Genomic DNA, 60,948 nt, shown 5'->3' on the forward strand with positions numbered 1-60,948 from the left:
TGCTATTGATAAGTGAAGAACAGAGACACCTCTTAAAATTCCTTTCCTCTCTTCTCCTCCTGTGTTCCCTGAGGTTAGTTCAGAGCATCTCTTCCTCCAACTTGACATCTCTCACTCTCTATGCCTAATCCATCAGGCTTTCCTCATTTTTTTCCTTTCTCCTATCTTACATTTTTATTATATATATTTATTACATATAATATATATTATATATTGTATTATATAGCCTCTCTCCTGGTGGCTCTCAGTCTTCTGCCTCTTTCTTCTCTTTCTTCTCCACTTGGCCCATCGTTTAGATTCTCCCAGACCAAAACAGAACCTGAGAACTTACCAACACAAGAATTCATTCCTTTTACCAAGTCCTCTCTAGTTCGGTATCTCTCTATCGATTTTCCTAAAGCTGCTGTAGAAAAAGTCCAGGAACGGGGTCGATAAAGAAAAAGCTCTCCATATGATCAGAATCCTCTGTATGGTTAAAATGAAGCAGTGAAGACAAAAAGTTCCCTCTAGACCCAGCTTCTGTGGATCAAGACCCAATGGGAAATTGTATAAATAAAACTTTAATCACCCTTGGCAGGATTACCTTCCTCCTTCAAGGTCATCTGCCATAAACTCCTTCTTAGCTCTGTCTCTATCTCATAGAACAGAAAGCCAGGCTTTGAGAGTGCCAGCCCTGAAGCTGGAATCAATCTGGCTTTAATTCATTATTAACACACTATTAAAAAGCCCTTTTGAAGTCACAGACCAGCAGGAGCCAAGCACACGAGATCCCAAGAGCTTTCTAAGATCTTACAGCCTATGGGCGGGCAGAGAAGTAATTGCACTTTTGGTGTCCACCAACAGGCTTGCAGAAACATCAGGCCTGTACATTTTATTTTGTCATCACACGGACCCAAATATGAGTTAGTACACATCTCCAGGAGTACTCCCAGCATGGTATGTGGTTATCATACTTTGTGGACCTGTCTTACTGGCCACATCTTGTTCATCTTTTTTTTTTTTCTTTTCTTTTCTTTTTTTTAAGATTTTATTTATTTATTTGATAGACAGAAATTACAAGTAGTCAGAGAGGCAGGCAGGGAGATAGGAGGAAGCACGCTTCCCGCTGAGCAGAGAGCCTGATTTGGGGCTTGATCCCAGGTCCCTGAGACCATGACCTGAGCCGAAGGCAGAGGCTTAACCCACTGAGCCACCCAGGCGCCCCTTGTTCATCTTTTTATTCAGCATGCCGAGCACCTTGCCTGGCACCTGGTGGATGTTTGGTAATGTCTTTAGAATGAATGGAAACAGTGCAATAGTAAATATACCGAGTAGGGCTTCACAGTGCTTTTTCAAAAGAATCGTTACAGATACTCCAAACCTCATCTATCAGTCACAGAACTCATCTCTATCTCCAAAACCCACACATGCCCTGTGCAATTAGTCTTCCAGGTTCTCTCAAAAGTTTGGCAGCATCTTTAATCCCTGCAACCCCAGCTCAAGTCAGTGTAATTATCCACAAAGTCTATTTCAAATGTATAGTATAAACACATATGCATGCCCACATGGGCACACGCACCGACAAGCTACAAGTTTTCAAGTACAGAGAGCGCTGAGCTCACCCTACTTTTCGCACTAGGACAGAAAGTAGACCTTTGTTCTCAGAATTAGAAGAACAATGAGGAACAGAGGCATGTAGTTCTCCCAGACTGGATTCAACCTGCAAAGGCCCCTGGAACTCAGGGGGCAGGATGCCTGAGAAGTTTGCTCTCCATAATCTCCTCTGTGCCCTAGCCCTTCCCCATTCTGACAACTGGCACCCATCCTCATTGCCTTGGGGAAAAGGGGACACTGAAGAGTGCTGCTTACAAAGAAGTCAGATGCTCCGCTTTCCAGGTTCAATAGACTAAAAAGGAACCTCAAGCAAGCAACCGATCAATCAATCAACAAAGAACACCTGAAGACTGGTAACAGAGCCTCCCTGTTCTGTACAAGAGCCAAATGTCCCCTGAGCAGTCTGTTGAGAGTAGATTGTGGTGTTGACAGTAACTGATGTCACCCAGAAGGGGCTCATGAGGCTAGTCCGAAGGTGGTCGGGGAATCTCAGTCCCAGCCCCGGTCCCTCAGTGGTAGCTGAAAAGATGGAAGAACTAAGTGGAAACTCTCCTAGAGCATCCCACAGCATGAAGCTGACACGCACACTGCCTGAATTTGTATGGAGTTATTTTTCCAGTACATCTGTTGCTGGGAGCTGGCAGGAGCTGCAAGTCTTGTTTCTGGGCTCAGCAAGATGCTGATTTGGGTCAGGGCCATTGCCTGAGTCTAGGCCTCCCCAGGCAGCCAGAATCAGGAGAGCTGCCTCCCCACCACCCTATCTGGATGGATCCATGGGGAATAAGCTTAGTGTCCATGATCTTCCTCCCAATATGATCCTCACATGCTATTACTGAGCAACAGAGGTAATTTTCTGAGCACTTGTTTTTAGGAACAAAAACCATTTTTAGGTGAAAAGCTGTTGCCCTTAAAAAATACATAATCATGGGGCGCCTGGGTGGTTCAGTCAATTAAGCATCTGCTTTCAGCTCAGGTCATGATCTCAGGGTCCTGGGGTCCTGAGACAGAGCCCTGCCTCAGGCTCCCTGCTCCCTCTCCCTCTGGCCCTCTTCCCACTTGTGCTCTCTGTCTCTCTCAAATAAATAAATTAATTTAAAAAAATACATAACTGTGACTTAAAAACAAAATAACAGGATCTTTTAAAAAAATTTTTTTTAGTGGAATTGGGTGGTCAGAATGAATTCCAAAATATTGTTAGGATTGTTGGGATTAACTGTGTTTTTTTAAGACAGGCTCTCTTTACAATGTCGGGTATGGCCTTTACCCTGCAACATATTCTAGGCATCATACAGAATATGCTGAAGAATGTTTCACTCTTTTGAGGACTTTAGATCTAAAAGAGTACTGATCACATATTTTGCACAGAGCATAGATCAGCAAACATGTTACAGTCCCACTTATACAAAAAGAACAGAAATAACCTTGCAGAATACTAGAGGAAGGTACCTCTTTCAGTGATTACTGTCCTCCACAACCAAAAAAACAAAAGGATAGATCAAGTATTTATGCTGGTGGCATCCCTGTCTTACTTTGGATTCCCCTGACAGCAAACTCTGGGGTAAGAAGTTAGGTATCAGGAGTTTACTTGGGAAGAGAACCAAGAAGTACAAGCGAGGGGTGGTGAGAACGAGACGAAAAAGGGAGAATGTGGATAAAGGGTAGATTGATGAACGGACTGCCACTGTGGACAGCTGGGACCTCAGTACCGCTAGGAATTCTCTAATGAATTATGTAAGCCACATCTCAGAATAGTTGCACTGAGCTTATCCGGTATTTTTCACTGAGACATTTATCCACCAATCTCCTTTCCTTTATGACTAGAGTTGCTCCTGTAATTAAGTCCCTAGCACTCCTGCCTTGCTCTGCTCAAAAGGGGAGCAAGTTCCCCGGTGGCAGAGACACGGGCACCGTGGTGCCCTGTCTGTAGGCACAGCCAACGTCTGTCTGCAGCCGCAGATGAACTCAGAGCGAGGCTGAGGGACCTAGTACAGCGGCTGCTACAATCCCTTTGGAAATTATAAATATATATATTAAATGTACCTATTTTTAAACGCAGTAGTCCAGGAGAAGAAAAGTTGAAGGGAGAGCAAAGAGACCTTGGATCCCAGTGAATCCCTGGAAAGTTGCCCTATGTCCCTCCTCCAAGCCAATCCCCAAGGCAGAAAGCATATGTGGAGGTGAACGACCGAAGCCCCAGAGAGAGAGAGGACCAGTGTCCCCATGCTCAGGTACGGTCCGGGGCAGTGACAAGCCCCCAGAGTCCTCTACCAGCATGCTGTGCGAGCAGGAGAAAAGTCTTGCATGGGTTTAGGCTGATGAGTGTGACGTGGTCTCACAGAGCTCCCTGTGCCCCCCCCCAGAAGAGTGGCATGGCTGGGCCTCAAGGAGTGTGGCCCCAGGAACCCTTGCATTTGGGGGCCAGATGGGACCAGAGCCCTTTCAGGGGACCCTGGCATGGGTAAATGACAAGGAAGAGGACAGGTGAGGGCCTAAGACTAGCTTATGTGTGAACCCAGATGAGTGTTTTTATTTTGGGGGCAAATGAGCTCATAATCCCACACCAAGGAGAATGTGGCCTCACACATCTGGCGTTTATACACACAGAACTGAGCTCCCTTGCTGCCCTCTCATGCCCAGGAAGATGAGGTCCCGGCCTTGAGAGAAGGACAGAGAGAAGCAAATTGAGCTTGGATTTCTTCTTTGTCATGTTAGGGGAGAGGTATTCTTTATATATTTTTCAAATTTTTATTTGAATTGAAATAGGGCTGACATTAGATATTATATTAGTTTTAGGTGTACAGCATAGTGATTTGGCAATTTTCCTTACAAGGGAGCCCTCCTTCCCTGGCAGACATTAGAAGAATCTGGAGGGCTCGTTAAAACACAGATGCCTGAGCCCACCCTCCATCAACTCTAGCTCAGGAAGTCTGAGAAGGGCCTAAGAAGGGCCACTGTTCTTGGCCACTCTTACATCTGAAGATGACCCTAGAAGCATCATAGATGTTGCTCCTCCCTTAAGGCAGCCCTGTGTGAAAACTCTTCTCTGTCATTGCTTGTAGCTGTGGTATTTACACACACAGATACACTCCAATCAGTGATCATGTTCTTTCCCAGTAGGGTCCCCGCACAAGGAAAGCCGAGCCAAAGGGTTTCTGTCAGAGAAGCTGGAGTGAGGTTGTCCACCTCAGGCCTGGTCCTGTCAGGCGGTCTGAGGGAAGGGAGGAGGGGGCGCTGACATGGCCTCTCATTCCCTTCTCCCCTTTCTAAGGCCGAACATTGGTACCCATCCCAGGCTGTTACCTTACTGTCAATGATTCAGTCAGTGCACAATGTCTAGTGTACTAATCCCATCTCTGTGACACATGTTGCAAGGCCAGGCATCGTGCTATGTGTGGGAGAGACAAAGATGGAGCGACCATTAATAGGAGAGGCCAAAAAGTGAACAGTCATCACCATTTAACATAACAAAATCGCACAGACCACATGCCTGTGGTCAAGTACTTGGGGGGAACTGTTTTCTCTTCTCCTCTTGTTTCTGGCTCTTCTTTCCACCTCAAGTTCATAAGGGAACCGAATAGTGACCAGACATTCACCTGTTAATGATGTCATGAATGGCCTGGGCCAGGTGTCTTGTCGCGTGACTGGGAGTTTATTTACTAGTTGATGTCCACTGTTCCTTCAGTGAAGGCCTCGGTCTCTGGCTTGTTCAGGCACTTTGACCTGCTGCCACACTGCATTGAAGACTTAACTTTTTTTCTAGGCGAATAGCAGACTTTCTACACTAAAGGGGCTGTGGCCTTAGAACAGGCAGATAAAAGGCTAAAGGAAGTAAGATGCAGACATCCCAATGTCTAACCGGAGTGTCCATTGTCCCCACTCCCAGGATTACTCCTCTTTGTCTGCAGTTGTGTGACATAAAATATCCCTGTTCTATTGAGGTATAAGCTCAAATTTCAGGAAGGTTAGAAAAATCAACAAATCATCCTGAAAAAAATAAAAAAACAATTAACCCCCCCAACCGAACCCTAAGTTACAGCTTTCTTGGTAGATACACGTATCGTTACAAAACTATGAAAAAAAATTCATTTACAGAAACTCACTTAGAGCCTGTGATTCTCAACTGTAGCAGTGAAAATTCAGTGTAAGGATCAACAAAATTCAAATCATCCCCTAACACTTACCCAGCATTAGCAAGAACTGGTCGACCATAGTTTTAGAATATGGTTGGCATTTTCAACAATTCAGTGATCAGAAAAAATTCCAGTTGCACAAAGACAGAAGCTAAGAGCCAGGGTTGTAGACTGAGGAGGATTTGCTGACACCTGGGTGCTGAAGGGAGGCTCTAGCTGGGAGGTGTACAAGCAGCTCGCTCCCGTGAGCCAGGAGCTGGGATGGAGCAGAGGGCATGTGTAGATGGTCCCAGTGGCCTGGGGCCAGAAAGGCCTGCCACTCCCTCAGCTCAGAGTGATTCTGTCAATGGGGGAAGTATGTGGGAATTTTACTTCATTCTTAGCAGACTTCAAATATCATCAAGTATCATCCCATGATTATGGGCTGTGTGGGATTCTGTTAGGGCTGATCCAAATCCCGGAGTCTCAGAGGACATGCTGACCTCACTTGACTTGAATCAGAATAGCTATATTGTTGTCTCTACGTTCATTCGAGAAATATTTACTGAGTGCCCACTCAGACACACAGTTCTCCGGGGAAACATCAGTGAATGAATGGGTGGAACAGCTCTCCTTGTAGGGCTTACCTTTTATGAGGGTGGGATGGGGATTTAGACAACAAAGAACCGAGTTATCTTACTTATCAAGTGTTGTGCAAATCTACAGAGCCTCAGAGAAATCGAGGCAAGAGGACAGAACGCCATGCGTTAGATGGAGGGGCTTCTGGTGTGGAAAGGTGGGTCAGGGGACGCTTCACTTGAATAGGCAATATCGGAAGAAACATAAAAGCAAGTAAGTGAGCCTTCTGGGTGGCTTTCTGGGGAAGGAAATGTCAAGCAAATGGTCAGTCAGGTAAAGTCCCTGGGCAGGGGTGGGGGAGGGTTGGCTGATGAGTTTGAAACCAGTGTTTCTGGAGAGAGTCAGGGAGGGTGTTATGCCCTGAGGCTGGAGACCGAGCATTGCTTGTTCTCTGGAAGTCTCCTGGAATCATCCTGGTTAACCTCGAAATGTCCCAGAAATTCTAAATGACATCTCCCAGAGTGACTGCCTCTTGAACCTGAAAGTCATATAACTCCCACCCCACTCCACCCCAATGCGGGATTGGGAAGATATGGCCCAATCCAGCAATCCTAACTGCTGTCCATCGGGACACTACGTTGGGCTGTGAAGAACAGTCACGTATAACTATGTCGCCTCTGACTCTGAATGTCTTCAGGGAAAATGCTCACACACACACACACACACACACACACACACACACTGAGCTCAAGCTCTGGAAGAAGCAACTGAATCAAAAGGAAAAACTTTTTTTTCCACGAGATGTTTAAGTTCACATTCTAAGATCAAAATCAAAGTAGAAACAATGAGTAATTCATTTCAGGAATTCCCCAATGGCAGTCCCCCCACCCACCCCACACCCCACTCCTGGTTACCGGGCAGCCTAGCAGTTCTGCAGCGAGGAGAAGAAATGCACCTCGCTGTGATGGTTGGTCACCCTTAATTGGCTACGTCAGCCAGAAGCCCAGGAACTCTGAGCATGCTGGATTCCCTCCTCTCTCCCATCTACATCACCCCCTTGAATCTCATGGCTTCAGACACCGTCCCTGTGCAGCTTTACCATCAGCAGGCCAGACCTCTCCCCCGGCCCCCAGCTATTGAGAATCCCGCTGCCTACCCGTCACCTCCCCTTAACTACCTACACGACATCTCGAACTTCACATGGCCCAACCAGCCGCTGTCCTACATCTCCTTCTACCAACTCCTGCCCTTCCCCTTGTTGGGTAAGGGTAACTTTGTTCTTCCAACCACCAGACCCAAAACTTGCAATCACCCTGGACTCTTCTTTCTCTTTACACTGGATAGCATATGTCCAGAAGCTGACTTCTCCTCCCACCTCCGCTTTGGTCCATGCCTTCATTATTTCTCACTGCAACAGCACCTGAGTTGGTCTCCCTGCTCCTCCTTTCTGTTCCCCCAGTGTGATCCCGACACAGCAGCCAGAGTGATCTCATTCAAATCTAAGTCAGTTGTGTCTGTCCTCCACTCACAACACTCCAAGGGTTCCTATCTCACGCAGAGGAAAGAGGACAAGCCCAAATCCCTACAATACCCTCCGAGGCCCTCCATGACCCCCCCCTCACCTCTTAACCCCCTTACCATTCTCATCCTGTTTTCCACCACACTCTGCCCTCCTCACTCCATTCCTGCCACACAGGTTCTCTGCTGCTCCTGGAAAGGCTCAGCACATGTTCGCTGTGGGATCTTTGCCTTTGCTATCCCCTGACCCCGATGCTCGTCCCCACATTGCTGCCTGGCCTCCTCCTTCCGCGGAAGCGAACTCCTCTGTGAAATCTTCTCTCACCACTCAGTGTTTGTTGTCAACCCCCAGTGCATGCTCCCCAGCCCCTTGCCCTGTTTTATTTTTCTCCTGAGCCCTTACCAGCACCTGGCCCACTGCATTTTTCAATTAATTATCTGTCTGTCCCACTAGAATGTAAACTCCAGTCTGAAGGACAAATTTTGGTGTTTTATTACTGCTGCACTCCCAGTCCCAGAATAGTTTTGGCACATAGTAGGGGCTCATTAAAATCGGTTGGTTGAATGAAGGTTTTATAACTGAAGAACACACCACTCCTTCCCTGATTTCCCCCCTTAGTGACCATGTATAGGAGGCATTCGGATGCTCTTGTGGGCAGGAGGGGCTTAAGTGTAAGAGCATCTCCCCCCAGCTTCCCTCATTCTCAGAAGGATGAGGACAGCGGTCCTCAAGAAGGAGGGAGAGTCCAGCCTAACTTCCCAGATCACTTGTGGGAGGCTGAGGGTGCAAACAGACAGCTAGCTGTTTGCATCTATGCCCCAGGTTACAGCCTTCCTGAAATCAGGAGGGAACACTCTTGACTGCCCCTGTGGGTGGGGAAAGAAGTCTTCCTATCTGCGAGATTCAAATTGCAACTCCTGGGGCGTTCCTGTTTGGGTTTGGTCCTGGCGGTGACAGTGTTTACTTTGCCCCAGAGTTGTGTTCTGTGGGATTGTGCAAAGTCTGGGAACAGTGAGGGCATTAGGACCAGGAGCGAGGCGCACGCTTGGCTCCCGATGTGTCTGGCAGAGGGCTCTCAGCTGAGCTCGGAGCTATGTGTGAAAGGAAATCAGGCGCTGCCTGCGGCTTCACATCTGTTGATCTGACCTGACTTGAAGTGTCCAAAGGAGGACGACTGTCAACTCTGCTGGACTGAGGACCCACCAGCTCCCCTCAAGACATCGCATAGCAACCTGACCATTCATGCAAGCGCAGGGGGTAGGGGGGGGAGACGAAACACGTGAGACCAAACACCTGAGCAGAATGGAATAATTTTTTTCCCCCAAGGAGATAAAGAGGGTAAAAGGGGCAAAACGATTCCATTTGAAGACCCCGTGAATGGGCTTTCAGAAGGCAATTACAGAAATCCTCTCAGAAAGGACCCAGTGTGGGACCTGGGTCCCGTGGCTTCCTGATTGTGAGTACAAGTCAGTCCTGCACATGCTGTTGGCAAATGCCAGATGGAAAAAAAGGAGCAGGTTAAGTGACCAGCGAGAAACTTCCAGGTGGATCTAGGAAGCCAGGTTCTCCTGCAAGCCTGAAGGAACCTGGAGCTGGAGGAGGACGCGAACTTGAATATGACCTGTTGCACTTGGCAAGTTCCAGCAACATGCTCCTAAGGAAGCGATGCCGGCACGGACAGTGCAGACTGCCATTCCTGCTGCTCTTGCTGATGCTGGGGTGTGTGCTGCTGATGGTGGCCGTGCTGCTCCCTCCCTCACACGTCCCACACCCTGCGGTCACAGCCCAGGCCACCCAGCGCAGCCCAGATGCTGGGTATCGCCTGGACTTTGGGGAATCCCAGGAATGGGTGCTGGAGGCCGAGGATGAGGGCCAAGAGTACAGCCCCCTGGAGGGCCTGCCCCCCTTTATCTCTCTGCGGGAGGATCAGCTCCTGGTGGCCGTGGCCTCACCCAGGGCCAGAAGGAACAAGACCCAGAGCAGGAGAGGTGGCAGCTACCGGCTCATCAAACAGCCAAGCAGAAGGCAGGATGAAGAGGCTCCAGAGAGGGACTGGGCCGCGGAAGAGGAAGATGGGGCAGCATCTGAAGATGAGCTGACCCCACGCAGCCTGGGGGAGGCGTTCAGTGCCCGCATTCCCCTGCAGAGGGCGCTGCCTGAGGTACGGCATCCACTGTAAGTAAGGCCCTGGCTTTCCTTTCCCCCAGCTCCCGAGGCCTTATCTGCAGACTCAGAGATGCCAATGTTCTCCATTCTACCTCCACTGTCCTTAGGGCAGTAATTCCCAAGATGTGGTCCCTGGACTGGGTGGCAGAAGCATCACCTGGGGACTTGTTAGTAATGGGCGGTCTCAGACCACATCCCAGATGCAGGGAGTGAGAAACTCTGGGTAGGTCCGGTGATTTAACCAGCCCTCCAGGTGTGAAAAGGAAGAGCTCTTACTGCTCTTCCTCACTCCGGTGCTAGTCCTTCTGTCTCGGGATTATCAGGTCAAACAGCTTTATCCATTCAACACAGAGTGAGCGTGGGGCAGACGTTCTCCAGCCCACTTTCCACCTCTAACACTCTGCCTCCATGCATTTGGATATTATGGTTGTTGCTATTGTTTGCTTTCCTTTTGGGTCAAATTAACAATTGAAACTAACATTTCTGTGACTCCTGCCAGGTGCCTGATTTTAATCTAAGAGCTGTTCATATATTAGTCCTTACAACTCTGTCAGATGAGTGAGAGGATTACCTTCAGGCTGATTTTATAGGTATGAAAACAAGGCACAGAGAAGTCAAGTAACTTGCCCACAGTCACACAGCCAGCAGTTACCAAAGCAGAGACTGGAATCCAAGAAGCTCCAGTCTCCCTGGACTGCCACCTCATGACACCCTCCTTTGTTTACTAGACTCGGGACACAGTCCCAGTCCTCAGGGGCTAGATTGCTGTGCTGCGGCAGCCTAGCCTGGCAACCTAGCCTGGCCGCACCCTAGGAGGCAAGCTGGGAAGTGTTACAACATGCAGGCTGGACCCAGGGAGATGCTGAGCTTCCCTTGTGCATCCCCTGTCCTCCCCCACCATCACCATGGCAGGCTGCAGGAGAGGGCTCTGGTCCAGCAGCCAGGGCCAAGGTGGCTGGTTAGCTCTGGGAAGTTCCTTCCCTGAAGCCACTGCACTTCCTAGAGCCCAGCGAGTTTCCCACCAACCAAACACAAGTTCTGACCCTCCCTGGGTGAGCAGGTCTACGTAGAGCTGCAGTCAAGAGCGAGGCGATGTGCTCCTCTGAGCCCAGGGGTGGGCAGCGGCAGGGGGGTGGGGAGGTGGTGGCTTCCTGGCAGCCTGACTGGCCAGCATCACCCTCGGGGCATGCAAATACAGGTCCATGCGTGAGACAGTGGCTCCTTTGCACGTGTGCCTGCCTTACTCATCTTACCCATCCCAACCCTGCTGCTCCAGCTTCAGGTCTTCGCTTAAAAAGCTCTTTTCAGGAAACTTCCAGACCCAGCCAGGCCCACCCTGGTACGATTTTGTGCTCTCAGAAGTTTGAATTCATCACGCTCACCACAACCAAAACTAAGTGGTCCCTGACGTTTGCTCAATGCTCGGGTCCCTGCCTTGCAGACAGAAAGAAATGAGGGCCGAATGAATGAATATATAGTTTTCAAATTCTTTGCATACGTTTTTGCTTTGGCGTAGTGCAAGGAGTGTCTTCATCTTGCCAATAAGAAACATTGCCTTAAACAAGAAGGTCTCTGGCTACCCACAGGTGTGCGTGTGTGTGTGTGTGTGTGTGTGTGTGTGTGTGTGGACTTTATGGAAATGCGCTCTGCATACACATATCTGTGGGTGCCTTGTATATGTGTGTTTGTGCATGCGTGTGTTTTGTGTAGTAAGTACATTACATGTCTGTTGTGTTGGACATACATACATATCCTCCGTGTGTCGTGTTATGCTGTGCACAGGTATGAGTTGTGCAGTGTGGAGTCACACATGCAAGTATCCATGTTCTTATGTGTGTGCATGTTGATATATGAAGGGGCATATATGGTACATTTGTGATTGTGTGTGTTTTGCACATAGTGTGACATGCATTATGCAGGTATGTGTTGTGACTGGGGTTTTGTTTTGTGTGTGTGTTCGTAGCACACGCGTGAATAGACACTGTGTGGTGACTGCGTTACGTATGCAGATGTGCTTGTGTGGGTGTGCGGGTTGCATGTGTTGCACATGTGTCGTATCAACCTGTTCTCTGAGTTGTACATGTGTATGTGCGTTATGTACTAGTCATGTGGTGTGAAGTGCATGAGTATTGTGTGTGTGTGTGTGATGCAAGTCTGGGTGAATTTTGCAGAGTGTGTGTTGTGCACCTGTAGGTGGTGTGTATGTGGGTGTGGGGTATACATGTGTCTGTTATGAAGTACTGCTTATTTTGCAAGTTTGCAGGTACATGTGTGCATTGAATGTGTTGCATAAATGTAAGTGTGTCAGGCTAGTTGTACGTGTGTATGCAAGTGTGTTGCATGTGCTATGCTTGGGATGTGAAGAGCATGTGTATGTTCGCATGTGTGGTATGAGTGCGGGTACGGTTTGTGTCACGTGTGCAATGTTCACTGACGCGTGTGTGTGGGAGCCTCTTCAGTGGGCGCCTCTTCAAGCCAGCCTAACCCACTGGTCTCAGTTTGTCTGGGACTTTCCAGACTGGGAAACCCCGCAGTCAAAGGCAAACCCCCTCGCCAAGCTTGCCTTGGTTCTCCCAGGCCCGCCATCAGCTCCGTGTGGAGGTGTGTGGCGCCCTCTGCTGGCTCAGCTCCCCCATGCAGGCTGTGTGGCCGGGGCCTCGGGCCCCCAGCCTCTCTCTCCTCTCCCCTCTGCCCCTCAGGTGCTGCTGTCTCCCCCTCCTGCCCCTCTCAGGACCCACAAGGGATTCTCTGCAAAGTGAGGCAACCAGGGGGACGGGACCCTCCGCCTCTCCCACTACAAAACCAGGCCCAAATCCAGCTCATAAAAAACCAGCCGTGTATGAAGTTCCTACCCCGTGTGAGTCCTGCACTGCTTTTCCCACCAGGCCAAGGAGAACTCTGGAAATCCCGTGCCTCTACCTTTGGCTGTAGTGTACCAAGCACCACCCATCCCAGGGCTTCCTGCAAGCCTGTCCTGCTGGCCCCGATTCATGCACCAAAATCTCCAAACCAGTCCTGGCCTTTGTTCATTCCCCCCCAAAGCCACAGGCTTTATCTGAGGACCTCTAGGGTCACTGCTGAAGGTCATGTTGAAAAGCAGCATGCAAGGAAGTCAATAATAACAAAAGACTGAAACAGGGGGGAAAAATGGTATAAAAGGTCAAAAGGCAGTCTCTGGAAAGAAAGGCCAAATTACAGAGAATATTTATCTGAGCACTTCCTATGTGCTGGGGATGCTGCTAAGTGGTTTTCATTCATTTAATCTTCATAAAGAACCTAAGCTAGATACTTTATCATTTCCACTTCACAGAAATGAAAACTGAGGCACAGAAAATGAAGGGACTGAGGCCAGGTTATCGGACCAGGTGTGTCTGGCACCAAAGCCATGTTCTTAACCACCACATCGTACCCTCTGGGCAAGTCACTTGGGCTGGAAGCATTTCAAGTTTCCCCACGTAAATGAGAGAACTCACATGGGTCCGCAGGGTGATAGGGAGGACGGTGTCTGTCACAGCGTCATTGGTGGCACTGAGGAGCGGGAAGCCACCTGAGCACGTGATCAGAGGGCGCTGGGGGAGCTGGGTGCCTCCCAGAGGCACTCCGGGGGAGACAGAAGGCACAGACTCGGTGCACAATACTGATGGGGGGAGCGCTTCACGCATCACGGGGAACGAAGCAAATGAGACGCAGAAAAGAGGTCCGTAGCATGACATCACTGGGGGAAGGTGAGCTCTGGGCACACTGACCATTGCGTTCTTTATACAGGGACTGGCCGTGCTCTGGGGAGGGCAGGGGCTTGGGGGCGGTGGAGGGAGTAGAAGTGAATGAATGCATGGATGAAGTGAAGAGGCCCAGACGGAAGACCAGGGCAGACTCAGTTCTTCAAAGCTGCTATCAAAGAGGGGGTCGGGGAGGAAGAGGCCTTGCCCATTCAGTCTGTGTGGCAGGACAGCTTTCAAGGCTCCGCCAGGCCCAGCTCTCCTTTGATCATCCTGGCATCCGGCGTAGGGCAACCGATGGCCAGGATCAAAGAGGCTCCCGACTGAGAAAGTGCTCTGGGATCTCCTGGTCCAGGCAGTGGCCTCAAAGCTGAGTGCACTTGGGATCACCTAGAGGTCTTGCTGAAATGCAGATTCCTGGCCTCCCCTCCTGCGGCGCCCGACTCAGTAGGTCAAGGGTGGGGCCCAAGTATTTGGTTTCTACACATTTCCTGCATGATGCTCAAGCTGCTGATCTGCGGACACTCTATACCCAACAGGTTAGACGGAGCCGCGCTTCTCAAACATTAAAGTGTATGTAACCTCGCCCCCCAGGCCTCTGGTTAAAATGCACAGTCTAGTGTAGTAGGCCAGGGGTTCGGCCCCAGATGTGACACTTCCATCAGGCTCCTAGCTGGGACTGGGGCTGCTGGTCCACAGACCACGTGTTTGAGCAGCCATGGGCTGTTGGGTCATGAAAGTATGTACTTGTTGGATTCCCCATATGGCTTGTTAAAAATGCAGATTTTCAGACCCCTTTGCTGGAGACTCTCCACAGTTCTGAGTTAGAGTGCAGTGATCTGAATTTTTAAAAGCTGATGTTCATTCAGGGAACCGCTGATTTGGACAGTGAATGGAGAGGGAGTAGAGTTCTGGAAGCTTCCATGGAGGAGGTGGTACTGGGATTGGAAAATAGAAAGGAGAGGCAGAGAACACAGTCCCTTTCATGACCCAGAGTTCTGTACTTAAATATAAACATCAGCTCAGCCCTACTTTGCTGTGCGCTAACTACTTGCATCAATTTGGAACTTGCATTCCTATTTTGGCCCATGTCTCCCTGGTTTTTAACCCCACAACAGTGACTAACACATATGCCCAAAGAACAGCAGACCTGAGGCTGAATTCCGGCACCAGCTCTTCCTGTGGGACCCGTGTGGTCACTCAACTTCTCCCTGCACAGTTTCCTCTAAAATGTAGCTAAAATAACACTGTCCTGTGGGCTGTGGGTTAAATGAGATAAAATGTGTGTTGATTCCCCCCCTCGGTATTCAAGTCCAAACAAAAGGTGTCCTCACCATATTTTTTTTTAAAGATTTTATTTATTTATTTGACAGAGAGAGAGACAGCGAGAGAGGGAACACAAGCAGGGGGAGTGGGAGAGGGAGAAGCGGGCTCCCCACTCAACAGGGATCCTGATACAGGGCTCAATCCCAGGATCCTGAGATAACGACCTGAGGCAAAGGCAGACGCCCAACGACTGAGCCACCCAGGCGCCCTCTTTATCCTATTGTTGAGTGTAGGGCCTGGGAATGAATTGAGAGATGGAGAAGACTAAGAGCAGGCAGCTGTGGACAGCATGTCACTGTCCTATCTCTGATCCAAGAGTTATTTTCTACCCCATGGGCTACTAAATCATCACCGACTTGGTGGCATAGTGGAATTACCTGGTAAGTGTTAAAAATTATTCATACTGGGTCCTGCTCTCAGGGATTCTGACTTAGTTGGTCTGGAGAGAGGCCTGGCCCTCCCCAGGTGACTCTGATGCACAACCAGGGCCAAGAACCAGGGCTGCAAGGCCCCAGGTCCACAGCCAGTCGGGAGACCCTCGCAGGGGTATCCTGTCCTTTTTTCCTTCCCTCCGGCCCAGAGGCAGCTTTGGCAGCAGCTTTGTTGTCAAGGAGAGGGTGGTGTTGCAGTCCACCTTCCTGTCAACCGTTCCCGGAAGGCAGGGAGAGTTACCCCAGGATGTTGGCTCTGACACCTGGATGGCCAAAGAGAGAGAAGACAGTTGGCAGGCATCAGTAAGTCTGAGTGAGTGGGGTGGGTGGGCACGACCCCAGGGTGGGGGCTGCAAGGCGAAAGCAGAAGGAGCAGGCTGGGGCAGTCACCTTGGGCTGGAGCTCAGCTTACCCGCCCTCCCAACCTGGAAGGGAGGGAAGACAACCCAGTGTGGACAGTAGGAGTGCTGGTTCTGGGCCCTGGCCAGTGGAGTCCCGAGGGCATACACATGTACCAAGCTTTCTGTCCTCAAGCCCAGGGCAGTCACAGCTGGGAGTGGTGCCTCCATGCCCTGCCCCTCAACTTCCATTCTGGATATGTCACCCTTTAGTGGGCTTATGCTATAGATGCTATAGATGGGCTATAGTGGGCTCAGAAGATAACTTTCTGAGATCAAATGTGTTCACGGGAGTCCATGCAGCAAAGTCTAGCTTTGTGCTTCGGGTTAGGCTGGGGGATTAGATCAGAGGTGGTTAACTCCTCTCTTATCTTTTTAATTCTTAGGAAAACTGCTATTTCCCCTGCAAGTGTGGTCCTCAGGCCTGCAGCATTGAAAATGCAGAATTTCAGGCCCCACTCCTACCAGATGAAAATCTCTATTGTTAACGAGATCCCTAGCGGATTGATATTCATGTCAGAGTTTCAGAAACTCTGATGAGGCCAGTGGTTCACAGCCTTGCCTGCGCATTAGAATCAACTGGAGAGTTTCACAGCTCATCGAGCCCAGGCCCCACCCCAGACCAGCCAGTGAAATACAGCTTGCTGGGACTCTCCTAACTGATGCTAGTGTGCAGCTGCCCTTTGGGGTGCGCAGGAGCAGAGACCCTGGTGTTGCTGCTGGTGGTGGGCTCACAGCTGTCTGCACAGGGCCTGAGGAGCTGGGACTGCCCAGGGAGGAGGGCCGGGTGTGCAGGAGGAGGACAGGCAAGAAGCTCACAAGCCAGAGGCCCTCTGGGGCTGGGCCTTCCTGATGTCCTCCAGCAGCTGGTGTCCCCAGAGTGAGCTGGTTGTCTTCCTGGCTACTTGCCTTCTAATGTCTCACCACTAACAACCACTGTCCTGTGCTCAGGCTCCGGTCCAGAGGCCAGCAGCATCAGCACCACCTGAAGGGCAGCCTTGGGGATCCAAATCTGCGTTTAGGGATGGAGATGGGGACAGGGAAGGGGACGACAGGGGGCGTTGACATCTGAGAGGCCCTGAGCAACCTCTCGGCTTCTGCTGCCTGTCTTTGGCTTACTGCCTGTTCTATGACCTGCTACCAACTGCTGACCCTCTTTGTATGTCTGAATATCAAACTCCTTGAGATAGAGGGGCTGGAAAGTTCCCTTGGCAATGACTTGGGGAAGGCTATGCCTATTAGGGGAACAATTGCCCCAGGATGCCTTATGGGCCCTGGTCAGTGTCAGTGCCCATCTTTAGTCCAGGTCCGGGGAGCAGAATCAGAGTAGAGTCAAGGAGGCCTGGAGCCCCTCAGGAGGAGGCTGTGAGGCTTCTGCGGGCCGCATGAAGAGAAGGGGACTATGTGCTTCTTGTGTGACTTCTCTCCAACTCTGGGGAATGATGGGTAGGCAGCCTCAGGCTCAGCTCTAGGCTCCAGCCTGTCCCATCCACCTCTCTCATTTGTAGGAAATCATCCATCCTTCAAAGGATCACTCCCAGGCTGTGTCCCAGCCCTTCTGTCTCCAGGCCTGGCCTGGAAATTGTTATTCCCAAGATAAACCCCACCAATTACAGACAAAACGGACTGAGCACTGGGATTTTCGCAGAACGGGGGACACTGACTCAGTGGCCTTACCCGCCTGTTTCTATAGATCACCAGTCTACATACTCCTTGCAAGCAAGAGCAGTGCCCACACCTTCATTTACTGAACAAATATTTATTCAGCGACTATGAAAGGTGAGAAGGTGAGCAAGAGCCAGCCCTAAACCCAAGGGGCTTGGGGAGCCCTGAGGGGTGCAGATAAGGCCCCAGATTGTTGCATCGGTGGGCTCCAGGCGGCGACACAGAAACTCATCTGAGTGGGGGACCTCCGCCGATTTGGTGGAAGCTGGAGGTCAGTAACCCCCAAACAGAAAACCCAGTAGAATCCTTTCTACGCTGGCCAGGCACAGAAAGGGTGGGGGTGGTGTTGGTGGCCTAGCCAGGCCATCTGGCGCAAAGCTATGACTCATCCTTCTCAGAATCATCGTCCAAATGCATTTTCTGAGTTCACAGGGGATCCTGGAGCTGCACGCGGCGAGGGCGTGCATCTGCGTGTAAACACAGACCTTGGGCTCCTCTGATCTCGGAGCGTGAAGATATGAAGCTAACATTTATTTAGCAACCCTCTTGGGTCTGGAGGAGTCCTCTGATCCCGGCCGCACCCTTGGGCTATAGGAACGCTTCAGCCTCCCTCTGTTGGCTAATTAGAGGATGTAAATGGAGCCAGGAGTCAAAGCCAAGTTGATTTGATTCCGAAGCCCTTGGTCTTTCCTTCCCCACTGCTGCCTCTAGGAAAGATGGGCAAACGAGGGCAGGGTGAGCTTGTGGAAGTGTACTCACTGAGAGGGCGAAATATCCACCAGCTCTGTGGTTGAAGGACAAGGAAAGTAACTGCACTAGGAAAGAAGGAGAACAAGCATTTCTTCAGGGATCCTCTTCACAGCCACCTGTCCCATTTGGGGACCACTTTGCAATGCTCAAAACCAGTTTCTAGGCACCACCTCACCGATACCCCCATCCGGCGAAGCCATGGAAGGGGTAGAGCAGGAAGAACGTGCACCCCCATTTGACAGAAAGAATCAGAAACATGCAGAGGGGGAGTGACTTGCCTGGGGCCCTTTTGCTTACTTGTTTGCTTACCTACCTACTTTATTCCCTCAGACAATTTAAAAATACATCATAAAATAGAAAATTGCTATTAATATAATGTTAATCAAAATAAGGGGAAATCAATTTGGAATACCTCCCCTTCAGCTCTTCGTATGCCCAAGCTCTTTTTCACCCGCAGGCCTTAGCAGAGGCTGTGACATCTGCCAGGAACCCTGTTCCCTACCCAAACCCCTTCCTTAAATGGTATCCTGCCCACCCTTCTGGTCCTGGCTTCCATGCCACTGCCCAGCTTGCTGGCTCCCTGAGGGTCTCCTTGGAGCACTTGGTGTGGCTGTTAAGTAATTATTTGGTTATCGGCTTCACAGGATATAAACTCCATGACCTCAGAGACTGTCTTAGTTTGGGTTTCTCCAAAGCAGAGCCTGAGACAAGGATTTATTTTGTGCTCAATGCCAGGGAGCCCTGGTAAGGAATTAGGAATGTGGAGCAGAAAATAGACCGATGAAAGGTGTGTTCTCAAGTGTGTGCCTCAGTGGGCAACTAGGGCTCAGCCTGCTGGGGAATTTGGGATGGGCTGTGGAACAGTCTATCCATGCTTGACCTCCTTAGGGTCAGGGTACTAATACGTCAGCTCCTTTTAGTCACAGGCTGAGTGCGGCTCCCAGGGGAGAGCAGCTCTTCAGATCAGCATGGGGAGAGCATCTCTAGCAGGCAGAGAAAGCCCTGAGGCAGTTAGAAGGCATGGTGTGGTGTACTTTAAGGATACAGCCGAAGGGGCTAGGGGTGGGGCGCCACAGATTCTGCTTTAAGGATCTTATCTGTTTAATTCATCTTTCAGTCCTCACAGACTTCAGGGTGTCAGGAAATATCTGTTAAATGACTGGATGGAAAGAGTGAATGTCAGGATCAAAGAGAAAATTAGGACGAAGGTAGGCAATCCATAGACCCCCCTCAATGACTAAATATCCTGGTTCCTTACTCTGAGCTTCCTGGTGGCCAGACTGAAAAAGGAAACACCATAGATATCGTGATCCTTATTGCTCATGAGGAGACAACTTCCGAAAGGAATTCAGGCAGCCCTTCACACTATCCTGTAGAGTGGTTGTTTAGAGATCGTTATATTTTACAAAGATAAGCATAAATACAATACACATGTAAAGTACATTTTTTCAAAGATAGCTATAAAAGGGCCGCTGTCTGTGGAATGCCTATAATTACTCTTCCATTCTCACAAAAGGCTCAGAGGTAAATATTATTCAGTCTTCAGATGAGAAAACTAAGGCTTGTAAATGTTGAGTATATTACCCAAAGGGTTAGGAAACAGGGTAAAGATTGAAATCTAAATTTGATTCTGAAGTCTAAGCTCTTTAACCTTTTAAGGACACACATGCATGAATGCTAGCACATACAAGTGCATTGCGTGCGCGCACGCGCGTGCGTGCGCGCATACACACACACACACACACACACACACACACTTGTGCTTTTTCGGTGCTCGAATTCTATGGACTCGGGGTGAGAAAAGACCTGTCCTTTTAGAAGGCATGACTGTGTTCTGCCCTCAGGTGACAGAGTTCAGTCCTTATAAAACTGTAGCCACGAGAATACCATATGCAGGCCTCCCTGTCCCCATGCATCTCTCCTGAGTTGGAAAACAGCCAGCCCCCGAGCCACTGCCCTAGTAATGTTTTTGGTTTCATTTGTACCCATTGAATTTACTGAGGCATGATTTATTCTCACAGCCACTGGAGGCCCCAATCCTAGACACTTGGATTTTCCTACTCTCTCAACCTCAAAGGAATTAGGACACGACGGAAATTTTGAACCTGTTTGTGAGCAGGTCTAGAGCAATCCTAAGTGAAGAGTGGAAATTCTCGAAGTCAGGTGAGGTGGGGAAGCAAAGCGCCACCAGGGCTTGAGGAGAAAGGAGGGTGAGAGCGGAGAAGGGCACCAGGGGTGGAATCCCTCTGCAGAGCCTCAGAGCCCTGGGGCCTCTGTTATCCCCCCCCCAAACCTTACTGGGCAGGTTGGGGTTCCACTTTGGACATGTTATGTGAGCAGCCCTGAAAGCAGCCTGGAAAAGTGCACATAAAATTCATGATTTCATTCGTCTTAGGGATTCTTCTAAGGACAGTCACCCATTTAGGGACTTCTTCTGAAGTCTGCAGGAGTTTCTCTTAAAAACTAGTGTGAGATGTGAAAACTGGCAAAGTTCGAATAAAGCCTGTACTTGAGCTGTTAGTACTTGAACTGAGTTAGAGTCCCGATTCTGCTCGTGGGGGGTGGTTATGCAATCTATCGTCCCTGGGCAAAGCTGCCTGAAGATAACACAGGAACTCTCTAGACTATTTTTGCAACTTCTTGCAAGTCTTAAACTGTTTCAAAATAAAAGTTCTAAATTGTAAAAAAAAAAAAAAAAAAGTCCTAGAAAGAGCGTCATTTTCCCTAAAGATTCTAGGATATAGCTTCTCTGATGGTGACAGTTCTCATGCAGAACAAACCTCCCATTTTCCTTTGGCTACTGGGAAGCTCAAACTTAAAATTCATCCTGGAAACTCCAAGGCCCTTATGGCCTATATGTTTATGTTCTTTCTCTAGATGTTGAATTTCTGTTCTTTCTTTTTCAAGATTTATTTATTCATTTGAGGGAGAGAGAGGGCACTGGCATGGGGAGGGGCAGCGAGAGAGGGAGAGAATCTCAAGCAGACTCGTTGAACTCAGAGCCACACGCAGGGCTCGAGCTCACCACCCTGAGATCATGACCTGAGCCAAAATCAAGAATTGGCTGCTCAATTGACTGAGCCACCCAGGCATCCCTTGACTTTCTATTCTTACTTATATTACCATCCTCCTGACTTTTCATCCTTACTTTTTTTTTTTAATTTTATTTATTTGACACAGAGAGATAGTGAGAGAGAGAGCAAAAGCAAGGGAAACGGTAGGCAGGCAGGCAGAAGGAGAGGAAGGCCCCCTGCTGAGCAAGGAGCCCCATGTGGGGCTCAATCCCAGACCTTGGGATCATGACCTGAGCCGAAAGCAGAGGCTTAACTAACTGAGCCACTCGGGTGCCCCCATCCTTACTTTTATATTACCATTATTTTATCGTGTAGAGTCCTTGGGAATGACTTCAAATCCTTTATGGAAAGAAATAGTGCATTATAGTGCATTAATATATTAACTGATAAAATAATTGACAGTTGGTTTGTGAGATGTTCGTATGTTGTTTTTTGTTTTGTTTTTAGTTTTTTTTAAATCTAGGATTTCTGTTTTACTGTTACCTTAAAGCACTTACTTTGTATTACCCCTCCACCCCCTGATGTAGGATTTTTACGTGGAGTCACACAGGTTTCCTGCATATTGAGAGGCTCAGCCTTGGTTAGGAGTGCCTTTCCCTCCGGCTGGGCCAGCCTTAGTCCGGTGGTCTGTCGGCAGACAGTTCTACCATCACAATTGCCTTTAGGTATTGGAGTTTGAGGTCCTTGAGCCAACCCCTCCTCAAATGCAAATCAGGAGGGACATTCAGAAGCTACCTAGAAGAAAAAGTGCCTTTTGTGAACAATTGTGAGCCACACACTGCTCCCAGCATCCTGTTGTTATTTTAAGTCCTTCCACTGTGGTCTCACTCAGAACTCTCCCCAGATTCAATGCAAATACAGAGTTTCTTACTCATCTGCAAAGGAAAGAGGGAACTGGGCAGGATCCTCGCAAAGGTGGTACCTCCCACTCCTACATCTCCAGCAGCAAACCCCCAGAGGGTAAATAGCCCAGGAGCTCAAAGCTCTGCTACTTACCAGTACTGGGAGTTTTGATAAGTCTTGACCACTTTCTAACCCTCAGTTTCCTTATCCACAAAATGGGGGTAAGATCCCAAACCAAAGACTTATTGCAGAGTAAACAAGCAGTAATATGTTTGAGGACCTAGCACAGTATCTGGCGTATCGTTGGCACTCACAAAGGTTCCCTTCTTCAAGAACACTAATAATGCTTAACATTTATGATGTGCCAGGTGCTGTGCTAGATTATACAGATACAAAAATAAAGAAAACTGTGTTTCTGCCCTTAAACGAAGGACAAGGCGTGCTCACAGGACACTCACTATGTACCTCATCCTCTTTAGGCTCTATGAGGTTGGTGATGTCATTCATTCCCATTTTATAGGTTAGAACAGTTGTTTGCAGGGAAGAGTGCCAGTACCTCTCAACTGCTATGAGAGAGGCGATGCTCTTGGGATTTGAGGATTGGGAGAGAGCAGACAGCGTTACTGTGAGGACATGTTGGGTTCGCTTTCCATGGAAATTTCAAGCAAATCCAGAGAGCTCGTTGGGGGCAGGGGAGCTATCTGATTAAAGCAGCCCCAGCCAGGGCCAAGGGAGTGTGTTAGAGGAGGTTCAGTGCTCCTTTTGGTCTTCTCTTCCTATGGCTCCCTGCTCCTCTTCTCTGCAGGTGTCTGCAGCAGCACCACGGAGACAGCCTGCCCACCGCCAGCGTCATCCTCTGTTTCCACGACGAGGCCTGGTCCACCCTCCTGAGGACCGTGCAGAGCATCCTTGACACGGTGCCCAGGGCCTTTCTGAAGGAGATCATCTTGGTGGACGACCTCAGTCAGCAAGGTGGCTATGGGCTCCTCCTGGCTCCTCGGTGGGCTGAGACCTTGGGAGGGGCGGGAGGGAGTTCCACGCAAAGATTAGGGTTTAGAGCCTGTAGAGTCAAGGTTCCCAGAAGCATATCTCCAGGTGATGATCAGGTGCAGGTAACTCATTAGTGAAAAGCCCCAGGGGCACCCAGTAAGGCAGTTTCGGGGAGAAGACAGAGAAGACAAAGCAGCCAATCAAGACAAGGAGGTTCTGGTGAGGATCTCAGGAGGGGCACTCCAGCCTGATTCCAGTGGGGTCCCTCCCAGTCCCAGCATCCCCACAGTCCAATATGCTTCTTCCCCAGACACTCAGGAATCACAGCCGGGTGGCCATTCCTAAGGTCTCACTGCCTCCTAGACACTGGGTGAAGCACTTGACATGTATGAGTCCCCAAATCATTCTCATTTAGCCCAATCTATTCATTTTCCAGCCGAGGAAACTGAGGCCTAGAGAAGAGAATTGACCAGGACTGAGTCATGCCAAAGGCAGCGAGTCAGGCCCAGAGCCCAGACTTACAGAATCTGCTCAAATGTTTCCACTGATGGGAAACTCACTCCTAGGGACCAGTCCATTGAATGGCTGAGTCACTCAGAGAAGATGGAGCCAGAAGAAGGTTCTAGGTCAGTGCTTCTCAAGCTTGAATGTACATCAGAATCGCCTGGCAGGCTTGTTAAAACACTGATTGCTAGGATCTCCCCAGAGTTTCTGGATCTGGCACTGGACGCGCCAATTTGCATTTCTTTTTCTTTTTTAAGATATTATTTATTTGACAGAGAGGGAGAGATCATAAGTAGTCAGAGAGGCAGGCAGAGAGAGAGGAGGAAGCAGACTCCCTGCCGAGCAGAGAGCCCGATTCCAGAACCCTGAGATCATGACCTGAGCCTAAGGCAGAGGCTTAACCCACTGAGCCACCCAGGTGTCCCTGAATTTGCATTTCTAACAAGGTCTCAGGTGACATGCATGATGCTGGTCCGTGGATGACACTTTGAGAACCACTGCTCTTCTCAGGCTTTGTTTCTGGCTCAACCAAATGGACTGTGGAGGTCCTTCCTGGCTCTGTGGGGGAGAACAGACTGCTCCCAGGGAAAATGGACACTTGCTGAGGTCCAAAAAACACCTTTCTGAGGGGAATGACAGAAGACAAGCTTGAGTAGCCACAGGCCTCTGTTAGGTCTTCTGTAGGTCCTCATGTGGGGAATTTGCCCAGCTCAGTCATGGCAGTGAATTGGACGAGCCAGAGGCCCTGGAAGTGCGTGAGGTTACTGGGGTACATTTGGCTGCATATTAGGCAGGATCACTGAGCAGTTCCTGGGCTGGGCTCAGCTGGCTGGTGGAAGTACCCACAGTGTCTGAACTCTTGGCTGTGCCAGAGTCCTCCCAAGAGCACATCTGTGCTTCCTCCCCCATCAGCTGATGAACTGTGTTATGTCAGTGTCCTTTGGTAGCCTTCCCTTCTCCTTGTGTGTGTAGAAGCAGAGGAGCTGTGCCCTAGGGCACTCGGGTCCTCCGATGTCCTTGGCATCTTCTTCTTATTTTATTTTTTATTTTATTATTTTATTTTATTTTTTATTTTTATTATTTTATTTTAATTTAATTATTTTAAATCATCTCAACTTTTTTTTTTTAATTATTTATTTATTTATTTATTTGAGCAAAACAAACAATGAAAACAAGAGCAGGTCGGAGGGGTAGAGGGAGAGGAAGAAGCAGACTCCCTACTGAACAGGGATCCTGAAACGGGGCTCAACCCCAGGACCCTGAGATCATGACCCAAGCAGAGGTTTAACTTATTGAGCCACCCAGGCACCCCGCCCTCTGCATCTTTTTTTTTTTATTTTATTTTTTATAAACATATATTTTTATCCCCAGGGGTACAGGTCTGTGAATCGCCAGGTTTACACACTTCACAGCACTCACCATAGCACATACCCTCCCCAATGTCCATAACCCCACCCCCCTTTCACAACCCCCCTCCCCCCATCAACCCTCAGTTTGTTTTGTGAGATTAAGAGTCACTTATGGTTTGTCTTCCTCCCAATCCCATCTTGTTTCATTTACTCTTCTCCTACCCTCTTAACCCCCCATGTTGCATCTCCTCTCCCTCATACAGGGAGATCATATGATAGTTGTCTTTCTCCGATTGACTTATTTCGCTAAGCATGATACCCTCTAGTTCCACCCATGTCGTCGCAAATGGCAAGATTTTATTTCTTTTGATGGCTGCATAGTATTCCATTGTGTATATATACCACATCTTCTTTATCCATTCGTCTGTTGATGGACATCTAGGTTCTTTCCATAGTTTGGCTATTGAAGACATTGCTGCTATAAACATTCGGGTGCACGTGCCCTTCGGATAACTACGTTTGTATCTTTAGGGTAAATACCCAGTAGTGCAATTGCTGGGTCATGGGGTAGTTCTATTTTCAACACTTTGAGGAATCTCCATGCTGTTTTCCAGAGTGGTTGCACCAGCTTGCATTCCCACCAACAGTGTAGGAGGGTTCCCCTTTCTCCGCATCCTCGCCAGCATCTGTCATTTCCTGACTTGTTAATTTTAGCCATTCTGACTGGTGTGAGGTGATATCTCATTGTGGTTTTGATTTGTATTTCCCTGATGCCGAGTGATATGGAGCACTTTTTCATGTGTCTGTTGGCCATCTGGATGTCTTCTTTGCAGAAATGTCGGTTCATGTCTTCTGCCCATTTCTTGATTGGATTCTTTGTTCTTTGGGTGTTGAGTTTGCTAAATTCTTTATAGGTTTAGGACACTAGCCCTTTATCTGATATGTCATTTGCAAATATCTTCTCCCATTCTGTCAGTTGTCTTTTGGTTTTGTTCACTGTTTCCTTTGCTGTGCAAAAGCTTTTGATCTTGATAAAATCCCAATAGTTCATTTTTGCCCTTGCTTCCCTTGCCTTTGGCGATGTTCCTAGGAAGATGTTGCTGCAGCTGAGATCGAAGAGGTTGCTGCCTGTGTTCTCCTCAAGGATTTTGATGGATTCCTTTCTCACATTGAGGTCCTTCATCCATTTGAGTCTATTTTCGTGTGTGGTGTAAGGAAATGATCCAATTTCATTTTTCTGCATGTGGCTGTCCAGTTTTCCCAACACCATTTATTGAAGAGGGTGTCTTTTTTCCATTGGACATTCTTTCCTGCTTTGTCGAAGATTAGTTGACCATAGAATTGAGGGTCTATTTCTGGGCTCTCTATTCTGTTCCATTGATCTGTGTGTCTGTTTTTGTGCCAGTACCATGCTGTCTTGATGATGACAGCTTTGTAATAGAGCTTGAAGTCCAGAATTGTGATGCCACCAACTTTGGCTTTCTTTTTCAATATTCCTTTGGCTATTCGAGGTCTTTTCTGGTTCCATATAAATTTTAGGATTATTTGTTCCATTTCTTTGAAAAAAATGGATGGTACTTTGATAGGAATCGCATTAAATGTGTAGATTGCTTTAGGTAGCATAGACATTTTCACAATATTTATTCTTCCAATCCAGGAGCATGGAACATTTTTCCATTTCTTTGTGTCTTCCTCAATTTCTTTCATGAGTACTTTATAGTTTTCTGTGTATAGATTCTTAGCCTCTTTGGTTAGGTTTATTCCTAGGTATCTTATAGTTTTGGGTGCAATTGTAAATGGGATTGACTCCTTAATTTCTCTTTCTTCTGTCCTGTTGTTGGTGTAGAGAAATGTAACTGATTTCTGTGCATTGATTTTATATCCTGACACTTTACTGAATTCCTGTACAAGTTCTAGCAGTTTTAGAGTGGAGTCTTTTGGGTTTTCCACATATAGTATCATATCTTCTGCGAAGAGTGATAGTTTGACTTCTTCTTTGCCAATTTGGATACCTTTAATTTCCTTTTGTTGTCTGATTGCTGAGGCTAAGACTTCTAGTACTATGTTGAATAGTAGTGGTGATAACGGACATCCCTGCCGTGTTCCTGACCTTAGCGGAAAAGCTTTCAGTTTTTCTCCATTGAGAATGATATTTGCGGTGGGTTTTTCATAGATGGCTTTGATAATATTGAGGTATGTGCCCTCTATCCCTACACTTTGAAGAGATTTGATCAGGAAGGGATGCTGTACTTTGTCAAATGCTTTTTCAGCATCTATGGAGAGGATCATATGGTTCTTGTTCTTTCTTTTATTAATGTGTTGTATCACATTGATTGATTTGCGGATGTTGAACCAACCTTGCAGCCCTGGAATAAATCCCACTTGGTCGTGGTGAATAATCCTGTTAATGTACTGTTGAATCCTATTGGTTAGTATTTTGGTGAGAATTTTTGCATCTGTGTTCATCAAGGATATTGGTCTGTAGTTCTCTTTTTTGATGGGATCCTTGTCTGGTTTTGGGATCAAGGTGATGCTGGCCTCATAAAATGAGTTTGGAAGTTTTCCTTCCATTTCTATTTTTTGGAACAGTTTCAGGAGAATAGGAATTCGTTCTTCCGCCCTCTGCATCTTCTTCCTTCCAGTTAGCCCTACTTGGGAGTGTGGCTTTTGTTCTCATAATCCATTGAGGTTGCTCTACCTCTGGATATCACATCACATTCCAAGCAGGAAAGGAAGAAATGCAGATAGACAGAGGTCAGCCAAGTTTGTCCTTTAGAAAAAAATCGGTAAAACAATAGTTTTTCCAGAATCTTCTCACCTAGTGTATTTCCACCAGAGTTAGATTATAAGGTTATTAGCAACAGCAAGAGAGTCTTGGTAGGTTAGTGCTTTTAGCTGCTCTGAAGAAAATCAAGTTTCTGCTAGTACGGTAGAAGGGGAGAATGAATGTTGGACAAGACAACTAGCAGCTCTCAGTACTGTGGGGTCACCGAGGGGCTGGCTCTCATACAGTCAAGTTCAGAAATTTGAATAGCTTTGCTAACAGAGCTCCTTCTCTAGGGAATGGACTTGGGACTAACAAGCTTACCAGAAAAATAATTATAAAGTAATAAATTGGCATAATATTTTGCCACCAAGAAATCCAACAGCCATTGACTGGGAATCCTTATGTCTAGTGCTCAGGACAGTTTCCTTTATAGAAAAGTCTCCCTGAGGAGCTAGCTGCATGCTACTCAGAAGACAGCTCTCCAGGGAGTCTGGTGGGGTCTTCAGGTAAGGCTGCCTGAGCTTTCCCCAGCTCCCTGGAGACACAGCTACAAAAGTAGCAAGTCTATGTGCATTCCCATCAACACTGCCTCTGGGCTGGAAAACCAGGGAAACTCTTGTTCTTTGGCACAGTTCTGTTCAACACACATATACTGAATGCCTACCATGGGCCAGCCCTGTGCTAGGGATCAGAGCCCTGGAAATGCAGAAGGTATAATCCTTGCCCTTGAGATCTTAGTTCAGTGGACTAGGGGTCCCCATTTCCAAGACTTCATGGACTTCTCCATGAATGCGTTATTTCTATTGTCTCCACTGGCTTGTTCATCTTGATGTATGCATGTTTGTGGGTGCATACACACAGCTTTTCTTATCTTAAACACAAAACCTAATAAGTCTCTCTCTTCCTTTATCTCCTCTAGAATCATGGTTCCTAAAAGAACGTCAGACTCTTGGTCTCGATTTCTCATGTCCCACTTTCTCTTCAACCCACTGCATTGTCCATCCACCCCTACCACTACAATGAAGCCACTTTGGCCAGCACCCCGATGATCTACTGATAGCCATATTTAATGGGCCTCTGTCTTTGACCTTCTTGACCACTGTCTTAGGTCAGATTTCTTAGAAGTGGAGTCTGAGATGGGATTCATGGGTTTGTGAATTTTAGGGGATGTACTCTCAGGGGAAGCCTGTAGGAGGGTAGGGGAAGTAGGCAACGCAGAGGAAGGAGCTGAACTAATATGAGGTTTCAGATGAAGTCCAGCCATAGCCTGATCCCGTGGAGAGCTCTGCAGTGCCGACTGCATCCCAGAGTCTGTCTTGCCTCAAGGCAAGAGAGTGGGCTTTGGTAGCCCTGTGCTGGTTGGTCATTGACCCTTGGCACCTGGGACCAGGGGCGGCATTCTGCAGGACTCACTGGCACTCGCTGGTGATGCAGTTTGATACCCAAAGGCGTGTCTCCAGAGAAGGGTGCAGACTAGTTAGCAGCAGACCTATAGCTGCTGACTATGTGCAAACCAAACCAAACCTAAAAAGGGACCCCAGGCCATCTGAGTCAGGCACCAACAGTATCTGTGTAACCTCCCTGTTGCATGCATTTAGAGAAGGTTAGCCATTTCTCCCCTCTCCTGGTTTTATGACACCGTCTCTCCTGGCTTTTACTGGAGAGAGTACTGATCCACCGCAAACTAATGAAGCAACTTATATCTTAGCAACAACCACAGTGTCATGTATCTGAGTCTTGAGACCCTGGTGCTCACCACGGCTCTCGAGAGAGAGAGACTGACTGACAATGATCCTAGGGACAGTCATCATGATCTCATTGGCTGCGGCATCTGTGACCCCACTGACCACAACTCTGTTGATTCCAGGACAACTCAAGTCTTCTCTCAGCGAGTATGTGGCCAGGCTGGAGGGGGTGAAGTTGCTCAGAAGCAACAGGAGGCTGGGGGCCATTGGGGCCCGGATGCTGGGGGCCACCAGGGCTACTGGGGATGTGCTGGTCTTCATGGATTCCCACTGTGAGTGCCACCCGGGCTGGCTGGAGCCCCTCCTCAGCAGAATAGCTGGTGACAGGTAACTTTGTCCCTGGGTTCTGGGGGGCGGAGTTGGGGCTGGGAGAAAGAGTCTACAGTCTCCACCACTCACAGAACATCTAGCCACCATTGAACAAGTCCCCAAGGCTCCCCCGTGCCAGAGCAACATGTTTTTTGTCTTTTTCAGATGTTTGAGTTAAAGCCTTTTTGAAAGCATAGGAGGTACATTGGAAGGGAAGTTAGAGGTCCTCTAGCCCATCTGTCTTGTTTTCTAAAGACCAAAACAGGGGCCTGGAGAAACAGCTTCTCTTAAGTGGCAAACACTCCTGGATAGGGTAATGACTTACCATGGTGAACACTCCCTTCATTGAAAAGTGAGGAATTTTAATCAGGATTACTAGATAAACTGGGAAAAATCTTTCTATTTTGCTCATAGGTACTTATTCCTAAACCGAACGTGTTAGACCCTGTGATTGCTAAACTTCCATCAAGAACCAGCATTGGTTTTCGGGATGAGCGGTCTCCAAGGTTCTAACCAAGGCCTCAGGAATGTGAAGTCATTACACACCCCTTAGCCCCACATTTAAAAATTTTTCTTTGACCATTTCTCTATTCTTCCCCCATCATGCTGTCATTCACTACCCACTTCCCTGTTCTCCTCATACAGTTCCTAAATATGTCCTGTCAACAATGTTCCTCAATCTGAATATCTCAGTAAGGAAAGCAAAACCTGGTGGCTAGCCCACCTTGGGCTCGCCCACCCAGGCATACCCCTGGGGGTTTGTGGAGGCCTATCACACAGTAGGAGCTCAACAAACAATTGTTTCTGATGATGGCCAGCCAAATAGGGCTGATGCCAGAACCAAGCCTTATGACTTCTATTCTTGCACTCCTCCCCATGGTGAAGGTTCGCTCTCTCCTTTGAAGTTGGGGTTGACAACATCTGAGAAAAGCCCTTTCTGGATGAAGAAGTAGAGGAATTAGCATATTTCCCTCAATGAGGGAGGTTTCAAGCAATATGATGTCAATTGCTAATAGTCCAACAATTCCTTTTTAATAAAGAACAATCAGAGTTTAAGTGAAATCAGGAAGGATTAGTTTTGACCAGTACTGTGATACAGATTATCACCCACTCCTGTCTCTTATTATCTCAGAAGAAAAGGAGATGTGTATAAATCCAGCACCAGGATGAGGACAAGCAAACACACAAACCCAACAAACGCTGACATCTTGGATTCTGCCCTCACGGTCACAATGACCGTGTATCATTGCCGTGGGAACTAAAGTTGGTCCAGCCTATTCCCCATCTAATTCTCATCCCATGTCACTGAAAGATGGCTTTCAGAGGGACCTGTAAGCTCATCTAGACCTATCTCACGATTTCACTGCTGAAAAGAACTGAGTTCCAGGGAGGGCAAAGGAGACCCCTCAGGGTCACACAGTCACTCAACAGCTAGGCTGTTGTCTATGCTTTTTTTATACAGACATTTAGGAATCCAAGACTTAATATATAGCCTTATGTATGTATAACCCGAATAGACCTTTTCATACAATTCTTTACTGACCTCCCCATGAGATGCCTGAGGCAGGTACTTCTGTTTCTGTTTCACAGAGAGGGATAGTGGGGTTTCACGGGGTGAAGTGATATGCGAGGGCATGCGAAGACTTTGCCACTGTGTCAGGTGTTCTAACTCTGAGTCTATTGCTCTTTTTGTTGTCTGAGTTATTTTAAGAATTGGAGAAGTTGATCAGGGAGTGACATTTACTCATTCCTTCCCTCCACCCTCGTTGTGAGACATGTGTTAAAACATTGATTAGAACGAGCCCCTCACGTCTGCTTCTCACATTGGTGCCATTTTCACAGATCTGGAGATTTCTCACTCTAGGCTGAGAGAGGAAGACTTGGCAATCCCTCAGTGTCCTCAGCTATAAATAAAATGGGGCTCCCTGAGAAACCTTCCACAGTTAAGAGGTGGGTCCATGAAGTTTTCATTTCCTGGGCTCTTTCCTTCCCCTCTTTATCCAACTTCTCCCCTCCCCCTCTCCTTCCCTCTTATTCTCTTTCCCTCTCCCCCTGCCTCTCCGCCCCCCAACACACATGCACGCACACATGGCCTGTGGTCTTAGACCCCATTTTGGCTTGGCTTCCTTTTCACATCCCCTCTCTTCTATAGTTTAACCATCTTTTTGTCATCCCAAACCTCTTTCACAACTTCCTGTGTACCCTGTTTTCTTTGGGCCCTAGTGTTCGGCTTGCAGGCCTTCATAGGTGAGGGTCTGAAAGAAAAGCTAGCTCTCATGGGTTCTCATCTCTCTCTACATCCAGTGAAGCTCTGAAATCCATGGCCTGGGAGAGTGGCCCTTTCAAGGTCTTCTTTGCTCCTAGAGCAGTTTTGTTCAAGTGTTTCCTCTGCCTTCCCATGGTAGCTCACCTCATGGGGAGCAAAGTTGTAGAAGCCATTGGGCCCACTTATAACAGCTGCTGCTCTTGAAGAGAGGAAAGGGGCCCCAACTGGCTCTGAAGCTCGTGGCAAGAAACATTCTGTCCCCAGGTGAGGACCCATTGTGCAGAAGGCAAGAAATGGTCTTTAAGACTTTTCATTTAAAAGGTAAAGTGAGATGATGAGTAACAGTGTAATAAGCCATAAATCAGCTATTTCAAAGAGTCATAACTTCCTCAGCATCCTGACCAGAGGGTTCAAGTCCTGGTTCCTAGTTCTGGTTCCCTACCCCTGCCCACATAACAGGTCTATAGAAAGCCATATGGCAACTTTGTGTGAACTGGTAAGAGGATTCCCTTCCTCATTACCCTTTACTCTCATTTCTCAGAACATGTGTCATAATACATTCATTTTTTTTAGAACAAGTTACTTTAATGATAACTGCCAGAAATTTTAGAATTAAGTATGCAAATTACAGTGTCTATGATATTTGAAGCATTCTCTAAGTTTGGGCAGTGCACAACCCACATAACTGTACATAGCAGCAGACAGAGTTGCTCAAAGAGCATTTTTTAGAGCAGTGTTGGAGGTGCTGATTGGTAGTTGGTTTCCGGGTAAAGTAACAAAGATGAAGATCAGGGGTAGCTGTTATTCTAGCTGCCAGCTGTCAACTGCCTTCTGCTAACTGTCAGCTCTAATAGCCAAGCCATGGAGTGAGAGTCATGGTGCTAGAAAAATGAAGGTTTCCAGTGGGAAAGGGGCAGTCCTTTGTGAAGTGCTGAAAGACAATACCCCCTGAGGGGTGATACCGGCTCCACAGGTTGTCCAAGCTGTTTTCCCCTTGAATTTGATCTGGTCCTGTATCTTAGAGACATCTAGTTCATGAGGTCACATAGTGTTCAGCTAAGGCTGAGGTTGCTCAATGGGGAGAAGCAAGGTAGGACAGGGAACAAACCACCTCCCATCACCCTGCCCTGCAAGGGGTTAAATGATAGAAAGCAGTGTGAGGAATCCCATGTGAATGTGTGTGGGGGGGTGGTGAGGAGCAACAGGGGGACCAAGCTACCTCCAGCCCACAAAGGGAGCAGCCTTCTTTTGGTCTCCTGCCCCAGGGAAACTCTCCAGCCCTCATCCTACCACACACCCTTCAACATGACAGAGTCCTGAAATGGCTGACTCTTGAGTCTTGGGGGCACGCTTGAGAAGCAAGAGCTCTGGGATTAGAACATTCAGAGACTTTTGCATCTCGATATAAGATACTTTCTGCAACACCAAGAATTTGTGTGAACTTCCAAAACGACTTTAGATATCACAGAGCAGGAGGAACAGGGAGCTGCAGGAGTAACAAAGAGGGATGAGGTAAGCTAGGGCCGATGAGTAGCCTAGGTCCGGTTGGTAAGGTTGAAGCCACAGTTACCTTTTGAACACTTGGCCAGTAGCTTATTAGCTGAGCTCACGTTCTGCAGTCAGCCAGTCTTTGCAGACAGCTCTACGACCCCTGTTTGTCTTTGGAAACCAGCTGCCTGACTCCCTGGAGCTTAGAAAAGCTTAAGAGAGAATCAACCTTGTACTTGCCTGAGAGTTAAAACTCAATTTGCAAGACAGAATGAAGGTGTAAGCAGACACTTCTAGCTCCTTCCAAGTCAAACAGGGCAGCCTTGCTATTTTGCTTTAAATGTATTCCAAGAACACCAGACACATCTGTAGGTATGGAACCTGAAACTAAATATAAGACTGTTTGGGTTTTTTAAATCATGATTTTTGAGTCACGAGACTGTAGTTACTCCTTAATTCAACAGTGGGTAAGCAGCTGCTATCCTCTTTGTCTCTATCCAAAAGGCACTCAGAGTGTCTCCTGACTCTTCACTTAGGTGTCTCATTAAAACAGAAGGAAAGGGAGATCTCAGACAGAAAAAGATAACATTGGATATTTCGGGGGATACGGTTATCAACCATGATCTTTGCATAGGACTCTGAGCTTCCAGCAAAACAGAGCAAATAGAGAAACCTAGCAGTATTCTAGAGTTCCCATTTTCTGGTCAAAACTAATGCATAGCTTTGTCAGGAAGGACACAGCTCAAAGATCTAAGACCAGCTAGTTGTATGGATGCTTGGATACAATGTCCTTTCCTATCCCACTGTGATTACTAAGATGGCACGAATTTGATGGGATTCTTCAGGATTCAGCCACATGGCTTCCCTGGCTCTTGACTCTGAAATTCCACAAAATGCTTTGCCAGTAGCCAAATCCATCCCATCTGCTCAGTTCACTCCCCAGTAAGTGGGGACTTGGGAGGGGGGCTGGGTGTCCTCCTTTTTCCTTTGATCTTGCTTCTCAGTTTTCTCAGATCAATTCAGGATGCCAGAAGTAGAGGGGACCCAGATGGATTAAGTTTCCTTTACCTTCCAGAGGGAAGAGTGTGAAAAGGGCAGGAAAATCATATTGGGATCTTTGTTCTAAATATAAACCCCATGACTCTTCTGTCAATGTCAGCCACTTAAGGACAGATAATTGAGGCCTAGGACCAGCCTGGCCCTCTCCATGTAGCCTGGGCTACTCCGGCCTGGCCATCTGTGAGATGGAAGAAATAGAGATGGAAATCGATAGAGGTATAAACAGTGTGGTGGGCATCTCTCTGCCAGGAATCTCTCTTCTCTTTGAATGAGAACTTCCAGCACCCCCTGAGTTCAGGCCTGATCCACTTTATGGCATAGATTTTAACTTATTTTATTTTAGAGAGAGAGAGAGAGAGAGTGAGAGCGAGCAGGGGGGAAGCGGAGGGGCACAGGGAAAAGGAGAGAAAGAGAATTTTAAGCAGGCTCCTGGGTCAGCGCAGAGCCCAATGCAGGGCTTGATCTCACGACCAACCCTGAGATCATGACCCGAGCCAAAATCAAGAGTTGGAGGCTTAACTGATGGAGCCACTCGGGCACAGCATGGCATAGATTTTAGAAGTAAGAGTCATGAGAGGCCAGAAAAAAATGTGACTGAGATATTGGCTAGGAGGAGATCAGCTCCTGGTACGCCTAAGTCATGACCTGTTCGGTTAAAATGTGAGGTTTCTGACCTGTATCATTTCCCCCCATCACCCTTTCTGAAGTCATACCCCAGGCCGTGCAAGCAAAGCAAAACAAACAACAACAGCACAAAGGGGGTAAAATCTAGTCACCAACAGCATCAGTAAGTGGGTAAGCAGGCAAGCCTCAGCTTGGGACTGCGCTTGGCCTGTAGACGCCGCGTGCTCATACAGGTGCCTTTACACCAGGGACGCTGCTGGAGCTTGGTGGTCCTCATTCCTCACACCCATCAAGTTGTCTGATACAGGGAGGAACAAGAATTTGACCCTAGAGCAAGGGACCTGTGAACCTTCTGAAATTGTGCATCATATTTTGGATACGTGCATGTGATTATTTTTCTGAAGAGGAGTCCATAGTTTTCCCCTGATTCTCAAAGGGATCAAAGGCCCCCAAAGAAGTCAAGAGCCATAGTCTCAGAACGTTACAGCTGAGAAAGGCGGCTATGGGAAGTGGTTCAAATTCCCATTCTATGACTGAAGACACTGAGGCCCAGACACATGCTGCAGAGCTGAGCCTAGAATCCCACTCTCTTGTCCTTTGCTGCTGTCAACAGAGGTTTTTCAAAAAAGAAAGAGGCAGGCATGCTCTTTACTTAAATGGTTCCCTGATTCCTTATGGAAAAACATACTTTCTAGAACAGTGCCGTTTAATGGAAATATGACAAGCCATGTACATAATTTAAATGTTTCTAATAGTCATATTACCAAACAAAAAGAAACAGATGCAATTAATGTTAGTAATATATTTTAGTAAGCCCACTATATCCAAAATGCTATCATTTCAACATGTAATCGATGTCAAAATTACTGAGATTTCTACATCTTTTTTTCATACTAAGTCTTCTAAATCCAGCGTGTGTTTTGTACTTACACCACATCTCAATTCAGACAGGCCATATTTTAGGTGCCCGCCAGCCCCATGGGGCTCCTGGCTGCCATGTTACGCAGTGTGGGTGTAGATTACACGTCTATCCCCCAGCAAGTGAACGGTTTGTATCCCTTATTTGATTCCACGATTCCTTCCAGGAGCCGAGTGGTGTCTCCTGTCATAGATGTAATTGACTGGAAGACTTTCCAGTATTACCCCTCCAAGGACCTGCAGCGTGGGGTGTTGGACTGGAAGCTGGATTTCCACTGGGAGCCTCTGCCAGAGCGAGACAGGAAGGCTCTCCAGTCCCCCATCAGCCCCATCAGGTGAGGCTCTTCACATAGCCTGTTTCTCCTTCGCTTCCTCAGGAAGGACTCGGCAGCCAAACTGCTTGGGATCAAATCCTGGCCCTGCAAGCTTCCCAGCAAGTTACTCAATCTGTGCCTCAGTTTCCTCATCAGTGAATTAGGGATAACACGGTTGTTGTGAAGATTGAAAGAGTCACTATGCGAAAAGCACGGAGAGAGTACTGGGCACTCAACCCTTGGTGTTATTATTAGTATATTCTTATGGGAATGGGGTCCAGCTTAAGCTCTTTCAGGTGCTTTCTTCAGTGGATGTCTCCATTTGCGGCAGTGAGAGAACCCGAGTTGGAATCTTGACTTAACTCTTCCTCCCCAGGTAACACTGGATTTCCCTAACCTCAGGTGCTTTCTTGCTAAGAAATAAGGATTCAATCAGGTGAATGCTAAGACACCCTAACTCTCAAAATACATCAAATTTTATGGGTTGTTTGCTTTGGTGTTGGGGCATGTTTGGGTTTTGGACAAGTATTCTATTTAAGAAGATGTTATAGATATCTTCTTTTGCATAACAAACCACCCAAACTTAGTGCTATAGAACAACAGTTTTATTAAGCTCACAGATTCTGGGGGTCAGGAATTATGAAAGAGAGCACTAAGGTTGGTGGTCTCTGTTGCATGGTATCCAAGATGGCAGGAAATGGCTCAAGATGGCAGTGGGGGTGGGACGCCAATGATACTGGCCATCAGCTGGGACCCCCACGGGAACTTACCCAATCCCTCCAGCAAGCCACTGCACCTGGGGCTTGCTGGATGATAACACTGGGTTCTGAGACAAAGTATTCCAAGATGGCCAAGTGAAACAAGCTGTATCCCCTGCTCCCTTTAAAAAAACAATTTGTTGAGGTGAATTTCACATGCCACAAATGAGCCATTTAAATACAAACAATCCTGCAGCAAGTAGCCCAAGTTGTGAACCACCACCTCAATCTTGTGCTGAAAACATTTCCATCACTGTAAAGTAGATTCCCATACCTATTAAGTGGTTTTCTCCACCCCCTCCTCCCCCCAGTGCCTGGCAACCACTGTCTGTCTCTATGTATAGATCTATTCTGGATATGGCATGTAAATGGAATCATATGATGTGTGACCTTTCCTGTCTTCTTTCACTCAGTATAATGTTTTAGAGGATGTATCCCCTTCTCTCACCAAGCCTCAGAAGTCACCCAGGGTCACTTCCAGAAAAATTACAGGCCCACCTAGGTTCAAGGGAAGGAGACATAGACCCTACCCCTCATGTCAATGTCACATTCTAAGAAGAACCCGTGGGACAAGGAATCCTGTGGTGTTCATCTCGGGCAGTTGACCTCCATTAGCCATGGTCCATCTCCATCATACACGGCCCAACACCCACCAGTTATCCAGCTGGCTTCTGAAGGCCTAGTACAGGGACACAGAATGAAGGCGCTAGGCACAAATAGGCCTTACCAAGGGTCTGCCCAAGGGAGTATGACTCTAACAGAAGTTTGATAAGCCACAAGCTTAGAAGTGCAAAAAAAAAAAAAAATGGTCTTTATTTTCTAATAACTGGACTTAGGTCATGTCTATCTTAACCCCCCTTGCACCTAACAGCAGAAAACTTCCATGCAAGTTAGTCAAATTCCATGACAGCTTAGTGACCTCATATTCAAATCTATCATCTAAGCTTGTCCCCTCTCCCTGTCTCCCTGAAGTTGATTTTGAGCTCCAGACTTCTGCGGGGGGTACAGCATTGGTGTGGGGAGGGAGTGTCCCACCTTGGGCTCAAGCTATCCAGCATCAGTGTTCACCACGATGCACTTTCACTGGTCATGGCCTCTGGCCAGAGGTTGGCACACCCAGCCCCCAGCGGCCGGCACCCTCCTCTCAGTATCTGCCCAAGTCCCACCTTGGGATGTGGGAAGAAATATCCTGTTTCTCTTTGTGCAGGCCTGATGCTACCTGTCTTAGCGTATATTATGCGAACCAAGACCTTCTTCCCAAAGGTCTCTCTAGAGGCACTCAAGCCAGAGGTAAGGGGAGCCTTGGGTACAGCCCCATGGCCCTCCCTTTAGGAGGTATAAAGGGCCCAGGCAACCGTAGCTCCCTTCTCATAAAATGCTGGGATTTTTGATGTGGTTGCTTGGCTCTGGTCTTGCAGTTAAAAGCATCGAGGTCTATCTGAGCCTGTAGCCCACTCTCTTGGCCCCTAGAGCTCCTGCAGGATAAGCCTTCCTGATATGCTCGGGGTTCTGAACTGCCGTCTGTTCCATTTTCTCTCTGCCCAGGAGCCCCGTGGTGCCCAGCGGGGTTGTGGCCATCGACAGACGTTACTTCCAAAACACTGGAGCGTATGACCCTCTCATGTCTCTGCAGGGTGGAGAAAACCTCGAGCTGTCTCTCAAGGTATGTCCTGGACCAAGGGAGGAGCTAGGGGCTTCTGTTGAGTAGTGGGTAAGGCCCCAGCTTGGGGGCAGCCATTAGAAATGCTCCTGGTCAGGTCAAAGGCTGCAGGCAAAGTGTAAAATCATGAAATGGGGTATGTCAAATCTCCCCTCCCCATCTGTCTCATGCCCTACCTAGACTGTGCCCCCAGCTTCCCTCATGAAGCCAGCTAGGAAACCTGCCTGTAGGAAAGGGCACGGTATCAGCCAAGAATACTGTCACGCAGGGATTCCCGTACATTCTCTTTGCACGGCCCCGTCATTATTCGCAGCACCCACAGGCCCAAACCAATGCCAGAAAGTTCCATGCCCTAAGTACAGTGGTCCCTTATCTGTGGTTTCATTTGCCCGTGGTCAGCCATGATCAGAAGCAGACGATCGTCCTTCTGAGGTATCGTCAGGTTGGTGGTAGCCGAACGCCAGGTCACAGTGTCTGCCACATTTCTCTCATTCCATCTCATCACAGGGACATTTTATCATTTTGCAGCATCACAAGAAGGGCGGGTACCCTATAAGAAGATATTTTGAAAGGGGCACCTGAGTGGCTCAGTTGGTTGAGCATCTGCCTTCGACTCAGGTCATGATCTCAGGGTCCTGGGATGGAGTCGCGCATCAGGCTCCCTGCTCAGAGGAGAGCCTGCATCTCCTTCTCCTGCTGCCCCTGCTTCTGCTCGTGCTTTCTCTAATCTCTCTCTCTCTTCTTCACTCTCTGTCAAATAAATAAATAAAATCTTTAAAAAAAAAAAGAGGAAGATATTTTGAGAGAAAGACACCACATTCATGTAACTTTTATTATAGTATATCATTATATTGTTCTATTTTATTATTAGTTGTTAATCTCCTTCTGTGCCTAATTTATAAATGAAGCTTTATCACAGGTATGTATGTATGTATGTCTAAGAAAAGACATAGTATACAGAGAATCCAGAACTATCGGTGATTTCAGGCATCTACAACGGGTCTTGAACATATCTCCCATGGATAAGAGGGAACTACTGTAGCTCCAAAAAATAAGTATTTGTCTTAAAAATTCAGCACCCATTGGGAACCACACAGCTCCTTGAACCTCGGAATCAGATCAGACCCGACCACCCTCATTTCCCTCTCCATGTCAATTTTAACATGATACTGGCTTTTTAATCACAGCAACCACTGAAAGCCCAACCTAGTAGAGATGTTTATTATACAAAGTGCAGCCATCTAATGTTGAAACCATGAATTACCTCAAGCTTGTCATTTGCAGAACATCCGACAGATGTCACTACATTTCTCTCAAACATTTAAAATACCCCTTTGAGGCCCTTTGAGGTTGCTGGGGCACCCTTGGGGTACCTTGGCATATAGTTTGGGAACCCCATCTTTGGTGTGTTCCAGTTCATATGCTGCCTATGCTAGGAACGTTTTCGTTTTTCCTCTTTATCCCTAAGGATGACATGAAAGCCTTCCTGTCAAATGAATTACAGGCCTGTGGGAATAGGCAGGAAGGTTAGTGGAGAATAGTGAGAAGGTTTTCTTGAAAAAGGGTAGACTATGTTTAAGGAAAGCTTGCTTTGATCTCCACATAAATGGCTCTGGTGCCTTTGCAACAGAGGACATCACAAGCTTTGAGAAATTCTCTGATCACTAGGGACCCCTTATTCCCTGAGGAAGCAGCTTTGGGGAACAGAGATACTAAGCCACATGTCTAGCAGCTCTAAATGTGTGGGTGTGCTTCAGGGGAAGGACATGTTCAGGTTGCTGTGTGGATGTGGCCCCCTTACTCCACTGGCTCTGTCCCAGGACAGCTGGACCCGTTCTTCCCACCTTGTCTCTCCCCAGCCCAGAACTCCCAGACCCAGAAACTCTGTGGCACCCCGAGGACTAGAATTCTCTTTCCTGTTTCGCACTCCTGATTTCTTGTGCATTTTGCCAGCCCCTGGATCCTTCACTTCCCGTGAACTTGGAATAGTGTTCAGATGTTTATTTTTCTCCTTTTCTGGCAGGTCTGGCTCTGTGGTGGCTCCGTTGAAATCCTCCCCTGCTCTCGGGTGGGACACATCTACCGGAATCGGGAAACCCACTCCCCCGTTGATCAGGAGGCCACTCTGCGGAACAAGGTTCGCATTGCTGAGACTTGGCTGGGCTCTTTCAAAGAGACCTTCTACAGGCAGAGCCCAGAGGCCTTCTCCTTGAGCAAGGTAAGGAGAGATCCTGGCAGGGGCTTCTGGACCTCTAGCCTGGAGGGGAAAATAAAAGCTTTTGGCTTGTGCTTCCCTTAAGTTGCCCCTCTTAAGGGGCTCTTCTACCAGGCAGGGCTGCCCATCTCTCCCAAGCATCTCTTCCAGGAATCAGAGCCTCCCAGCTGGTCTTGGCCTGGAGCCCACCAGGAGAGATGTCGGTGGAATGACATCTATGGGAAGTGGCATAGGACACTGAGAACAGAGGACAGATTGGGCAGGAAAGAAGCAGTAACAGGTCTCAGAGGGCCCTTTCATCCTGGGCAAAGTGCTCAAGGCTATGAAATTATCCAACACAAGAAACAAATAAAGTATAAAAATAAACAGAAAAGATCTAAAACAAATCACAGAAAAATTAAAATTTAAACATTTAATTAAATGTCCGTAAGCAGTGCTTTTTCAGCTGCCATTCAGCTCAATTCTTGTGGGCTGACACATACACACTATTCAACATGAGATGCGCGTTCCCACTGATGTTTGCTATGCTGGGAGTAGGGGCTCCAAAGGTAAGATTTGGACCCACAAATGTCTTGGACCCATAAAGGTCTTGGGACAATTCCCACAAGCCCCTTGCCAGCCTACACTGTTGGGTGTTCTCTATTCTCTGAGCCACAGATCTCCCCATCTGTTCATCTGATGACTTTGACAAGGACAATGGCGCCTCCTACTGGTAAATGAGAAGACCTTTTTTGTTCAACCCTGTTGAGCATTTCTATTAATTGCTGTTTTGGAAATGTCCTGTTGCTGACGTCAGTGTCGAGATATTAAGAATATCACTGCCTTCCTGAAGGCAGAGGCATTTACTTTAAATTTAAATAATTAAAAATTAATTTCGCTTTACAGTTTCTATCCTTCCTTCCCCTCTCCCACTCCACCTGCAAAACCCTCACGTGGATTTTGAGATGCAGAAATTCTGGGCACCCAAAAGATAAGGCCAGGGTTTCACTGTTGGAAGAGTTAATATTGTCTTGTTTTTTCTTCTCAGGCAAGGTTGTACAGAAGGACAAGTTCATTGTCAACATGCCTCCTCCTTGGAGGTCAGACAAGGACAGGGTAGATTTGCCAGTTTGTTTCATTACCAGGAAAGGTGAAGGGGATGGGATGTGCGTGAAGGAATGTTCCTGCTCTGGGAGCAAAGTCCAGCCCTAAGGCATGGCTGGCGGGGTCTTAAGCAAACACTCAGAATGCCAAGAAATGATAAAAAAAACTTATACTGATTTCCTAGAGGAAAGAGTAATAGATCTCTTTGTTTAATGGTAGGTACAAATGCTGAATGAGCAAGACATTCCTGCCTCAGAGAAGTTGTTCTCAGACTTTCTGTGGCTGAAACTCACCGGGAGAGATGATTAAAATGCAGATTCCCTACCTACTGAATCATAATGTTGGGCGTAGGGCCAAGGAATCTGCATTTTTAACAATCTCCTTGGGCATTTCTGAGCTGGGTGCTTGGGATCGCAATTTAAGGAGAATACCGAGAGCATTTCAGCATGGAGGATTCAGGCCCTACTCCTTCCAACGTTTCCATCTGAGGAGTAAAGAAGGAGGAAGCCGAATCAAACCAAACTCACTTCATACAGTCCGTTAGCCCAGTGTCTAGTTGGCAGCCTAGAGGCCATCAAGCTGGAACTCTGAAATGGACTTCTTATTCCAGGCCTCTCTCCTTTCTTCTCCTCACCCCAGGAAATATTCTATCTCTCTCTATCTCTCTCTCTCTTATTAAGTAGGCTCCAGGCCCTGTATGGAGCCCGAAGTGGGGCTTGAACTCGTGACCCTGAGATTAAGACCCGAGCAGAGATCAAGAGTTGGATGCTTAACCAACTGAGCCACCCGGGTGCCCCCCCTTTTGTTTTTGTTTTTGATCTTTCTAACCACTCCTTAGCACCCCTGTCTTCCCTAAACCAGGACTTAGTACCAAATGTATGGGCAGGTTTTCTCAGATCTTATCAATATAGCCAAATAGGTAAATTTATACTAAAGTGTTAAGGACTTACCTGATAACCATCCCAGGACAACTGTATTATAAAGGAAAATCTCAAGGAAAGCGGATAGCATCACCCAAAGGAATGATTCATTAATGGAAGAGATTGGGCACTTAGAGGGGAAGAAAAGTAAACTTGCCTTGTCTCTACCTCACCCCACAATTTCCCAGCTTATTTCATCTGAGTGGCCTTTGGGCCATTTCCTGCCTCCATAAGGCTCATTCTAGTGCTGCACCACACCAGCAAAGCCCCACCATTTTGCCAGCTTCCACAGAAAAGTCCTTAGAGCTCTGGCATAATGGTCTCTGTTGACCGAAAATGTGAGGGATTATGGGGAGGGTGTGACCTCACACCCACATTGCTGGTTCCACAACTCTCTTTAGGGAGCATCGATCCTATTCTGTCCCTTTTAAACCTCTTCTTCCAATACATGAGCTTCCCCCTTGTCTGCAGCCCTGGGGATCCATGGCCTTGGTCCCCTCTCTCTGTCCCACCTCCTCAGTCACCTCTGTCCTTCCCCCATGCATGAATGGTGGCGAACAGCCGGCTTCTTCCCCGTCTCACTGCCTGTGTCTTTCTCAGACCGAGAAGCCAGACTGCACAGAACGCCTGCAGCTGCAAAGGAGGCTGGGCTGTCGGATGTTCCACTGGTTTCTGGCCAACATCTACCCTGAGATGTACCCATCGGAGTGCAGGCCCAGGTTCTCTGGAAAGGCAAGGCATGACCTGGGGAAGATGAACAGGAAGGAGAGGGGGTGGGCAGCCTCCTAAGACAGAAACTGAACCCTGGCCACACAGTCCCAAAGTCCATGGGGCCCCCGAGGCTTTCGTGCCTGCCCCGAGAGAGGCGACTGGTTGCCATGAAACCTGTCTCAGGGTCCTTCTTCGTGACAGGTGTGGCCTGCCTCCTGTCCCTTGGGATTAGAAGCTTCAGCTTGACGTTGCTCATTTTGGGTCTGAACCTGACCCCATGAGCTACACTGGGGAGAGAGAGGAGAGGAATGGCGCCTGACAGAGGGTGTCTTTACAGTGGATGTTGGGGTTCACTTCTGTATGGGTGTCCACTTTCAGCTCCACAACACTGGACTTGGCTTCTGTGTAGATTGCCAGGCGGAAGGGGACATCCTGGGCTGTGCCATGAGGCTAGCTCCTTGCAGTGACAGCCGGCAGCAGCAGGTGGGTAATCAGAATTCTCAGGATCACAGCAAGGGATGACCTGAGAATGGTCTTCCTGGGATGCTCCTCGCTTCCCTTTGGGGCACCTCCTTTCAGTGGTCCCATGTCCCCCGCTCCTCTGACTTGTCTGACTCTGCCCACCCTGCCCCCAGGCACAAGCACAAACACGGGCCATCATCAGAGAAGACACGTATCTGGGCTTGAGGGAAATGGAGACTATCTGGCTGATGTTTTTATTGAGCAGATGAGGAAACTGAGGCTCAGAGAGTGACCAGCCTGGGGGTTACAAGCTCAGATATGCCCAGGGTCAGGCAGGGAAAGGGGGTGAGCACAGTGAGCTGGGTGGAGGCTGCTGGTCCTGAGGAGCTCATGCCCATTTGAAAGCACGTGATACCTGTCCCCCAGACTCAACGGATGTCTTCTCTTCAATATGAAAGTGGGCTCAACATATGAGATCACATCCTTTTTTTTTTTTAAGATTTATTTATTTATTTATTTATTTATTTATTTATCAGAGAGAGAGAGAGCAAGCACAGGCTGGGGGAGCAGCAGGCAGAGGCGCAAGGAGAAGCAGGCTTCCCGCCGCGCAGGGAGCCTGTTGTGGGACTTGATCCCAGGACCCTGGGATCATGACCTGAGCCAAAGGCAGATGCTTAACCAACTGAGCCACCCAGGTGTCCCACCCCCAAATTTTAAAAGACATTTGAAACCCAGGGTTTATGGAAAATCTCCTCATTTAAATTAAACATCTATAATCAGAGGTCAAAGAAAACCACCACGTGCACATACATTTCCGCCGGGACGTGAGCAGAAACATGTGGACCAGCCAGAGATCTTCAGCCAACTAGGACCAGAGATGGGGAAAGCGGGTCACTCAAGTGGGTTGTGCAGACACAGAAGCACTGAAGAGGCGAGGGGAGCCCAGAAAGTGTTCTCCATTTGCAGTGGTGCCTCAAACCCATGACTCATGGTTATAGGCTTTTCTCAGTTCCCTGATTCTGAGGCCTCCCACGCAGGTGTGCTGTGGCTTTCAGGAATGTAATGTGGCTCTATGGGAGCCAGAGTGCATAAAGGGGGGATTTTTAGGGCACCACAGGAGCCTGGTGTGTGTGTGTCTGTGTTTCTGTGTGGGTGTCTCTGCACATGTGTGTGTGCACACGCATGTGTCTGTGTGTCTGTGTGAAGTGGAGAAGGAGGGCTGATTTTGGGGCAGACAGGCCTCATGGCCTCAGGTGACCATCTGCTCCACTTGCCAGAGGAAGGCTTACACACAGATGGAGCCGTTGGCTCCTGGGTTCAGCATTTGCCTCATTCAGGACATTTCCCAAGCACAGAGCAATTTAGTCTCTGAAATGCCTCCCACAGGGAGGAAGCCTTTTCCTGCATGCTCAGAAGGAAAGCAGAGGGTACAAATGTCCCTCGGGAGCAGAAGGGTATAACACAGGAGTTCTGCAGGGATGCCCAGGTTGGTAGGGCCCCTCTCCAATGCAGTGCTCTGATACCTTGTTTGGGGAGGGGACAAGAGGCTTCAGTGAAGACAGAAAAAAAGCATGGCTTTCCCCCGAGGCCCCGCTCTGCAGCACAGCTGGCCCTGGCAGGACCTGACAAAGATGGGGCTGCCTTGGCAACAGCAGAAGCTTATGGCCCAAAGGGCAGCTGAAGAGAAAGGCTGAACATGCCCAACAGGCACCCTGCCACAGGGAGAGGCCCCTCCCGGAGCCAGAGCTCCTGTTCTTGGATAGAGATGGCTCATCTCAGGGCAGACTGTCTGAAATCAACACTGAGAAATCCAGGTGGCGCCTGGTTAAAATCTAGGCCTAGTAAGGGTGGGTCTCCGGTGGCTTGTCCATTCCCCACCTGTGGTTCTTAACCTTTTTAGGTCATATATGGCGATTGCCCCATTGGGGCAGATCAACCCTTGACTCCAAATCTGGTTCAGATCTGGAGACTGATGATTCCACACATGCAACAGGAGAGAATGGAAAGCATCATGAGACTTTCTCAGGGAGAGCAGGGCAGGCTCCCAGGCAGGTGGCAACTGGCTTTGGCGCTTATGTGGTCGGGGGATGGGCCAGGTGAGTGTTCCCAGGTCCAGCGGGGCTGACCTGGTTTGAACTTCCTGCCAGCACCAAAGAAGAAAGGACTGGAATTTCTTTCTTTCTTATTTTTAAAAGAAAAAAAAATTTTAAAGATATTATTTATTTGACAGACAGAGATCACAATTAGGCAGAGAGGCAGGCAGAGAGAGAGGAGGCGGGTGGGGGGGTAAGCAGGCTCCCTGCTGAGCAGAGAGCCTGATGTGGGGCTCCATCCCAGGACCCTGGGATCATGACCTGAGCTGAAGGCAGAGGCTTAACCCACTGAATCACCCAGGCACCCCAGGACTGGGATTTCTTATGAGCTTGCCCTGAAGTGCAGGAAGGGGATAAGGCGAAGGGGGTGGAGCTTGAAATCTCAGAGGTCAGACATCACACATGGAGTCAGAATCTTTATTATAAGTCACATGGTTCCTTTAAGAAGGTGATGAATTCTAAGGACAATTTCCCAGAAAAAAAAAACACATATAAGCACATCTGGACAAAATTTTTAAAAATTATCAGGGTTCATGGATCTCTTGAAGCCCCTTATGGTCCATGGGCTCTAAAACCCCTGGTTCGTAACTTCCAGAAGCTAAAGGAAGGAGTCAAAGTGAAAAACCATGTCTCCTCCTGCGGCACCCCAGAGGCTGATAAACTTCATGCCCGCTATTGCCTGAGGAGAGAAGAAGGTAACTAAGTCAGGGAAAGGCTCTAGATGCTGCAGGGTCATTCCAGCACGCATGTAGGCCTCTTGGTTATTGGAAAGGTGTCTTTGTATCTTATGGTATAGATTCTTCTCAAATTTCTATCACAGAATAACTTCCCAAGGTGTTGGGAAGCCTCAGTGATGCTAGCTGAGGGTTGGTGGGTCCACTCATTTCACAACTTGGATGAACCTAGAAAGCCTAGCTTTCCCCCAAATCTCTGTCAGCCTTGGACAGGGGCCTTTGCTTTAAGGTCTCTGTTAAAAATAAACAACAAAGTACAAGTTGATCATTGATCAAATGAGTCAAGTAAGGCTCCAAGAGTCTGGGAGCAAACTCCAGAACATGTCTTGGAGGGTCTGGAGTCCAGCCCTGCAGGGAGGACCCATGAAGCCAGGCTTGGCAGTGTGGGCCCTGGGATCCCAGAGGAAGGCTTGCATCAGGAGGGCACGTGTGGAACCAGGTGCTCAGGATCCATGTGGCCTCTTTCACTTTTGCCCTTTACCAGTGTTCCAGATCATACCAAAATGCATTCACCCCTGGCACAGGGGAGGAGGACATAGATATAAAGCTAAGTGAGGAAGCCATGTGATGTGGTAGAAACAGCTCACCACTTTCTAGCTGCATGACATCAGAAGCCTTCTTAACACCTCCGAGTCTTGGTTTCCTCTTCTGCAGTTGGGAATCATGCAGTCTCCTGCATGCCACCAGAACGTGGTGGGGGTTCTGATTCTTGGTGGGGAAGAGGGGACTAGCAAGGACTTGATATGTAGCAAAGTCATGAGCTAGATAAGCTGAAAGCCCTTCTCCTCAAAACACTTAGATATGCCATATAAAAATTAAGAAGAAATACATACCTAACTGAATTTGTAACAAAGGGAAATCTCCAGGGGCCAAAAATCAGAAGGCAACCGAAAATGGAGCCATATGGCATTGGCCAAGCTCCCTGCCTGAGGTGAGGGAAACTGGGGAATCCAAAGTCATTAGTTACATGTAAGAGTAGTTAATGAGAGCCTATCTATAGCCTGTGACAGAAGAGAAGTTGGAAATGAGACATCACATACAGCCAACTTTGACCTTCAAAGAGTAACCTATCTGCCAAAAGTTTGACTAGAAAAATCCACCCACTGCCCCAAGAAGATGACAAGGAAACTTGTTTGTCTCCACAGGGTCTTTGTATAGGAGAAAGGAACTTAAAAAAAAAAAAAATTCTTTTAACCACAAATCTGCATCTAATTTGGGTTTAGGGTTCAAATTTATGTGTGGTATGGGAATCCTTAAGCAGGACTGGCTACCAAATTCGTGGGTCCCAGTGCAAAATGAAAATGTGGGGTCCATCATTCAACAATTATTAAGAATTTCAAGATAGTAACAACAGAACACTAAACCAAGTATATTAAACCCAAAACATTGAACTCTTCTAGGCATGAGGCCCCACATGAATGCACAGATCACTTTGTCTCTCAGCCACAAAATTAATATAAAAAATCATTCAGGCTGTACCTGGCCAGAACAGAAAATGGTTTTGTTAGGAAAGTGCTCTCCAGCTGGGACACACAGGCTTCCTACAGTTAAAGCCCCTCTGCAAAGACATGCACATCCAATACTATGAAACATGGGAGGATGGGCCGCATGGGTGGCTCAGTGGGTTAAGCCACTGCCTTCGCTCAGGTCATGGTCTCATGGTCCTGGGATCAAGGCCTGCATAAGGTCTCTGCTTGGCAGGGATCCTGCTTCCCGCCCCCACCCCCCGCCCCGGCCTGCCGCCTGCCTCTCTGCCTACTTGTGATTTCTGTCAAATACATGAAACCCTAAAAAAAAAAAAAATGGGAGGACAAAATGACCATGAGCAAGAGTCAGCAGATGCAACAGACAGCAGGAGAATTAGTTACAGGCCAGGTCAGATCTCTCCAGAAAGAGATCCCCTTGGGCCCCAAGAGTGTTCCTCATCTGCTCCTCTTCCAGAGCACTCCCACAACACAAGCATTCTTTATGGCCTCATCCGTGATGCAGGAAATAGAATCATGGGAACACATGCCAGAACAAATAAATATGAATGCAACAGCAGGTGGCATGTGGAGATTTCAGAGGCTAAGTGTAGTCTAGCATTGTATGTGTAGATTTGACTATGAGATATGGTATTGCTGACCCTCGTAAAATCTAAAGATTACCTCTGGACCTCAGCTCTATGGTGAGCTCTTCTTCCTGCATCTCCAGCTTTGGAGTAGATCTCCTTCTAGCTATGCTAACGACCATTCCCCTGTCCCAGCACCTCAAGCACACCAGCAGGAAGGGGATCCACTTTGGCAGCCCACAGCACCTGTGCTTTGCTGTCAGGCAAGAGCAGGTGATTCTTCAGAACTGCACGGAGGAAGGCCCTGACATCCATCAACAGTACTGGGACTTCCAAGAGGTATGTAATCTGTTCAGGAAGTGTGCAGCAGTGTCTCCAGCTGGGACGGTGTCCCAGGGTCTTCTAAGAGGTCAAGTACTACCATACCAGCCAGTGCCCCTGCTGTTGAACTTAGTGACTTAGCATTAAGTCCTCAGGGGGAAGTAAAGCCAACCTTGCAGCAAAGTTGGTTCACCAGGACCTTGAAGTGTACTGATTTGCCACATCTCTGTAAAGCTCTGACTGTGACCATGGCAGACAGAGGAGATAGTCCCTTTTTGAAGTTTCTTAGTTCAGGTCACCAGTAAGACCATGGCGCGTGTTACAGAAGCAGTCAGCTACCTCAGAGATGTGGTTTTAGGAGCGATAGAATGGCCCTTCTTTCTCTACTTGGTGACAAGTGAACCTAAAACTCGGGACTCACACATGCTCAAAGACATCTTAGAAACCAAGTTAAGGTCCATTATGAATGATCATAAAGGATCATTCTAACCAAGTCCTGTGGATAAGATATGTTTTAAAAAGAGCATTTTAGGGGCGCCTGGGTGGCTCAGTGGGTTAAAGCCTCTGCCTTCAGCTCAGGTCATGATCCCAGTGTCCTGGGATCGAGCCCCGCATCGGGCTCTCTGCTCAGCGGAGAGCCTGCTTCCTCCTCTCTCTCAGCCTGCCTCTCTGCCTACTTGTGATCTCTGTCTGTCAAATAAATAAATAAAATCTTTTAAAAAAAATTAAAAAAGAGCATTTTAAAATAATAAGGAAAAGATTAGTGAGTAAGATTCACCCAGTATAATTCAGACATTAAAAACTAAGACTTTAAAATTTAAAGTATTGTTCAGCCATAAAAAGGAATGAAGTACTGTTCATAATAGTACTATTTATAATAGCCAAGAGGTAGAAGCAACCCAAGCATTCAATGATGGATGAATGGATAAACAAAATGTGGTAGACATATAATGGAATACTATTCAACCTTAAAAGGAAAGGAAATTCTGTCCCATGCCACAGCATGGATGAACCTGGAGGACATCACACTAAGTAAAATAAATGTGTCACAAAGGACAAGTGCAGTACGATTCCACCCACATAAGGTATCAAAAGTAGTCAAATTCATAAAAACAGAAAGTAAAATAGTGGTTACCAGGAGCTGGGGGGGAGGGGAGAGTTGTTTAATAGGTACAGAGTTTTAGTCTTGAAAGATGAAAAAGTTCTGAATATCTGTTTCACAACAACATGAATATACTTAACACTACTAAACTTTACTCTTAAAAATGGTTAAGATGGTAACTTTTATATTATCTGTTTTTACCACAATGAAAAGAAAAAAAAAGAAATTAGGTGTATTTATGCTACAACATGGATGACCCTTGAAGATATCATGCAGTGAAAGAAGCCAATCACAAAAGGCCATGTATTCTCTGACTTCATTTATAAGATATGTCCGGAATAGATAAATCCATTAATACAGAAAGTAAATTAGTGATTTCCAGGAGCTAGGAGGAGGGAGGGGCAGGAAGTTATTGTTAATGGATAGTGGGTTTCTTTTTACACGGAGGATTGCATACACTCTGTGAGTATACTAAAAGCCATCAAGTTGTATACTTGAAAAGAGGGAATATTGTGATTTATGAATTTTATCTAAAAAAAAAACAAAAACCAAACACACAAATGGACATTATCAGCCTTGTTGGTTAAATGTTTAACTTTTCAACAAGAAATATTTTTTTGTTGTTGTTGAAAAAAGGATGGCTGGATTCTATATCAAATCTGGTGGATTTTGAGCAGGAAGCAGCCATCATCCTCCAAACCTGACTGACTGCCCCTCTGTGTATCCTCGAGCCTTTACTCTCTACTGCAACCTGGTGGCAGAAGTGCTAAATTGCTGGATTCACAAGGGGCAGAGATCAAACCAAAAAAAATTTTTTTAAGATTTTATTTATTTATTTGACAGAAAGAGAGACCACAAGTAGGCAGAGAGGTAGGCAGAGGGAGGCTCCCTGCTGAGCAGAGAGCCCGATGCAGGGCTCAATCCCAAGACCCTGAGATCATGACCTGAGCCGAAGGCAGAGGCTTAACCCACTGAGCCACCCAGGCACCCCCAAACTAAATGTTTTCGAAAACAAAAATGTACAAGTACAGTGATAACAGTGAATGTCACCAGTAAGGTATATAGACTAAACATGCTCTACATACTGGCATGCTACCAACCAGAACTCTCCAAAATAGCACAATTATATAATCTCAATAAAGATAATTTAATTAATGACCTCAAGCTTCCAAATGATATTTTTATTTAGGGCTACCTAAATTATATTTTATGTTAACCAACATACTGCAGTTCCTTACCAGACCAGTTCGCACCACCTCTATGAGTCTCATCATGATTAGCACAAAGCTTAGGAATATCCTTTGCCGACTGATTGCTGGGAACTGACTTTTTTTCTTCTTCTTCTTCTTCTTTCTTTTCTTTTCTTGTTCTTTTCCTTTTTTTCCCCTCTTTTCAGAATGGAATGATTGTCCACATTCTTTCTGGGAAATGCATGGAAGCTGTGGTGCAGGAAAACAGTAAAGATTTGTACCTTCGCCAGTGTGATGGAAAAGCCAGCCAGCTGTGGCGATTTGACAACATCAGCAGTGTGGATAAATGATGAATGCCAGTGTCAGAGGGAATAGAGAAGCTGAGTCATCACAATTCGGCCCCAAGAGAGCTACAAGAGCATGTATATTTCATGAAGCAGATCCTTTTGTGTTTGTACTCCTGGTGATAGTAGAGAAAAAAGCTCTGTGAATGAATATAGAAAGTCTTTCCTTCTTGCACCTTATTGCATTGACTGTTGGCTGTTTTAGAAAAAGAAAAAAGAGGATTCATTGTCTCATTGTCTTCATCACTGGTAGATGGTCATTACATAGTACATAAGATTTTTTTTTCTATTGAGCACTTGATAATTGCTTTTATCTCTCATAAAGGAAAGAGGCATGGACAGTCTCAGGTAACACCTCCAAGGATACATAAATCCAATCGATAAATTTTTTGCAAATAGCCTTACTTTGGATCATCTGTGTAGCCAACAATGAAAATTAAAGTGTGAAGAGGTTGTAAAGGCCTGAAGTTTCCAGAACTTTGGATTAAGCTCATTAGGACAAATTCCATGTTCACTGGCTAAGCCATAGAAGAAGGAAGAGAAGCCACTGAGCAAAGAATTGGGTTGAAGAGAGATGGAAGAGCTTTGACTTAATTTTCCAGCTCAGCCTGGCAGCTGGAAAGAGCTAGCGGACCTGGAATAGGATGTTTTCATGTAAATGAGAATTTCCTCCATACTTTCTACCTCCATTCACCCTGCCCTAGCCCTTCTTTACCTTGGTTAACCCCAACCAGAATCTTATGCAATGTATTTCTCTTTAGTCGTTGGTATTGGAAGGGTCAGCTCAGACTGAGCATTCCCAATAACGAAGTTGAGAAACTCTCCTGATGCCCGGTTATAGGGTTTGCATGGACTGGATCAGAAATAGCAACCTCCACAAAAAAGGCAAGCCTGCTAGTAGGGAAATGCCTGCATTTGAGCCAAAATTCATATGAAAGGAACCAGAGTTGGGTATTAATGTCCATTAGGACTAACGTGGCCATTTCTTAGCCTGGGACCCCCATATGTGCCTGCGGGTTGAATGTTCACAGCTGGGCAAGGAACATGAACATGCCTCCAATAGAGCAGATCCAGTGCTAGCAAGACCTGAATGGCTCTCCTTGCTGTGACCTGGCCTACCTAGTTCGGCCATAAGGAGCTGTTGAGTGGACTTGGTTCTGCTGTTAGGAAGACACCATTTATGCCTATTTCTCCTCCGAGGAGAGTTTGCTCTCCCTAGGGTCAGCGTAGAAACCTCCCTTCAAAGATCTTGATCTCCTCTGGGCTATCTCAGAAGTCAGTGTGTTTCAAATAAGAAAAACTAGGTAGGACGTGAGGGTTTCTAAACAATGCCTATTATAATCATGTATTCTTTTTCCATCAGCTTAAGTCAATGGCCCACTGCATTTATCCTTCCTCAGAATGCACTCCAGACTTGTGCTGTCCACAGTAGCCATTAGCCGCATGTGGCTATTTAAATGTAAATTCATTAAAAATAAAAAAATTAGACTCAGTTCTTCAGTTGTACTGGTCACATGTCTAGGGCTTAATAGCTGCCCATGCCTAGTGGCTACTGTACTGGAGAGCACAGACATAGAACATTCTATCACAGCAGATAGTTCTATTGGATAGTGCTGATCTGGATAGACTGATCATCCTGTTGAGAGAAGAGATTTTAGCCACTGTCTTCTTCCTTCAGACATGTCTATATTTAAAACAAATTCCTCTAACATCCTGAGGCTGAGATGGAGCTAAAAATTCTCAGACAGCAACCTTGTAAATGCTATTAATAGTTGCAAACTAAAAATTAAACAAGACCTCTATTTTTTTAAATGAACTTAATTATTGGCATTGTGAGTATTTGAAGTTGCTGGAATAAATTAATATAATTAAATAAAAGGCTGAATTCAATTGTCTAAGTTGTGTTTGACAGTAATTATCAAAAGGACCCAGATGGCTTATTGCTTAATTGGTTGAATAAAGCAAGAATGTAGGGTTCCTTGCTTCCTTAACCATCCCCATGATTTATTACTTTATTATAGAAATGGCTGTCAACTCAGTCCCTAGCTGGTACTTACAAATCCTTAATTTAAACAAAACAGATGTCTCCATTTAGTTCAAAAAGACATTCAACCTTCTCCTCATAGTGTAACCAAGTGTTCAAATTCTGTTCTCTGTGGACTCTGCTTTGATTTTATCCACACAATCATTTTTAAAAGTAGAGAAACCTGGCAGTTGAAAGATTTGATTCCCAAGAATTTGATCTTCACTTTTATGATTGGACTTTATTGTTCAGGAGTAGAGGTAAGAGATCGATGGAACATCTTGATTGTATTCAGGTTGATGGTTCTGATTTGTTCTTGAGGTCTTGCTAGGTCCCTGTCCTCAGAGTCCATGAGACATGCCATAATATTTTGGCTCAATCCAGTGCTCCTCAAATTTCACTGTATTCACAGATCATGTGGGGATTATATTAAGACTCAGATTCTAATTTGGTAGGTCTGGGGTGGGACCTGAGATTCTGCCTTCCTAATGAGCTCCCAGGGGATGCTGATGCTGGTCTGTAGGCCACTTTCTGAGCAGTGAACAGCAGTCTGTTGCTACTTGGAACTAAAAGAGTGGCCACCAGACCAGTTCTTGGACTCTATTCTTTGCTTCTCATCGAGCTCTGTTTGAATCCACATGGCAGGATGATTTGCTCCTGTATGATATAAGACAACACACCTTGCTCAGTGTAATTCCTTTTCCTCTCTCCATCAACACTTTTCCTCTTTTCTCATTCTGTCTACTAGTTCTACTCTTTTGACCAGGAGAGTTCTTTATCTTTCTTGGTTTTTTTGCTGCTTGGCCTGTGGTTATGTTATGATCTCCTCACTTTTCTTATCTTGTCCTCAGCTTCCCTCTTTTTTTTTTTTTATCTCTGATCAAGGCTGCTTTTCCAGCATCCATGGTCTTGTGACAGCTTTTCTCTCATTCTCCCTTTCCTCTCTCAGGCCTTCTATGCCCTTCCATCACCAAGTCCAACTGACCAATCTTGATGGAGTGAGCACCATCAGTTTCTCCAAAGGATTTTTGGAGCACTGAGCATACCAATTAATTGTTGGATTTTTTAGTTTTCCTCAGCCCTAGCTTCTCTCCAAGAAGAATCCAGAGTATGGAGGAGTAGACATATCATTTCACATGGACATGAGATGACTGGGCTACTAAAGGACCTACTGCTGGTCATGGGAATATAGCCCTTGTCTTGAGGAGGCGGCTGGGGTCTGGCAGGCAGGTAGCCCTATATAGAGGACCTACAGAGAGGAAGATGTAGGGGACCCTTGGGAGATGGGCCAGGACCTGTGACCTCTGAATATGGCCACATCTAATAGCCAGACATAAGATTAGATGACCAGAAAGCAAATCCTGCCAAAGCCCAAAATTTGATTCTCTCAATCCTTAAGTCACACAATAAAGGTAAAGCACAACTAACCAAGAAGGAGATGCCAAATTCACCCTTTGACATTGGAGTCTCTGGTGGTGACACAGAGTATTCTGGCCCGACCCACCTCCCTCCTGTCTTACAGCTTCAGGGAGCTCCTGGAGAACTTCCAACCGGCAGTATCTGCATTTCTTTGCTTAAGGGTTTTTCCTAAAGCTGAAGAAGTCCGCTTTATGATGTGGGGCAGGGCAGAAAGTCACCCCCAAGAAGCAGCCCTCAATCAATGACTGCCGAGAGTATAGATACCTCAGTTCCCTCACCGCTCCAGTAGGTTCAGGCTGAGGTGCAAATTCCACACTATTTCCCAGAACCTGCTGTGGGATTACACTCCAATCATCCACAGCGCTGGCTTGCTTGATAATACATCTCCAATTGGCTACATTCTTTTCCTACCCCATCCCCCACTGGTGCTTCCCAAACTCACCTTCCAGGTAAACCACTTATACTCAAATCTTTACTTCAGTGTCTCTTAATGGCAAACCCGCCTTCACATACATGGCCTGGCCCTCAAAAACTTCCACCTGAGGGAGTTATTCTGATCATCAAATGGCAGTCTTGATCAGTTTTCCCACCCCATCAGATGCCCCACTCCCCTGAGCTGAACTTATTCCACTGAAATGTAAGACCAGAGAATGGATCTCTAGGCAGCTGCGTCTCAGGAAGGGAGAGACTGAGGAAGAGCAATATGCACAGACTTTATCCCAAATATTCAATAATATTAGACATCCTTCCTCCTGGGGAAGAATGAGGGAGGGCATAGAGAGAGGCCACAAGTATTCTCCTAATTGATATCCTTCCTTGTAGAAACCTGAAGCCTGAGGGAGCGTAGGTTCCCCCTGAATATCTCTCTCTCTCTCTCATACACACACACACAAACACACTGTTCCCTTTCATAACTAGTTCATGTCCAATAACTAGTACATACTAGTGTAAGAGGATATACAGGTATACCATGTAAGTTAGGAGCGGAGAGCATGGTTGTTTTCCATGACCAAGTGTGGGGGTTCAGATATAAGGTGGGTATTGAGGAAGAGGTGGGCCAAACAATATGGTAAAGTCCCGAAGAGCAAGGTGATCCCGGAGGTCTTTCCAGTGGGGGCAGGAGGGGTTGCCAGAGGGATTTTTCAGAGTTAGGTGACTAGTTCACACTACAAAGGTGTTTCCTTATATTCACCAGACACTTTTGGCCGTGACTTATGTACTGACTTGTGTGCTGTGTTGAAGGATATAAATCAAGGAACAAGGCTGAGCTCCCTGTCCAGGACAGAGAAGGAAGAGAGCGCCTGTGTGGGTTGGGTAGATCAATACCAGTGAGACTAGGCATTCGGTGGAAGCAGGGTAACATTGGTGTATAGAAGAACTGACACAAGTTCTTTCTGCCACATCATGTCAACAAGGATGAATTCACTGAGGCAAGATCGTATGTTAAAATTATATTAGGCTATGGACCAGAGCAGGGATCAGCAAACTTTTTCTATACTGGGAGTGACAATACATATTTTTAGCTTTGTGGGCTCTTTGGTCTCCGTCACAACTACTCACATCTGCCACTGTAACACAGAAGCAGCCATGGACAATAGTAAACAAAGGAGTATGGCTGTGTTCTAATCAAACTTCATTTTTGAAAACAGAGTTAGCCCACAACCCTAGTTTGCCACCGCCCCCACCCCCCGCCCGGGGAATAGAGTTTTTGACCCAGCTACAGAAGGAAATAAATCACAGATTTAAAAAAACAGAAAAATAGTACCAAAGAAATTGTAAGTATCCTTGAAAAATATAAAAACAAAGTATTTCTGTACTATAAATAACAAAAAAGCAAAGAAAAACAGAACAGTATAGTACGTTCCCAGTGTAAGCAGACTTCAGTCCTTTTTAGAAAGAAATAGGAATAAACAAATAAATCTTTTTTTCTTCATCAAAATATAAAACATTGACACTCAGCCCATAGTCCTCTTTCCTTTGGGGACATACGGATTCCAGAGGCCTTTGTTGTCATTGGTGGTTAGGCGGACCAAGCCTTCTTAGTGAGCCCGCAGGCTGCAGTAAGACCAGCAACGTGGGAGGGAGGGTTGCTAAGAAGCCTTTCAGCCAAGCTGGGGGGATGACACTGTGCTAACAGATAAAATTTGTCAACGTAGTTTTCCTTCCTGTGGTGAAGATGCTCACAGAGGAAAACACACACCCTCCCTCCCTTTCCTGCCACAGTTCTCTCTTGCAATTGGGATTTGAAGACAGTCAGGCACCAGCTCTCATGTGGGCAAAAGTGATGACCTCTTTGTATTTATAGAAACTCTCATCGCTGACATCCAAGTTCACCAGGCTTCAAAACACAAACAGTGAAAGTCAAGTGGAGCCAAGGGATTTCCAAAAGCTTGGCTTGAGGCCAGGGGTGTACCAGGCCAACAAGTCTCACTCCTTGTGCTCCTAAGCCAGCACAGGCCTGTAACACATGCTTAGAGGCCAGACGCAGGGGCGCCTTCTGACCCTTATAATCTATGTTTGGGGCTGCCATCATGCCCCTTCAAGTGTCAATGTTAGCACATCCAAGACTGGCTCCAGATTTAAAAAAAAAAAAAAAAGCCTAGGGTGCTTTCCCCTCCCCACTATCACAGACAGGGCCCGAGCTGTCCGAGCCCATCTCAACCTTGCAACCTGTAGAGAGGTATCTACTCTCTCACATGCTGATGCCACCTGTCATTTCCCCGTGAGCCTTCACCATGCACAAGGGACAAATGACTCCATAGCTCAGGTTACCCAAATGGAAGCCACAGTTGAAGGCTGTTGACTTCTTTTTTGGGGAGATCCTGTTTTTTCCCTCGTGTTCATCAGATGCTTAAAGTAATGGAAGAATGAGAAGCCCTGTTCTTACTATTCATTGGGAACATCATTTTCTTCTTCAGTCAACTCTTTGCGAATATCCTTGACCACTCTCCAAGGGAAGCCTTTCACACATAGCCCTAGGAAGTGGGTTGGTTTGCATGGTGGTAGAGCCCCCACTGTCTCCCTAAGGTTCCAGCTCTGTGCCCAGCAATGACATCCCTTCACATGTTTGTTTGAGCAATGGCCAAATGGTCAGGTTGGTCTCCAGCCTTTCTCCAAGCCATCTGCCACTTCCTTGCATAGCTTCCCTACCCACTAGCCCTAACCTTGCATGTGGAATCTTGATGGAAACACGATACAGGTTGCCTTAACATGACTCCTGTCTTATGTTGTTATTCAATATGGCTCATGGTGGAATTATATTCCAGACTAAGCAATAGGCATTTTTTAAAGCAAAGAGCCATGATCCATACTTCCTTGTTTCTTCCCTTACCATTACCACAGGGCTGGGTTCTTTACTATGTGGATTTTATTATGGAGAAGGAAAATCCAGGAGGTGGGATACAGAAGAATGAAATGTCAAGAGGTGGGAGAAAAATCAGGTCTAAAAAACTCTGGATACCAAATGAGCAATAACCAGTAAGACCTCTGTGAACAAATATATGTACCCATAATCAGAAATAATGGTAATAACCACAAGTATTAAGCCTGTACTAAGCTCTTATTTGCATTATTTCTTCTTATATTCAAAATAGGCCAATGAAGTAGGTACCTTTATTATTCTATTTTACATTATCCCATTCTATAGTTGAGAAAAGTGAAGCTTACACAGATATGTTTCCCAAGGCCATACAACTAGAAAGTGGTATAAATGGGCCCAGAAGCCTTTGCTTTTGACCTACACATTTTACTGCTTCCCAGTATTTGTGAGTAAAGAAAATGAAGTAAAGCAGTGACCTTCCAAATGGAGAGAGGTGAAAATCAGGGCCAAGGTGACCTGGGACCTGCCAAAATTAGATGTATTAGTCTGGATGTGTTCAGGCGTCAGGCCGAATAACCAACTCCTGGGAGCTGAAGAAATAAAGATCTTTAGTCATCACACATGCCCAATCCAATGGTAGCTAGTTCCATATTTGGTGCAATGGCTCAGAGACAACATCTAGGACCCAGGCTCTTCTTAACTTTCCATTTACCATTCCCCGTGGCTTTTGATTCTGATATCTATCTCCTTGTCATTACAAGATGGCCACCACAACACCAAACACCACAACACCAAACATCCTTGCCCCCATATCCCAAATAGGAAGGAAGAGAGGCAGCAGAAGGAAGCTCCTCCCCAACGTCTTTATTTCTATTCTTCCCCAGAGGTCCCCTTGCTCCCCAACAGACTTCTCCTTCGGTCTCATTGGTCAGAACTGTGACACATGGTCACCTTTGGCAGCATGGAAAGCTGGGAAAACGACCAAGAAGTTACCTCAGCAAAGTGGGAACAGGCCGGGCACAGTGCCACCCAGAACATAACTGGGATCTGCAGGTGGAGAAGATGGGAAGTTGCTTGATGGTTAACCAGTAACAGTGTCTGTATTTGGGGAATGACTCCTCCCTCAAGCAAGGGTGGGCTTTGTTTCTTTTCTTTTTTTTTCTTTTTTTTTTTTTTGTTATCATTATGAGATGATGATCGCTTCTCGGCCTTTTGGCTAAGATCAAGTGTATCATTATGAGACAAAAATGGCAGGACACTGAGACAAAGACCTATAAAGTTTTGTGCGCCCAACCCCATGGTATCATCTGATGAACTCCTACCCCCTGCCCAAAGTAAGACTCTTCAATTGCCCCAGACCTGGTTCAATTTACTCATGCTGGGGTATGAGGAAGGCATAAGGGTGCCTGCCATCTGGAAATTACCCTCCATCACCACCAACTGGTCAGACATCCTACAAAGCAAAAGTGCTTTGATCTCTTTTATTACTCTTTTATTATTTATTATTATTATCTCTTTTATTATCATTTGAAAAACACTACGGCCCAAAAGTACCATCCCAAAAAGCCCTTTTCCTTTATTTCTGTCTCCCAGAGGCACGTTTCTATTTGCTTTTTAAAAGAAACATAGAAAACAAGGAAGCATGGCTTAAAAATATGAGAGGGTGATCTTCCCATGGGATGTATTGTGGTTTTCTTCCTTTATTGTATATCATATGGGAGTGAGTATATGATATAGGAAGATGCTTGGGAATTTTGCTTAAAACAAGTTACAGCCTGTGAACCCATCTGTTTCCCATGAGCAGGAAAGCTATTATGCGACCATGTCAAGGGGCCTCTGGATTTTCTCAAGGCTTTTCCATAAGGCGGGGGCTTAATACAAAACTCCCAGCTCTTTGGTTCTAATCTTCTCCCTCTTAATCCAGTCAGTAACCACAGAAGGCAAGAGCATCTGGCTGATACCCGTGAGGGTTAAGTTGGAAAGCTAAAATCTTTCTGGGCTCTGAAAGCAAGGCAATGCAGTGAAAACCCCAGACATTT

General features: G+C 46.9%; 1 protein-coding gene across 3 annotated transcripts; it reads left to right on the top strand.

Moving 5' to 3' along the window:
- The first annotated feature begins 9,221 nt into the window (after positions 1-9,221).
- Positions 9,222-54,043, top strand: GALNT15 (polypeptide N-acetylgalactosaminyltransferase 15). 3 transcript variants are annotated; one of them, XM_032869760.1, is made up of 10 exons: positions 9,222-9,975; positions 22,978-23,144; positions 29,650-29,854; positions 36,359-36,526; positions 38,809-38,926; positions 40,947-41,141; positions 43,742-43,873; positions 44,231-44,335; positions 49,387-49,530; positions 52,011-54,043. In XM_032869760.1, exons 1-10 carry the CDS (start codon positions 9,449-9,451, stop codon positions 52,152-52,154), a joined length of 1,905 nt encoding a protein of 634 aa, XP_032725651.1. In that variant the 5' UTR covers positions 9,222-9,448; the 3' UTR covers positions 52,155-54,043. The 3 variants fall into 3 exon arrangements, with proteins under 3 accessions (XP_032725651.1, XP_032725652.1, XP_032725653.1); XM_032869761.1 differs by lacking the exon at positions 44,231-44,335; XM_032869762.1 differs by lacking the exons at positions 43,742-43,873; positions 44,231-44,335.
- The last annotated feature ends 6,905 nt before the right edge of the window (positions 54,044-60,948 follow it).

This window comes from Lontra canadensis, unplaced genomic scaffold, assembly GCF_010015895.1.
Source record: "Lontra canadensis isolate GAN:19392208 unplaced genomic scaffold, GSC_riverotter_1.0 scaffold38, whole genome shotgun sequence".
In the NCBI taxonomy this organism is placed as follows: Eukaryota; Metazoa; Chordata; class Mammalia; order Carnivora; family Mustelidae; genus Lontra; species Lontra canadensis.

Excerpts from the sequence above, each read along its gene's own strand:
- GALNT15 (XM_032869760.1), top strand. The coding sequence starts at position 9,449 with ATGCTCCTAAGGAAGCGATGCCGGCACGGACAGTGCAGACTGCCATTC. Across the intron at positions 23,145-29,649 it reads GGACGACCTCAGTCAGCAAG|GACAACTCAAGTCTTCTCTC; the intron begins GTGGCTATGGGC and ends TGTTGATTCCAG. Across the intron at positions 43,874-44,230 it reads GGCCCAGGTTCTCTGGAAAG|CTCCACAACACTGGACTTGG; the intron begins GCAAGGCATGAC and ends GTCCACTTTCAG.